The sequence below is a fragment of the Arachis hypogaea genome, chromosome 17 (genome assembly GCF_003086295.3).
Source record: "Arachis hypogaea cultivar Tifrunner chromosome 17, arahy.Tifrunner.gnm2.J5K5, whole genome shotgun sequence".
Classification (NCBI taxonomy): Eukaryota; Viridiplantae; Streptophyta; class Magnoliopsida; order Fabales; family Fabaceae; genus Arachis; species Arachis hypogaea.
The window spans coordinates 30747597-30808544 of record NC_092052.1 but is presented as its reverse complement, the minus strand read 5'-3'; the positions used below and the strand labels follow the sequence as shown (position 1 = coordinate 30808544).

Genomic DNA, 60948 nt, shown 5'->3' with positions numbered 1-60948 from the left:
GTGTCTATCCTCGGTTTGATAAACTGCTTGAGAAATGTTTGAATTATTTTCAAATCCCGAAATATTAATTTCAGAATGTACGGGTTTTGAGATTTTTGAAAACTGAGATTGAGAAGTAACGGAAAAGACCTTCTTGCCAAAGCAAAATCATTGGATGTTCCTGCTTCTGACCTGAAGGAAAAAGAGTTTCGTCTGTCAAAGAAAATCTATACTTTTTCTGATTCATCCTGTTTTATTTCTAGTAAGAGAGGTGCTTGTCTAGGTTGTGTTGGTATAGCTCTGTCAATAGACCATGATTGGGGGAGATCAATTTCATCCCACCTTATGAGCCTTGGGATCATGACGTTGGCCTTTGTCATGTCAGTGACAAACAAAGTAGTTTCACGATCTTGGGATTTAAGAAGGACTCTAGAATTACAAGTGTTCATGACTTTGTATTGAATCCTATATATTAAAGCAGCTGGAATGGATCCTTCCTTCATGTTAAGACCATGAATTTGGATGTTTAGGAAAAGAGAGTCAAGAATGTTAATGTCTAACAAGCTGACCGTTTTATTTGGGAAACAGTTGAAGTAAACTGGACCGTGTCCTATACTTGTTTCAACTGTTCCAATAAGGGAGTCTTGGAAGTCATTGTGTCTAATATCTCTAAGACACATGAGAATAGAAGCATTCAAACCTTCTTGGATGAGAGGTTTGACAGCAACTTGGACACACCCTATGTGAAGATATCTGTAGTGACGGGCATGTTCTCTGACAGATTGTTTGGTCAAAAGATGGAATTCCTCACCGGACTCTGGTCCCAAAGGAATGTTGTTTTCAACGGTTTTGATGATATAGTCTGATTTTCTTTTGTCATCGTCAGGGACGTATAATTCATCTTGGGGGATTTTGGGTATTTCCCAATTGTCAATGGCTTGATTGATATCTTCGAAACAGACTTCTTCTTCAAAGATGTAATGTTTGGGAGAGAGTTCCTCAGGACGAGTAACTTTCTCAGTGAGGGGATTGGAGGAGGAATGGGTTGGAGAGGTGGAGGAGGAAGATGGAGAAGAAAAGGAAAGACGTCTAGAAAGAGAGCGGAAGAGTTTAGACATATTTTCATAAAATCTGATATCATTGCCCTCCTTTGGTTCAGTAAGAACATGTATATTATCACTAAACTATCACTCAAATTTTTGAATCTGGAGTTTTTAACTCTTTTTTTTTTTTGAAATCCTTTAAATCCATAGCCACCAAGGGTTCTTACGTTTGGATCTTATCACTTTCAAGGACATCGTCAAATTAGCCTTACTGCCTAAATGACAGGGTCTTACTGCTATAGTCTCTTTGAGTGGTAAGATTAAACAGCATGTACTTCCAGATTTAAAGCATTATTTTCTTATGTACATGAACAGTAAATAAGAATATGAACAGTAAATTCCCAGATCCATGAACCTCAGAGATAGTTTAATGATAATATTAATATTCCTACTTCTCCATCAGGCTCTGATACCAGATGTCCCGGTGCGGATCAAGGAGAGAAAGAGGAAGAAGGCGAGAAAGTAAAAGTCAGTAACAATGCAGTATGAGATGCAAGAACAAGAAAGTAGATATGAAGTTAGATGCATCGGTAGTCTACACGCATATGCAAGTTAGTATGATGTTAGATGCGGTGGTAGTCCGCACGCATATGCAAATGCAGATGCAGGAAATGTAAAATGAAGAACACGAAATTAAAGAACTAGATCAAACTTTTATTGAAGGATTGAGATTGAAAAGGAAAGAAGAGGGAAGAAGAAGAGCTGGAGAGCTTACAAGGGAACTCTCAGAGCTTCTCTCTCTAACTTCTCTCTATATTATGTAAAACTGAAGGGTGCCTCACAATGAGAACAAGGCCTCCTTTTATAGCTAAAGATTCTACTATTTCTACAGTACAAGTGAAGATAACCGGTACTATTTCTACAGTATAGGTTTTGATTTTTGTGATTACATATATTTTGAGATTGATTAGTTATATATATATTCATGGAGCAATTTGTTTAACACATGCCAGGAGACTCCCCTTTCATTTAATTTTGAATAGTTGATAAGATAAGTTATTCAAAAATAGTGGTGTATTCTTCACATGCTATGAAGTTGAGTTACATGGATGAATATAGAATTGAGATTTGTATTTAAAATAAGTTATTGATTAATTGAACAGAAAAATTGTATAGCATGAGAAGACAATTACAAAGTTTTTATTATAAAACAACTATCTACTAAAGAAACAGTATATTACATGTATATTGTCAACATCTTTACCATCCATTGGATATGTATATGATAAAGTTAAAAATATTGATAATAAATCAATATAGATATTATTTTTCTATAGACATTGTAATAAATTTAGAAGAAATCAATTTTGGTTTCAATTTAGGTGTAGTTTCATGGCATCCTAACCTGTATATCTCACTTACTAGCCTTACATTTTTATTTCATATAGACACACTTGAATAGTTTTCTTTTACTACAAGTCAAATTAGCCTAATGATTTCTATTATGTACAGCTCTACAACTAGCGGAAGAAGAGGCGAAGGATTTAACTCTTATAGATATTGAAAATAAATTGAAGAGTTATAACAAGAGCCTAAGAGATTACGCATCCATGCCATATCCTGATATGGACACATCTTTCCACCAGTTGATGTCAAGTGGGATAAATCGTCTTATAACTAATGAGCTTTGATATGATAGGAAAAAATTAGCTGTTGAGCACGCTGCTTATTTGCAACAGTTAACTAATGAACAGAGTGCAGTGTATAAGACAATAATGGAAGCTGTTGACAGTGGTAAAGGTGGTGTTTTCTTCTTATATGGATATGGTGGAATTGGTAAAACATTTGTTTGGAAGACTTTATCTTCTGCCCTAAGATCTAGGGGTCAAATTGTATTGACTGTTGCATCAAGTGGCATGGCATCGTTATTATTACCAGGTGACAGGACAGCACATTCACGATTTGCAATTCCATTAAATCTTGATGAGTTTTCAACATGCAACATCAAACAAGGAAGTTCTTTGGCAGAGTTGATAATAAAGGCAAAACTCATTATAAGGGATGAAGCTCCCATGGTAAACAGACATTGTATTGAAGTACTGGATAAAACAATGCGAGATATCTTGAGGTTTAGCAACAATGATAGTCAAGAACAACTGTTTGGAGGGAAGACAATGGTTTTTGGAGGTGATTTTAGACAAATACTACCTATGATACCTAAAGGAAGCGGGGAAGATATTGTAAATGCTACCATTAATTTATCCTACATCTGGGATGGTTGTAAACTATTAACACTCACGAAAAATATGAGATTAAGAGCTGACCATACTACTGAAGAAAAAAATAGTCTAAAAGAGTTTGCTGACTGGATACTAGCAATAGGTGATGGAAAATGCGGTATAGATAAGGATGGAGTTGAAAAATTTTTTATCCCCAATGATATCCTCATTAGTGATTGGGATGATCTTATAGTTTCCATTTGTAAAGCAATCTATCCAGAATATGTGAGCAATTCAAATTCAAATCAAGGATCACTAGAGGAATGAGCCATTCTTGCACCAACACTACATATTGTTGACGAAGTTAACAACTACATGATGAGTCTCAATCCAGTTAAATCATATACATACTTCAGTTCTGATAAAGCATGCCAAACCGAAACCAATAATGACATTATGGCTTCAATTCATACACCAGAGTTCTTAAACATCATAAAATGTTCTGGTGTGCCAAGTCATGAGCTAACTCTCAAGGTGGGTACACCTATTATGTTACTTAGGAATATTGATCACTAAGGTGGTTTATGCAACGGGACAAGGTTAGTTTTAACTAAGCTTGGAAAGCACATAATAGAAGCAAGAAGGCTATCAGGAACTGCCAGCAACCAAAAGATTTTTATCCTAAAGATGACCCTATCTCCATCTGACCGCAGGATACCATTTAATTTCCAACGTAGACAATTTCCTATAATGATATCGTATGCAATGACAGTTACAAAAGTCAGGGTCAATCATTAGCAAAGGTTGGTCTCATCCTAAAGAAACTAGTTTTTACACATGGTCAACTGTATGTTGCGGTGTCCAGGGTCACAAATAAGAATGGGCTCAAGATTCTAATTGTCATGATGGACATGAGGACAATGAAATAAACAGTGTTGTTTTCAAGGAAGTTTTCAGAAATGTTGTGGACATCTGATTTAGACTTAAAGTTGAGGTATACTTATATGAAGTTAAATTTTTTCATAACGTTTTTCTCTTTCATTAGTACTATTATTGCTTTATAGGTCCACGGAAAATAAACTATTATGATGTTATTCTATAAAATTATATTGATTAATTTTTTAAGATACTAAATTATTTGGTAGAAACTTATTTTGGGTTTCCATGTGAATGACTAAAACACTTTTTGCAATAGTTACATTTTAGGGTATGATGAAATATTTCTCCAACCCATAAATTTTTAGTACAGATATGTTATAGGGGTTAATGTTCAAATACCTTTTCCTTATGACACAAGACGGTGATAGCATTGAAGGTACACCATCTAGCTACATTACCAAAGCCTAGATGATCACTGCCTTGGATATCATTTTTGAGTATGTGAAATTGGTTCTACTTTTACATGCAATTATAGTGCGGACATTGCATTCCCAGCATAATGGGTATTGTAATCATTTCAAGTTTGATTTGCTTTTAAATACTTCATCATTCAAGTATAATGTTAACTGAACTATTTAAATGTTTTTGACCGACCTGAAGTGATTTTGATTCATATTAGATTACCGACGGTGTAATTTTAGGATTCACATTTTACTATTAAAATTTACTCTATGAAATATTGACTTTGAAATCTGTAGAGTCTCACTCATTTCAGGTTTTATACCTTCTAATACTTGATTGTATAATAATATAAAGTAGCAAACAACTTCAAATTAAGTTATGTTTTCAATGTCTGTAAAATAATCGACTTCTTTCGCCTAGGCTTATAATTAGTATTCGGTTATGATTACTCTCTTATCAGTAATACTTTGTAGATGCTTAAGTCTTCAATAAGTCTTTTTATTTTTTGTTTGGAGGGGGGTTCGGGTTGGAGTAGGGGTGGGGGTTGTGGTCCGTTTGTTATTTATAGATATATCTCCTCCTAAATAATAACAGGGTTGCATAAGTCTTTGTTCAATTAGTTCTACTTTTGTACATGAAATTAGTGATACTAGCATTGTTTTGCAAGGCTATTTTCAATGTATGCAATATAATTTTAAGTATCTTTCTAGCCTCAAAACCATCAAAGAGTGTTATAATGTATCACCTATCGATGAACTTGAAAGGAAGCATTAACATGAAGACATTTTCCTCCTTTTAACTGCAAATTGAATCAGGAGTTGAGTATTTCATACAATGATAATGTCAATGAGTTGGCTAAATAGAATCTATGTAGTTAATTAGCTACAGGTTATCCTTGGATAAGATTAATAAATCATAAATTCAGTGCTTACCCAAACATTATGCCTTTATGTCTGCAGTTGCAAAAATGCATTCAGTTGTCTGGACACCGAACATCTGGTGAAGAATATACGACAAACAATGATGGGTTGTTCATGAAAGGTGAATAAGAAATGGACATTGGTGGATCATATGAAGGATGGTAAAAAAATGCCCATGTATAAAAAGAAATGTTCCTGGCAAAAATATTATCCAGCCAATAAATGAGTTCTCCCTTCCCAATCATGAGATGTGATATGATTCTGCATACACATTTGCTATGTGATATTAACCATGCTAATGTGATAGTGACAAGGAAAAGTAGTATAACTGACCCACAGGTGCTAAAATTTAATTTTCTAATGTACCACACTGTTACATTTCCCAAATTCACAATTATTTTGAAATCAAACGAGTAACATTTACCAGGTATCACTATCAAATATTCATTTATAAGAGAGGTGGAGTGTGTGCAAAAAAAGGACTCTATGATAGACCATCAAATAATAGAATTCATTGACATAACTAGATCCAAAGAAAAATAAAAAGTAGAAAATAATCCGAGTAACAGAATGCCATGTGAGGGATGACCTGAAAGAACTTGGAGAAGCACAAGGGAGATGGCTGATGAGGTTGCTTTGCTGCTCCATTAGAAGCATTGGTTGCCACTGTCAAAATCTCTCAAGCTCAAATTCTAAACTAAATTACAAACATTCAACACTTATTATGAGCCTTTGCACACATTAATTAGTTGAAAAAAATCAAAACTTCATGAACCAAATCAAATTGAAACCAACCAAATGGCCAAAGAGATAGTCGCACTCACTTAAGTAACAATCATTGGAAGCGAGAAAGAGGGAGGAAAAGAGAGAATAGACCTGACTTAAGCAGAGAGAAAGATCAATCCACTACCCCATTTCACAAGCCTGACACAAAGATCTATGATTAGAATACCGTTTTATAGTAAGAATAGCAGATTCAGCAATTGAGGTTTCTCCTACTACCATACACAAAACCATAATTTTCTTTTTAAATTACTTAATTACATATCAATAGGTGAGGAAAGAAAGAAAAATCTTGAAACTTTTGGAACCTTCAATCTCACGGAAAGTTAAGTTGAATAACAATCATGAAAGCTCCAAGGCTATTACATGGAAACCCAAAAGGCTGGCATCATACCAAACTAAAAAAGAATATAAAAATAAGCTAAACAAAGTACTCAAAGACCACAATTGAATCTTTTTTTTAGTCACCTACTGAATACTGTCCATGGGTTTTACTTTTTCTGTTTTGATTTTGATTACGAATCATTTGCCTCTGTTGGACCTCAATGATTCATCAAAGAGCACCCAATCAACAATCTTCGTAGTTCATCTCTCCCTGGCCACAACAAAGCAGATTCAAATATCCTAAAGGAGATTATGGACAAAAATAAAAATCCGAGGGAAGTTAGACACTAGATGGTAGGAATCAATAAAAGGCATAGGTATAAAAATTTATCATGAATACCACATTCAATTTGTTAAAAATTTTTAGAGACACCGTCAGTTACCTTTCAAGTTACTGAATGGAAGATCAAAGTAGGCTGAGACAAATGTGATCGGCAATAAATTAAAAAACTATTAATATTTGATTAACTGAAGGAGGTTGACCATAGCACCCCATCTTTTTCCAACACACCATACAAAAGGAGATATAAGGATTGGCAATAGAGACTTTTGTTGTTTGTTGATGTGGTAGGAAGAGATTTTGGTAGGGAGTTTAGTGCACCGCTGAGAACAGTAGGTAGATATACTGATTAGGTTGTAAACCATAATTAATAACCTTTTGTTGGGCCCAAATTCCTCATGGGCCATAAATATTAAACGTTAAATATATAAATCCTAACACTGTTACTGAAACTGCTATCTATTTATGATGTTACAAAATCTCTAATCTCTTGCTATGACAAATATATATATATATATATATATATATATATGAATCCAAACTTTATAAATGAGCAGGGATGAGATCAAAAGCATACCACGAAAAGTAAATTTAGGTTTCTTGTAACACCCCGTTACCCTAAGCGTTACCTCTAGCCGTAAAGCGAAGGATAACAAGATGTCATGACAGTTCTAAAACTTATAATATATAATATATGTCCAAGAATTTATATAACTAGAAGCCCGATAAAAGAATAAAGCTCAAAGTCGCATAAAGCAGAATTACAAAACGCGAAGTGTTCACACACGATAACTAAACGCGTAGGCACAAACAGAATAAGACATAATAACTATAAAACCTTGTAGATAGCTCCAGGATACACAAGGTAATCATTGAATATATATATATATATATATATATATATATATATATATATATATATATATATATATATATATATATATATATATATATATATATAAGTATGATATACAAAAGAGGACTAGTAACAGCCTGCGAAGTTTAGGCCAGCTAGTCTAACTGAATGCAACAGAGTTTTGAAGTTAAAAACAGCAACAACCTATCTCTTAAAGTTTTCAGAAATAAAGCCTCTAAGGCAACAAGGTTATATAAATGCAAAGGAGGAGAGAAAATACTACAACAAATAATCAAAATACAGAGACAACAAAAGATCCTCCGCTCTGTCACCATCCGTAAACTCACCAAGGTAGGTTGCGACCTGCATCTGAAAAACAACAACAACATATGGTATGAGAACTGGAGGTTCTCAGTATGGTAACAGTACCCAATATGTAAGATGTAAGGTTCTGGGACGTCGAAGACAATCCTAGAACTTCACACCAAATAGATATTCAAGCTTAACAATAAATAAACTAAACCATAAACATTAAACATGGTTATTTAAACTTAGGGGATTTCTAACTAAAACTAGTCACCGCTGTCCCACAGCCTTCACCAACCTACCCTCCGTACAATCCCATCGCAACCACCTACCTAGCCTCCTCAGCACCAGGCAATCACAGATAATGCAAGCAGGAAATACACAGGTAATATTCATGTATAGCAAGTAATTCAAGAAGCAATTTGGCATATTATACATTTAGGCAAACTACAAGTAATCAAAGCAACCAAGAACATAAGAGATGCACATGATGAATGCCTGTCTTATTAACTATGATATCACATGTCGGTTATAGTGCCAAACCCGACACATAATCCGGTCGGCAACTCCTGGATTAGTCTCTCTATTGCGCATACTCAGGAGGAATAATTCCGAGGGATGAGTGTCCTACCACCTTCTCCTTTCAGAGGGAAACGCTCCGAGGGAAAGTACCCTACCACCTTCCTCTGGATGCCGCATGATTCCATTGGTTAGTGCCCTACCACCTTGCAACCAGAGAGAAAATGCATACTCAAGAGGAATAATTTTGAGGGATGAGTGCCCTACCACCTTCTCCATGAGTGAGAAATATGAGTGGGAAGCCTAGCTTCAACCCTCACATCCAAACATAGGCGGGAGACTGGCACAGCCCCTACGACGGAGAACAAAACATATCACAATCACATAATCAATCTCAGAGGCCACTGCTCATAGCATACTTCCGTTCATACCCATTCCAATAACCATAATCATTCATTTCCAAGTCTTAAACTCATTATCCATCCTCAATATCACAAGTTCATCATCAATATAGTACACCGTCAGATACCCAACTAGTCCATCCCCCCGTACACCAGAAACCTAAGTCTCCATCTTCTAACTTATTACCAGAAAATATCTAGTTAAACTCACTTATGGTACTTTCTATGTTTCAAAGCCTAAAAACAAGCTAAGGGATCTTAAACAAGCATTATGGAAGTTTACAAGCTTGTCGGAAAGGTAAAACGGTTAAAAACAAGGTTTTCATTGAAAAACAGGGCAGTGTGCGTACGCATAGAGTTGTGCGTACGCATAGAGTTGTGCGTACGCATGCCCAGAAGATTTTTCCCAGTTTGTGCATACGCATGATGTTGTGCGTACGCACAACTTGCAAAATTCGCAAGGTGTGGGTGCACACTAGAGTGTGCTAGCGCTCCCAACAGTAGGAATATCACTGTGTGTGCGTGTGCACCAGAATGTGCGTACGCACATTTTCAAAAATCACAGGGTGCACATGCGCACAAGGGTGTGAGTATGCACAAGTGAAAGCATAGACCCTATTTAGAGCATGCGCACAACAGTGGGCGTGCACACATAAACGAGAAATAAAAAATTCTGTAACATCACATAATTCAGATTTTTGACTCCAACTTCCAACGATCATATCTTTCTCTACAAAATCTATATCGTTTTTAAGCTCTTTGTATTATCTTTAATTTGATATAAAATTCATTAAATTTCAAAAACTGTAGTTCAAGATATGATCCGTCAAAGTTCACCAAAAACTGGTTTTTACCAAAAGTTCACTGGTTGTCAAACTTTCAAATTCACAACCAAACCAATTAAAAGCCTATTCAATTCTCCATAAAACACAACCAAATGCTATACGTTACCTTTCCATCACAATTCAACCAACTCAACACCTATATCAATCAATTCATCCCCCATAAACCCAACAATTCCACACTTTCCACATCAAGATACTAATATCAACCATTTTTTAACATAATCTCACTACTCATAAGTATCACTTATCCTATCTCAACATCAACAAACACCATAATTCATTATCAACCACACAATCATTTTATTCCACCCAACTTCATAATTCAACATCATCATTCACCATACTCATCACAATCATCAAAATCAATATACATCACATTTATCAACAATCAAATTCAATCCTATCCTATGGTTCACTGGCTTAAGTGTTAAAAAATATTACATATTACATAAAGGAAACCAAAACCATACCTTAGCCGATCTCCAATATGCATAACACACCAAAAAGTTGGATTCCACAAGCTTCCAAAAAGCCAAGGCAACTCTAACAAGTACCAAACCTCAAACTAACATCATATATATGTCAAAAATCAAAATCTTAGATTCACAAAAATAACTAAACACAAGGGTTTAGTGAGACTTTACCTTACCCAACGAGATTAGGGGTAAAACCCAACAATAATGCTAGATCACCCTTAAACAAACAAAATCATAAAATCTACTAAAAAACTGAACCCAAAACCATAGAAATGTTAGAGCAGGAAACTGGAGCTCGAGTATTGAGTTCTTATTAGAAAAACTTAGTTATAAACTAAGAGCTCGACGCAAACGGCTCGTCAATCGGAACTCCAGATCAAAAGTTATAGAGCTTTGAAGGAGGAGATGAATAGTGTCAACCGTCCTCTCCTCTGTTCACCATCAGCACCCCCCACTCTCTCCTTGGGCCCGGTTTGGGCCTGGTCCAACCCGTTAGTATTTTTGGTCCGTTTGGCCCACTTTGGACCAAAACCTTTAAGATTAGCGACCGGTTTTACATTCTAAATTATTTTTTTTCTTTCAAAACAATAACATAAATTTCCAAAATCTTATTTTTCAAAAATACGTGGTACCAGACAGACTAGAGCCGGTACTGCCGGCTTAAGCACCGGTACGCATGTTTACAAAAATCTTTTGCAAAAGATACATTTTTCAACTCAGAAAAATTCATTGAAATTAAATTTCACCTTTATATTTTAAAAAGAATAATTTTATATTTTCAAACCCATTTCGGACAATTAAATTATTATTTTATTAAAACGGTTTTACGTAAAAACTCCGGTTCTTACATCCTCCCCTCCTAATTAGGAATTTTGTCCCCAAAATTCGAATTGTAACACCCTAATTATCCTAAGCCTTCCCTCGCGTCATAAAGCAAAGGTTAATCAAAGGTTACGACAATTCTAAAACTATATATATATATAGAAAGAAATAATAATTCTAGAAGCCCGATGAAGAATTAAGCTCAAAAACAGAGTTTGAAAAGCGCAAAACGTTCACACGAAGCTATAAACTTAAGGCACAAGATATACATACAGATATCAAGACATATTTAGATATATAAGAGCAAAATATTTTAACCCGGTTGGCCCACCTTGGGCCAAAACCTTTAGAATTAGTGCCCAGTTTTCAATTCTAAAAGTTTTCCTAAGTTTTTCCTATTGTTTTTATTATTTTCATACAGTACCAGACAGACTTAAGCCGGTATTGCTGGCTAAAAGTACCGGTACGCGTTTTTACGCAATTTTTCACAGAAAATTTCATTTTTTTCACTCAGAAAAATTTACTAAATTCAAATATCACTGCTAAAATTCTAAATTACGACTTCTAATTTCTCGAACCTATTCTGAGCAATTAAATCATTATTTTGTATTATCTAAATGGTCAATTAAAATTACGGTTCTTACATTCTCCCCTCCTAATAAGGAATTTTGTGCCCCCGTCACTCTAATTATTTGTCCTTAAGAACCCAAATTACTCAGCCACATCCATCAAAAATTTCCTTCTCCATTGGTTCTTCTAACAAATCTCTAAGTTCTGTTATCTTGAACGGCGATATTACATATAATAGAACGAAGTCGAACCTTGATCCTAACAACATTCCATACCAATCCTATATGTTTACCTCACATCAGAGTATCTGATCCCATTGCATCACCCGCATCTAAGGCAAACACGCGGCCTGACTGTCAATTCTTACCCTCATCTCAGTTCCTCCCATGGCGGCAATACTTGGATATATGTCCAAGCTTTCCACAAGTAAAACACAGACGACTCCCCCTCATTCGGTGAAACTGAACATCGTTGTCCCTTTCGAAGTTCCCATCTCTTTTAAAGCTTTGCCCCCTTGGTGCAAGGTAATCGCCACGAGCTCGGTTGTCAATATAACCACGATTTCCTCTCGCCTCAGTTACCTTCTTAGCACAGTCCTCCATAACTCGCGCTTTGTTCACTAGTTCCGAGAACATCCTTATCTCCAAGGGAGCTACAGCAGTCATGTTGTCGTCCTTGAGATCTCCTTGGTACTTGAGACCTCCTTGGTACTTGATACATTTCTAACTCTCATAGGACTCAGGGGCTCCCTGACATACCCTTGAGAACCTTCAGAGTTCTTCAAATTTGCTTGTGTACTCTGTTATTGACAATGAGCCTTGCTTCAGCTGCATAAGCTCCAACTCTCTAGCTTCTCTTACGAATTCCAAAAAATACTTCTTGTAGAACGCTATCTGAAATACATCCCAAGGAATCTCAATATTCAGAAGTCGCAGCAACTGGCACTCTCCTTGCCACCAATGTTGTGCCTCACCTAACAGTTCATAGGCTGCAAACTCCACGTATTGGTTAGTTGGGACATGTGTGAGCCTGTAGTGCGCGCTCCATCGCTTGAAACCAGTTGTCCCTTCAGTTGAGTTGGTTAAACCTCTGAAAGTCAGTGGATGAACCTTCAGAAACAAAGCCAAAGTCATCGGAGTACCTCCCAAGTCATTACCGTCTCCGTCTCTATTTCCATTTTCATTCCCATTTCCGTTTCTATTTCTAGCTGGTTGACCTAATCTCTACACAACTTGCAAAGTCGCAACAAAATTTGCCTCCATAGTATTAGCTAGGTGGGCCATCACCACCAAAAACTCTCCATGGTTGTCGGCCGGTCGGTCATTATCAGTTTCTCCTCGTGTACGAGTACGACCTCGTCCGCGAGTAGCCATTAGGGATCCTGTCTACACCAAACAGTTGATATCAAGTAGGGCTGGCAATAGGCAGAGTAGGGTAGGTTTGGACTCTACCCTAACCCTACTCGCGGGTTGAAAACTTTTTTAAAATTCTACCATACCCTACCCGCGGGTTGAGAATTTCTCAACCCTAACCCTACCCGCACCCCAAAAGTTCTAAACCCTACCCGACTCGACCATACCCGCAGAAAAATAAAAAACTTTCAAGCAAATATAAAATTCAACCATTCCAAATTTTATACATATTACTAAAATAGAAATTAAAAAATTAAGTTCAAATTAAAACTAAAAATAATAAAATCTTAAAAAAATCTAACATAAAATTACAAATAATATGATTATCAACTAGTTTAGTGGTTATTTCAAGTTTTTAAAAGAGAAAGATTGTGGGTTCAACACTCACTTTCTTCACTACATACATGACTTATATATATATATATATATATATATATTAGGAGTGCGGGTAGGGTAGGGTAGGGTATACCCTGAACCCGTACCTTACCCTACCCGCAAGCGAACTCACACCGCACCCTACCCTACCCGCAGCGGGTAGGGTAGACAACCCTATCCGAACGGGTTGGTCCGGGTTGGGTACCCATGGGTAGGATATAGATTGTCAGCCCTAATATCAAGGTGATCAGTCTCAATATCAAAAGCTTAGTGCTTCAATTATCCCAAAAAGGTACTCACAAACAAGCAAGCTATGCAATATATAGCAGATAACCTAAATAGCATGAAAGAAAAAGACACAGAGTATGCAATGAATCACAATCGGTCCATCCCTCAGGCTCACGAGGACAAACCGTTCTGATACCACTAAATGTAACACCCTAATTACCCTGAGACTTACCTCGCGTCGTAAAGCAAAGGTTAATCAAAGGTTACAACAATTCTAAAACTAGAACATATATATAAAGAAATAATAATTCTAGAAGCACAATGAAGAATTAAGCTAAAAAACAGAGTTTGAAAAGCGCAAAATGTTCACACGAAGCTACAAACTTAAGGCACAAGATATACATACAGATATCAAGACATATATAGATATATAAGAGCAAAATAGTATAAAGATCTAGCCGCATCTCGCAGAGTTTAAGCCGGCTAGTTATATACAAATAATACAGAGTTTTTGAAAGTAAAATAGCTTATACAATATTTCTCTCAAAGTAAGCCTCTAAGGCATAGATAAATACAAAAGTGAGAGATCTACACAAAATAAACCAAAAGACTTCCAAAATATAGCAAAGATATTCCGCTCTGTCACCATCAAGCAACTCACCGAGGTGGGTTGCTTTCGACCTGCATCTGAAAAACAACAACAAAATATGGTATGAGAACCAGAGGTTCTCAGTATGGTAACAGTGCCCAGTGATGTAAGATATAAGACTCCAGGATACCAGAGGCAATCCTAGAACTTCATATCCATCACAAGATTCAAGCTTAAACCATAAGTAAATTTAAAACATTAACTTTAAAACCACAATGAAAAAGGGTAATCTAACTTAATAGAGTTCTAATCTAACAATTCTCCGCTGTCTCACAGCCTTCGCCAGCCTAACCGCCATGCGATCCCATCGCCACCTCCTTCCGAACCTCCTCAATCCCAGCAGAAAACAAAAGTAATTCATACAAGTAAAGCACAAGTAATTATCATATATAGCAAGTAAAGCAAGAAGCAATTAAACATGTTATACAATTAGGCAAATAATGCAAGTCGGAAAAACAAACAAACATATAGAATATGCACATGATGAATGCTTGTCCTAAGTGGCTCGTGATATCACTTGTCGGCCTATAAACGCCAACCCTACACATCCTTCCAGATGTAGCCTTCCTGCCATGCCAGAGATATAGGCTCTGCATACTCATGCAGCAGAGAAATCTGCCACGCTGAGGATATAGCCCCCGTACACTCATGCAGCAGAGAAGGTTATGCAAGCGGGATACCACCCCAGCCCTCACATCTCAACGTAAGCGGGATAAACCAACCGTCCTTACGCCGGCGCCACGACCTCGACAAGCGGGAGACTACCACAACCTTTGCCCGAGGCGCATAGCGACTCAACAGTCTCAACATAAAACAATATATCATAGCTTTCACAAATCATTTTCAATACTCAGTAAGATCATCTTTCCACTCCGAGTCCTAGACTCGTCTTAAACACCATCAATACGTAACTCCACAACTCATCACATTAATCGTCATTATAGTACTCTACCATCTCACTCAACAAATCCATCCTCAGTACTCCAAAAATCTAAGTCTCCGGCTTATAAAATTAATACAGAAATTCAACTATTTAAGTCTCGAACTCATCTTTAGTAGTATTAGGACCTAAGCACTAAATATTATTCTTAAACGGTATGTAAAGAATGTATGGAAAGCTAGAGAACCTTTGAAAACTAAGAAAAATGATATTTCAACAAAACAGGGGTCTCGTGTACGCAAGCCCCTGTCTCGCGTATGCATGCAGTCCAAAAATGGGTGGTCACGTACGCAACCACTTGCTCGCGTACGCGAGTGTCCCAACCTGAATGGATTGCTCGCGTCACGTGTTAAAGTTCACGTACGCAAGGGCCAAAATTCTGATAGTTCACATACGCATGCAATGCCCGCGTATGCGAGATGCCCAACCTGAATGGATTGGCCGCGTCGCGTGCACTTTGCCGCGTATGCAACCCTCACCAGACTTAGAAAATTTCAAATTTGCAGAATTTCAGTTTTAAACCCCAAATTTTAAAGTTCATAACTTCCTCTACAAAAATCCATTTTTCTCAAACTTTATATCAAATTAAAGCCCCTTGAATCATCTTTAATTTAAAATAAATTTCAATCAATTCTAAAAACTGAAACTCAAGTTATGATCTGTCAAAGCTTGGTAAAACAAGGTTTTCACAAAATCAGCAAGGTTCTCAAATTTTCCAAACGCCTTAATCAAAACCATTTCATAAACATTCTATTGCACATCAATTCTTACCATTCATGTCCACAATCACAACCATATGTCTCTCCAATAACCAATTGACTTCCTTCATCAATTGAACCCTATTTCATTCAATTTTTCCAACATAATTCAACAAAATTCTACAAGTTTTGAATCAAGATTCCAATCTTCCTGATCTTACACAATTTAACTCTTCACCAACATAATTCATCATATCTCCTCATATTTCACAAAGTTGACATTATTCATTCCAACATCAACAATTATTATCATAATTCATCAAAATCATCACAAGCATCAATAATCACAATCCACTATCAACCATTCAAACCTATCCTATGGTCCACTAGCTTAAGTGTCTAGAAATATTATATATTACATAGAGAAAACCAAAACCATACATTGGCTGATTTCTAATATTCCAAAAACCAAAGATTGAGTCCAAACCAAGCTTCCAACCAAAATCAAGTAACTAATCCCAATCCAAAAGCTTCCAAATATCCAAGGCAACTCCAATAAGCTCCAATATTCAAACTAACATCATATATTTCATAAAAATCAAAACCTAATACTCACAATATATCAATTTACAAGGGTTCTTGAAAAATCTTACCTTATCCACTGAAATTTGGGATAGAACCCAACAATCCCTCACTAATGGTTAATACCTAAATAACCAAAACACAAAATTTCACTCAAACCAAAACCCAAAATTTCGAATTTTCTTAGGGAAGAAAACTGGGTATAGATTGGTGAAAATCTTACCACAATACCTAACTCGAAGTGACGGGCTCGACAAGAGCTTCGCATAGCCGCTAACAGCACGCGAATCGAAGTATTGTAGCTCGAGTTATGATCACCGGAAGTTGTATGTGAATAGTGACAATGGAGGAAAAGCTCTCACCTCTCTCCTCACTTCAGCTGCTGGTGTGTGTGGTGTTTGATGAAGAATGAGGTTGAAATAAGCTCATTTAAGTGTATTTATATGTTGGGCTTGGGCCCAACTTGGGTCTAGTATAACCCAATAGTATTTTTAACCCGTTTGACCCACCTTGGGCCAAAACCTTTAGAAATAGTGTCCAGTTTTTAATTCTAAAAGTTTTTCTAAGTTTTTCCTACTATTTTTATTAATCTCACACAGTACTAGAAAGACTTAAGCTGGTATTGCTGGCTAAAAGTACCAGTACGCGTTTTTACGCAATTTTCCGCAGAAAATTACATTTTTTCCACTCAGAAAAATTTACTGAATTCAAATCTCACCGCTAAAATTCTAAATTACGACTTCTAATTCCTCGAACCTATTCAGGACAATTAAATTATTATTTTATATTATCTAAACGGTCGATTAAAATTTCGGTTCTTACACGAATCACGTGATATATCTTCTTCGAAGCGTTCTATTACCAACGTTTTCAACCCAAACAAGTCATCAAAGCATCTCGTCTACCATAGTCCTACCGTGTTAATGCTCCCTCGCGCCTTCCACTGTGTCACTCTGATTATCTGCCACTAAGAATCTGACTTACTATACTATCTCGAGCAGAAATTTTCTTTTAAACCAAATACAGTTTTTGTAACATTTTCCAAAACCTTCAAAACAAGTTGAATCTAAACCAGTTCATTGTTAAAATTTTTTCTAAAGACTCAAAAAATCATTTCTTCTTAAATTAATCAGTTTAAATCATGATTTCCTTAAATTCATTAAAATCCTTAAATAATAACTTTTTAATTTGAATCCCTTTTGTTAAGTTAAGCTTCAAACCAAATCCACAAATTAATAAAATCATAGAACTCACTTTTCTTTCAAACCATATCATTTAAACCAAGTGTTTCGACCTAGTTTCAAAACCAAATTTCAAAATCATTCTAAGCTTCAAAACTTTTTCAACAAGATTCAAGGCCAGACCGGTTAGAAATTGAAAATCATAATTAAAAACCGCAAAAGCATTAGTCGGTCCTTTTGATGATACAACACTCATTCTGTAGTTAGGTCAGTCAGCACTTCCTTTGCCACCAGTGTTGAGCCTCACCCATCAACTGATATGCCTCAAAACTCCACGAACTGGTTTCTAGAACATGTTGAGCTTCTAACGCATAGGTTAGGTTAGCCATCCTCACTACCTCTCCGTTAACGTGATGACCTTATCTGTGAGTTGTCATTCGGGTTTCCTTTCCACACCAAACAATCGATATCAAGGTAATCAGTCTCAATATCTCAAGCTCAGTGCTTCAATTATCCCCAAAGGCACTCACAAACAAGTATGCTATGCATATCAAGCAGATAACCTAAATAGCATAAAAGAAAAAGACAACCCAAAGTATGCAATGAAGCACAATAGTTCCATCCTTCAGGCTCACAAGGACGAACCGCTCTGATACCATAAATATAACACCCCGTTATCCTAAGCCTTACCTCCAGCCGTAAAGCGAAGGATAACAAGACGTCACGACAGTTCTAAAGCTTATAATTTATAATATATGTCTAAGAATTTATATAATTAGAAGCCCGATGAAAGAATAAAACTCAAAGTTGCATCAAGTGGAATTACAAAACGCGAAGCGTTCATAGACGATAACTAAATATGTAGGCACAAACAGAATAAGACATAATAACTATAAAACCTTGTAGATAGCTTCAGGATACACAGCCTGCGGAGTTTAGGCCGGCTAGTCTAATTGAATATAACAGAGTTTTGAAGTTTAAAATAGCAACAACCTATCTCTCAAAGTTTTCAAAAATAAAGCCTATAAGGCAATAAGGTTATATAAATACAAAGGATGAGAGAAAATACGACAACAAATAATCAAAATACAGAGACAACAAAAGATCCTTCGCTCTGTCACCATCCGCAAACTCACCGACGTGGGTTGCGACCTACATCTGAAAAACAACAACAACATATGGTATGAGAATCGGAGGTTCTCAGTATGGTAACAGTGCCCAATATGTAAGATGTAAGGTTCTGGAACGCCGAAGGCAATCCAAGAACTTCACACCAAACAGATATTCAAGCTTAACAATAAATAACCTAAACCATAAACATTAAACAGGGTTATCTAAACTTAAGGGATTTCTAACTAAAACTAGTCACTGTTGTCCCACAGCCTTCACTAACCTACCCTCCGTACGATCCCATCGCCACCGCCTACCTAGCCTCCTCAGTACCAGACAATCACAGATAATGCAAGCAAGTAATACACAAGTAATATTCATGTATAGCAAGTAATTCAAGAAGCAATTTGGCATATTATACATTTAGGCAAACTACAAGTAATCAAAGCAACCAAGCACATAAGAGATGCATATGATAAATACATGTCCTATTGGCTGTGATATCACATGTCGGTTATAGTGCCAAACCCGACACAAAATCCGGTCGGTAACTTCCGGATTAGTCTCTCTGTTGCGCATACTCAGGAAGAATAATTCCGAAGAATGAGTGCCCTACCACCTTCTCCTTTCAAAGGGAAACGTTCCAAGGGACAGTGCCCTACCACCTTCCTCTGGATGCCGCATGATTTCGTGGGTTAGTGCCCTACCACCTTGCAACCAGAGAGAAAATGTATACTCAAGAGGAATAATTTCGAGGGATGAGCGCCCTACCACCTTCTCCATGAGTGAGAAATATGAGTGGGAAGCCCAGCTTCAACCCTCACATCCGAACGTAGGCGGGAGACTGCCACAGCCCCTACAATGGAGAACAAAGCATATCACAATCACATAATCCATCTCGGAGGCCACTGCTCATAGCATACTTTCGTTCATACCCATTCCATTAACCATAATCATTCATTTCCAAGTCTTGAACTCATTATCCATCCTCAATATCACAAGTTCATCATCAATATAGTACACCGTCAAATACCCAACTAGTCCATCCCCCTATACACCAAAAACCTAAGTCTTCATCTTCTAACTTATTACCAGAAAATATCTAGTTAAACTAACTTATGGTACTTTCTATGTTTCAAAGCCTAAAAATAAGCTAAGGGATCTTAAACAAGCATTATGGGAGTTTACAAGCTTGCCGGGAAGGTAAAACGGTTAAAAACAAGGTTTTCATTGAAAAACAGGACAGTGTACGTACGCATAGGGTTGTGCGTACGCATGCCCATAAGAGTTTTCCCAGTTTGTGCGTACGCATGATGTTGTGCGTACGCACAACTTGCAAAATTTGCAGGGTGTGTGTGCGCACCAGAGTGCGCTAGCGCTCCCAACAGTAGGCATATCCCTATGTGTGTGCATGCGCACCAGAATGTGCGTATGCACATTTTTCGAAAATCAAAGGGTGTGCGTGCGCACAAGGGTGTGAGTACGCACAAGTCAAAGCATAGCCCCTGTTCAGAGCACGCGCACAACAGTGGGCGTGCGCACATAAATCAGAAATCACAAATTCTGCAACATCACAGAATTCAGATTTTTGACACAAACTTCCAACGATCATATCTTTCTCTACAAAATCTATACCATTTTAAAACTCTTTGAATTATCTTTAATTTGATATAAAATTCATTAAATTTCAAAAACTGTAGTTCAAGATATGATCCGTCAAAGTTCACCAAAAACTGGTTTTTACCAAAAGTTCACTGGTTGTCAAACCTTCAAAATTCACAACCAAACCAATTAAAAGCCTATTCAATTCACCATAAAACACAACCAAATACTATACGTTACCTTTCCATCACAATTCAACCAACTCAACACCTATATCAATCAATTCATCCACCATAAACCCAACAATTCCACACTTTCCACATCAAGATTCTAATATCAACCATTTTAACATAATCTCACTACTCATAAGCATCACTTATCCTATCTCAACATCAACAAACACCATAATTCATTATCAACCCACACAATCATTCTATTCCATCCAACTTCATAATTCAACATCATCATTCACCATACTCATCACAATCATCAAAATCATCATACATCACATTTATCAACAATCAAATTCAATCCTATCCTATGGTCTACTAGCCTACGTGTCCAGAAACATTACATATTACATAAAGACAATCGAAACCATACATTGGCCGATCTCTAATATGCATAACACATCAAAACTTGGATCCCACAAGCTTCCAAAAAGCCAAGGCAACTCCAACAAGCACTAAAACTCAAACTAACATCATATATATGTCAAAATCAAAACTTAAGGTTCACAAAAATAACTAAATACAAGGGTCTAGTGAGATTTTACCTTACTCAACGAGATTAGGAGCAAAACCCAACAATACTCCAATGTAAGATCACCCCTAAACAAACAAAATCAAAAAATCTACTCAAAAACCAAACCCAAAAATACAGAAATGTTAGGGCAAAAAACTGGAACTCAAGTATTGAGTTCTTACCAAAAAAACTTTGTTATAAAAGAAGAGCTCGATGAGAGCTTTGCGTGGCCATAAACGGCTCGTTAATCGGAGCTCCGAATCAAAAGTTATGGAACTTTGAAGGAGGAAGTAAATAGTGCCATCCCTCTTCTCCTCTCTTCAGTCTTCACCATCAGCGTCCCCCCCCCCTTCCAAACTCTCTCTTTAGGTTAAAATGAGCTGAATGCTCATTAAATGACCTTATATATGTTGGGCCTTAGTCCCGGTTTGGACTCGATCCAACCCGTTAGCGTAAGTGGGCTAAAACCTTTAGGATTAGCGCCCGGTTTTACATTCTAAATTATTTTTGTCCTTTCAAAACAATAAATTAAATTTCTAAAATCTTATTTTCCAAAAATACGCGGTATCGGACAGACTAGAGTCGGTACTGCCGACTTAAGCACCAATACGCATTTTTACAAAAATCTTTCGCAAAAGATACATTTTCCAACTCAAAAAAACTCATTGAAATTAAATTTCACCTTTATATTTTAGAAAGAATAATTTTATATTTTCGAACCCATTTCGGATAATTAAATTATTATTTTATTAAAACGATTTTACGTAAAAATTCTGGTTCTTACATCTTTCCATCCTAATTAAAAATTTTGTCCCCGAAATTCGAATTGTTTTGTTACTCATAACAATATGATGTTTCTCTATCTCCAACTCGATTCATAAATTATTTATAGATCTTGTTAACATGTGTCTTAAAGATATATTTTTAAAATATTATAAAAAATATTTTAGTAAAAGTTCTAGAAAAGATAAAATTTTTGTACTTTTAATACATTGATACATAAAAAAATTTAAAAATTTTCTATTATTTTATTCTTAAAATATGTTCTTCAGACAAAAAATAACTAAATCTATTATTTTTTTTTAGGCAAAGTTATTTATTTATTTAATGCATTTTTTTCACAAAATTTAAGAAACGAGTAAAATATTATTTTTGTCTCTAATATTTGTGGTAAATTTTAAAGTTGTTCTTAAAGTTTAAATCGCCCTATTTAAATCCCTAACGTTTCAAAATTGTCTCAATGTCGTCTTGCCATTAGTAATCTATTAATAGAATTGGCGATAGGACAACAATGAGACGATTTTGAAATGTTAAGAACTTAAATAAGATAAAAATATTAGAGACAAAAATCATACATTACTCTTAAAAAAATTACCAAATCAAGTAAAATGATAGTGAGTTTTAACGGAATGAATTGCCTAATCAATTCAAGATTTTTATTCATGCTAGTAGATAAATTTTCAAGAAAATAAAAAAAAGGACATGTTATTATATATAATAAAATATAAATTATACCTTTTTATCTCTAATATACTGAACTTTTTTAATGTTTAATTTAATTAAATTTTGTTTTTAACTTCTAAATAAATTTTAATTTTTTTCCTTTAATAAGTTCAAATTCTTTATAATAGATAATTATTCAATTTATTTTTATTCGCATCTAAATAAATTACTCTTAATCACATTTTTTCATTCTAAATAAATTTATGTAAAAAAATTAATATTATTGAAGAATAAAATTAAAATTTATTTTAAAGTTAAAAAATATTTATTTAAATTAAATATTAAAAAAGTTCGATACATTATAGACAAAAGGATATAATTTAAACTTTAATATATATGTATCATGCACTTTTTTAAATAAAAATTTTGAATTTATAATGTAATTCATTCCATTAAAATTTACTTTCATTTTACTTGATTTGGTAATTTTTCTAAAAGTAATATATTATTTTTATTCCTAACATTTTCGTCTCATTTAAGTGCCTAATGTAACAACCCTACTTTTTAAAAAGTAGGATTGTTACATTTATTTGGTATAATTGAAATTATAATTTCAATTATACCAAATATCTAATAAAGTTTATATAAAAATTCTAATTAATTTAAACTTCAATTATCATGAGACTCTATTTAATTACTTTTAGTAAAATAATTTTCTTAAAATAAAATTATCAACAAATAAAATAAATCACAAATAACTAATTATTTGATTTTTTAAAAAGTAGGGTTGTTACACCTAATGTTTTAAAATCGTCTCAATTTATTTTGTTTTTAGTTGCTTACGGAATCTCCTAACTCGACAGATCAAAGACTAATTCATCGCAGATCTGAGCTCTATTTAAAGGTTTTATCTATCACTGGCCAATAGGTTACTACATGCACAAGACAGAATTTAAATCCCAACACTTACTTAAGCGAACGAGGGAACTAACCACTCCACCAACTCAAATTAGTTTTTTACTCTTTACTTTTTTTTTGGGTGATATACTCTTTACTTTTTTTTTTTTGGTAATGATATACTCTTTACTTTACTCAAAGAGTAAAGTATCGTTTTTGTACCCAATATTTGGGGTAAGTCCCAAAGTTGTCCCTAACATTTCAATCGCCCTATTTAAGTCCTTAACGTTTCAAAATTGACTCAATGTTATCCTGCCATTAGGAATCCATTAACAGAATTGACGGCAGGACAAAATTGAGACGATTTTGAAACGTTAGGAACTTTAATAGGACGAAAACGTTGGAGACAAAAACAATACATAGAAATAAATTTTAATTTTATCTTTCAATAATATTAATTTTTTACTGTACATAGTATTCAATTATTTTTTAATCACATCTAAGTTATAGTTAATCACGTTACTTTCATTCTAAATAAATTAATTTTTTTTATTATTTTACACTTAAAGTAATATAATTTTACTTTCATTACTTAATCACATTAATTATAATTTTTTTTATAATTTCACACTTTTATTTTAATCACATTATATTATTTATTTAGAATAAAAGTATAAAATTTATTTATTTATAAAAAAATTACATTACTTTAAGTGTAAAATTATAAAAAAAATATTTAGAATGAAAGTAATGTGATTAACTATAACTTAGATGTGATTAAAAAATAATTGAATACTATGTACAGTAAAAAATTGATATTATTAAAAGATAAAATTAAAATTTATTTTTATATATTGTTTTTGTCCCAACGTTTTCATCCTATTTAAGTCTCTAGCATTTTAAAATCGTCTCAATTTTGTCCCGCCATCAATTCGGTTAATGGATTTTTGTCAGCACCCAATTTTAAAATGTTAAGAACTTAAATAGAATGATAGAAACGTTAGGGACAATTTTATAACTTACTGTAAAGATAAAACCGATATTTTACTCTTACTGTTTAATAGACCAACGTGATCATCTAGTGAAAAAAAGGGGGATTTGCGCCGTCAGGCCCAAAAAACCCCATTGAAAAACCCAAGTGCTGATCCATTACTTCAACGACTCGGCAGCTGAGACGTGAAACGGTTTGGAGAAACATGAAGGCGGAGAAGGGAGTTGAATCGGTGCTGCAGCATCAGCTAAGCCAACAAGAATCAGAAGCCTTATCGCGACTCCAATCTCTTCCTTCAATAAGCCCCGGCGATAGCAGCACCTTCTACGAACACTTCATCCTCCGAGGCATCCGCGTTGACCGAGTCCAACCCGGTCTCGTTTCTTGCTCCTTCAAAGTCCCCCCTCGCCTCACTGTAACTGACTTCCACACCCTTAATCATCACCTTTCTTCTTCTTGTTGTTATTATTACTTTCTTTCTTGTTTGATCGTACTTTTTTTATTTAAAAAAAAGGTGAAGTACTCACCGTTTGGGGAATCTTATTTTGGTTCGTAACATTTCAATGGTTTTATTTTATTCTAAAATGTTTAAAATGAAATTTATCCTACCGGCAAATTCTTTACTAACAATTAACAGGATCGATGTACTGTTAATAAATTTTTTATTAAAGTTAGTTTGCTCAACCCTTTTTCTTCATTTACCTTTTTAACAAACCCAAATAATATTTTTTTACTTTTTTTTAATTCTCTCTTTTATACTATTAGTTCTTCAAGAGGAGTTTGAGGAACTAGAAGAATGGAATAGAAAAATAGTTTGAACTTATTGAAAAGGTGAAGATGGGAGAGGGAAATTAAGTAATTGTAGTTTTAACAAAAACATTATTGATAGTATATCAATTTCGTTAAGTGTTAGTGAAGGATTTGATGGTGGGATAATATTAATGCCATTAAATATTTTAGAATAAAAATAGGATGATTAAAATTTTAGAGACCAAAGTAGGATTCACTTTAAATGTTAGAGACTAAAATAATACTTTACCCTTTAGAAGATTTGTAATGTTGCTCAAGCCCTATCTTAATCTTTTATTAGTTTTTATGAAGTGAGTCTTTTTATAATTTGGATTTTAAAGTATATTGTTACTTGATAATCATTAATAGTGTTCAATGCTTAGTGCCTATGCAATAATCACACATGAAGACTACCTGATTGTGCATTCTACCGGAAGATTAGAGTTAGAATTTATGAGTATCGGAAATTGTTGATGCTATCTATCTTCACCTTTTCTTAAGAACAAATATGAAAAATGGTATGGATCATTCTTTGAAATGATGCCTGGACACTTTTTTAAACAGATAATTTGAATACCTTTTTTTACCTTTTTGGTTTTTTCAAAATACTACATCCACAACAAAATTCAGCCTAATTTGTTATAAATACATGTGTTGTTTTACTCATTTTCAATGTATATTTTATATTCTTACATGTATTTTACAATTGGCCAATTTGGTGGCTGATTTTTTTGTGGACAAGTGGTATGTTGTTTTGCCGATACTTGAGTATTTTGTGATCTGTATGGATTGCTTCTGTTACAGGATGAGTCAGGTAAGTTGTGTAACGGCGCAATCGCGAATCTTGTTGATGAGGTGGGAGGAGCTGTGGTACATGTTGAGGGTCTCCCCATGAATGTTTCAGTAGACATGTCCATTTCTTTTCTTTCAACTGCTCGAGTTGATGTAAGTCTATAGCATCCTCTGTATTTATATGCCTTTGATCAAATTTTGTGTAGCTCTTTGTTATGTTAATTTGCCGGTGTTGATATTGAAAGCGGAAGGAGATGGAGATTGAATTATATCTATCAAACCTTGCATTCTAGATGCATAATTAATTTTGCCCGCATTGTAAGGTGAAAATTGAGAATTAAAAGTTACTATGCAAAGCGAGGTGCTCGGAATATTATGGTGAGATATGATTGGATTTAAAAGTTTGGTATAAACTAGGAAATTGTTGATTCCATCTAATGGGATAAGGCTTTTTTGTTGTTGGTTTAAACAATGGAATTATGTAACTGAATTCTATTTGGTTTCAAGTCTATGCAATTAGTTAATTCCAAATCAAGGAAATCGATTCCAATTTTCAGTGAATTCAGTTCCATGGGTTCCCAAACTCTTTTGGATCAAACAGTGCATCTCATATGTGGGAGAGAATTATGAAGGTCCATGAGTTCCTACGTCCTACTATATTGTTATTAAGACTTATAACTTATAGCCTGCATTATAATGTTTGTATTGATTTGCTATTGGACGTTCTGTGCAATTTGTTAGGGTTTATACAATCATACCTAGTACCTCAATTATTTGTTGCTGTGTATTGGTACCTGCTAATTGCTATAGAACAAGTTCATATTAAAAGTTTTTAGCTTAGCCTTTATGCTTTTAACTTACAACCAGATTTTTTTTTACGCCACAAACTTTTACGCTTCTTGTTGTCTCTAGTTTTGCTGTGAACATCTATGTGAATTCTTGCAATGAATCCTTTCATTTTCAGGGTGTAAGATATGCTTAAAACTGTTTTTGCATACAATATAAATGCTGTTTGATTACCTCTAATAGATATCACTTATTGCAGGATGAGCTAGAGATTACTTCGAAGCTGTTGGGAAGGAAAGGAGGTTATTCCGGAACGATCGTTCTCCTGAAAAATAAAGCAACTGGAGAGTTGATAGCAGAAGGTCGACATTCTCTATTTGGTAGGCATAACAGCAAAATGTAATTCTGATATGGTGTATGTTGTATCAAGGTTTTCTTTATGTGAACCTTTTGGGCATGTGTTGCTATTTATATAAGTTGTGATATGTTGAATAATTAGTTTTACATGTTGTATATTAAAAAAGTAAAAAGAAGGAATTTCCCTCATAATTCTACCCTATTGCTGCATGATCTGTTTATAGAAAGTTTTACATGAGTGATGATAGATGAGAATATTGACATATTGTGCAGAAGAATAAGAAGCTCCACTTGGTTGGGGAATATATTATCTTGTAAAAGTTTCACATGACGGGGTTATGTGTAGATTTTTACCATTGATCTTGAAGGTACTGTGAGTGGTTTGATCAATGGTAAACTTCTACATGTGATATGAAATTTTTATATGAAAGTATCTATTTCCCTCCCCGAGTTTAAACATGAAAATTCGGGTCGGATGGATTTTCAACACGTCGTGTAAGAACTTTATGCTTCGGTTCGAAGTAAAAATAAAGATAAAAAATTTGTATGAATAAGTTTGATCTCTAAAATTACATAGAAAATTCATCCATAAGAAAACTATCCTATTATCTTCAACCAAAATTTTTGGTTTGTTCGTTATGAATTGGTAAAATTAAACAATCAATTTTAATTTTTCCCACATTGCTAGTTCGTGTAAAATTGTAAAATTTAGTTTTAAACATCAAAGATAATAATTAACTTAAATAAGTTTTTGGTCTTTATAAAATATTTTAATTTTGATTTTTATAAATTTTTCTTTTGATTTTGATCCAGAAAACTTTAAAGAAAATTTTATAGAGATCAAATAAAAAAGAAGTATTTTATAGGAATAAAAATTTAATTATGTCAAGATAAATTTTGCATGATTAAGATGAAATATTGATAGCTTGTGAAAAAGAAATGTTATTAAAAATTTGCGTTTATAGAAAAGAATTTTATTGATGAAATGTTATGTTGTGATTAGGTAAAAAATCCCAGTAATTTTAGAGGGCATGTTTACCATGACAAATATAGTAAATAGTTGTTGATAAATATTTGTCTTAACCTATCATTCTATGAATTAATATTTAAAATGGCTTTTAAAATTTGGTTCTTGCCTCAATCTGACTCTCAAAATTTTAATCGACTCAAATTAAATCTTCAAATTTTAAAAGTCTACTCACCTTAGCCCTTCTACTTATTTCTATTAACGGCATGCCTAAATGTTACGTGATACACTGGCAATTACTAAACAATGTCGTTTTAGTGTTGATGCTTAATCCTCCTTAAAACGACGCCGTTTGAGACAATAAAGAATTAAAACACAAATCCACCTCAGTTTTGATAATCAAAACACTGAAACAGGGAGACTCTTTTTCATTCTCTCGCATGCACGGTGATAAAGAAGATCAATGCCACTACTGTAGGTCTTCAATGAAGTTTGATTTAGTTGTTCTCTCAAATTATTTTTTTGCATGATTCATGACTCTTATGCTTTTCCTTTGTAATTTATGAGGGAGTGACTAAATTGAGCTTCATTGAAGACCTACAGTAGCGGCATTGATCTTTCTCACCACTGTGCATGCGAGAAAATGAAGAAGAAGAAGAAGAGTCTCCCTGTTTCAGTGTTTTGATTATCAAAACTAAGGTGAATTTGTGTTTTAACACCTTGTTGTCTCCAACGGCGTCGTTTTAGGGGGAATTAGGCACCAACACTAAAACGACGTCATTTAGTAACTGCAAGCGTGTCACTTAACATTCCAACTAGGCACGCCGTTAATGGAGATAAGTGGAAGAGCTAACGTGAGTAGACTTTTGAAATTTGGAGGTTCAATTTGAGTCAATTGAAATTTCAAAAGCTAAATTGAGGCTGGGCCAAATTTTAAGGGCCATTTTGAGTATTAACTCATCATTCTGCTATTAAAAAAACAAAAATACTAGACCGCTAAACTTTTTTGTAACCAAGTCCATTCAAGTTAAATTTATGTACGTGCATTTACGTTTTAGCTTTTATTCTCGTTCTACTTCTTTTTTCTCCTCCTCTTTATCGTTCCTCTTTCTTCTCCACCATCTTTTTTCATTTAATTTCTTTTTCTTTTTTTTTCTCATCATCATCATCTTCTTCTTAATTATTTCAATATCACATAATTAATTTAACGATAACAAAAGTAACCAGTGTTCTGAGAACCGGACCGGACCGGCCGGTTCGAATGAGTTAACTGAAAATCGGCCCTCTTACCGGTCCGGTTGATGGCAAAAATCGATCTACAAAAAATCGGTCAAAAAATTGGTCAAACCGGTAGTTAACTGGTGAACCGGGTGAACTAGTCTGGTTTTCTGGAGTACCGGTTTGCTATTTCTAATCAAAACTGCACTGTTTTGATTAATAAAAATTGGGAAAAACTGAAAAGAAAGTCCAAACGGGCAGAGAGACACCCCCCCTCTTTCACTTCTCTTTCTCTCACCAAAATCCAACCCTAAAGCCAAAACCTTGCTAACACACACCAAATCGCGCTGAAGGAGAAGGCGGCGAGAGGCAGAAGACGACGATAGAGCTCACGTAGTGGGGGACAGAGGAACTCGCAGCTTCAATCTTTGGGAGAGAAAGCGCATGCACCGTTGGAGATGAGGGAGACGATCACGACGGAACAGAAAGGACGGCGGAGTCTAGAGAAGAACTGGACGCTGGTGGCTTCTGCAAAACGGGACGGTGTTGGCCTTCTGGGAGTGTGGCGGACTGGAGGTGGCGACTGGACAGTGAAGAAGAAGCGAGACGAAAGGTTCGAATTGGTGGCGCTCAGTCGCGGAAAAAATTTGATAAACGGCAGTGAACGATCGCCTCGATCACTGTCGAGTGACCAAATTGATTTGGGGATTAGGGTTTCTCTGTCCATCGTTGCCTCTCCGTTTTTCGTTGCTTGCTTCTTCGACGTCGTCAATGGTAAGCTCCTCCAGTGCTTCTTCAGTTTGATTTCTGGGAGTTGATTGCTGTTTTTCTGGATATGTTGATCGCGAATCGTTGTTTTTCTGGGTTATATGCTTGTTATGTGACTTAAGTTTTTTCATTGTTCATTGTTATTGTGAAGAAAGCTGGATTGTTGGTATTTGTTTTGACTTTTGGACTATTATTGTTGATTATATATAATGTTCTGAGTTATTTTTGTGTTATTGTTATGATTTTTGGACTATTATTGTTCTGACTTCTGGTATTTGTTCTGATTTTGAATTAATTTATTAGTTATTGACTTGTTGCTGAGTAAAATTATTCAGGAATTTTTTATTTTGAAGATAGAATAATGAGATAGTGATCACCAAGTTAAAAATTTTAATATATTTATTTTAATATTTAATTAAATCGGTTCAATCACGGTTTAACCACGGTTAACCATTAAACCGTTGAACCAATATTTTTACCGGTTTATTGACCGGTCCAGTTCTCAGAACCTTGAAAGTAACATATAAATTTTAGGTTAATGACACAAGAAATCTTTGAAAATGATATTGGAATTTTTTATAAATCACACAAGAAATTTTTGAAGAACCACATATCCAAAATCTTAACTCACTCAACTAACAAAATACATTCAAATGTGTTTTGAAACAAAAAAATCAATAATCTATACGAATGACACATGAAAGACTAGACATCTTATATATGAATTCAATATCACTCAATTAGTTCAATAATAAAAAAAATTTCGTTTAAAAAAATTGTTACGCTTAAGAAATTTCAATGTCAAAATTAAGAAACTTTGTGTGTCACAATTAAATAATTTGTTGCTATTTTTTAATAAATTCTACAGAATTCAAAACTCCCCTTCCCCTTCCCCTTTCTCTAGTCATCGTCTTTTTCTTATTATTTCACATTCTCATAATTTTTTTTATGTCACCATCTTAACAAGAACTTGTGTCACGGTTAAAAAATTTCGGTGCTATTTCTAATAAATTTTACACAATTCAAAACTCCATTTTTTCTTCTTCTTTCACATTCTCATAATTTTTCTTATTTCACCTTCTTAACAAGAACTTGTGTCACAGTTAAGAAATTTTGGTGCAAAACTAAAACCTTCTTGTGTCACATTTAAAAAATTTTGGTACTATTTTAACATAAAGTCTGCACAATTCAAAAACCCTTCATCCTCCTCTTCTTCTTCTTCTTTCTTTTTCATCAGTTCCTTTTTGTTTCACCTATTCATAATTCTTTTTTAAAATTATAATTTTTAGTATTGTTTAATTTATATGGTAGAACTCAATAATTGAAAAATATTAAGATTCAACAAGTGATCCTACAAATCGGTTTTTCAATTATTGAGTTCTACTATATAAATTAAACAATAATAAAAATTATAATTTTAAAAAATTTAAAAGATTTAAATTTTAAAATAACTACTATATTATTTAGTGAAATTTAAAATATTAAATTTTAAATATATAATCAGAAATAATTTGATAAACTCGTTTAAATAAAAAAATTTCACTATAAAAAATTATAATTTAAAAATATAAAATTTTAAAATACAAATGACAAAATAACTTTATAATAATTTAATTATTTTTATTATTTTATGTAAAAAAATTTTGTTTATTAAAGTCTAAAAAATAATATTAAAATTATTACTATAAAAAAATATTTTAAATTTAATATTATGAAAAAAAATAAAAAAATTATATAAGGACTAATTTGATTAATTTTTAAAATTTTAGAGATGAAAATAACTTATGTCTGGACTTTTAGGGATTATTTTGATCATAAATAATTTTTTTACATGTCAAATGACACTGGCGTGCTAGGTCTCACTGACCTGATACGTCAACCAATCATCTTGTGATACATGACATTAACCTATCACGTCATTATGTCACGTGGCACTTAACGTGACATGTCATCATCTAACTAACAGAATGACCAATTTGACTTATGTTTTATCTTTCAAGGAGTAATGACTAAAAATTATTTGAGGACTAATTTAAAGAATGAGTAATCTTTCAGGGACGAATTTGACTATTAACTTTATTTAAAATAGTTGATATGGCACAATAAAAATAACTATATAATATAAATTCATTTTGTAATAATTTAATATCAATTTTTATATAATAAAATAAATAGATAGATTGATAGGCATAAACATTAATCAAACCTGGCCTAATTTAGACAAAAAAAAAATTTCTTATACAAAGAAAAAATACAATTCACTTTCTTAACTCATGAATCATGATCCCTTGCTTGAGGGCTTGAGGCGTTTAGATTCTTTTAATGGTTTTTATGGACTTATTTAAGTGTTTTTTTTAAAAAGTCTTTTTAAAAGATTTTTAAAAATAAAAATAATTTTATATATAAATATTTTATGTAAAAATATTTTTTATTTAATAATTATATTAGGTATAATAATATAAAAATATTTATTTATTATATTAAAAATATTTTTTAAATAAAATAATTTTTTTATAAAAAATATATATTATAACTTTAAAAAATATATTTTTTATTTTTAATAGTTTTATCTTTATTTTTAAAAGAGTAAACTACCATTTCTACTCACGAAAGTTAAAAACGCTGATATATCTACTCATAGAAAAAGGAAACTATTATTTGTACCCATGAAACATGAACTTTTGCTAACAAAACTATCCAAATCCAAAAAATTTATTTGAAATTCTCAAATTACCCTCTAATATAACCTATCTCTAATTTCTCCTGTTACTCTACACCACCACTTTTTTAATCCCAAACCAGCTACCACCACCCAAACTCTTCCTCACCACCACCCTAAACTCCAACTACCACCATCACTTAAAATGTCTCCCGTGCCTCCTGGTGCGGAATTTATAACCCACAAACTAACCGGCAAGTGCACCAGGTCGTACCAAGTAATACCTCGGGAGAATTAATGGATCAACCAACAATAGTCAATTGATTATTCTAGTCAGACAATCAAAATTCAGAGTTTCAATAGCAAATAACATAAAAACAGAAAATTAAATAAGGGTAAACTAAAATTGGTTAAGAAAATAATATGATAAAATTAGTTAAGGTGTCAGAGATATTCAAATTTCCGGACTAGTATTTCTTACCAACTATTTTAATCATGCAAGATTCATTCCATGGTTCACCATAAGTAACTAAACCCTAATTCTTAGACCTTTTTAGTCTCCTCTAACCTTCATCAACGGCCAATTTCTTGGTCACTTGATTCTGATTAGAGGGTTAAGTTCAAAACTAGTTCATAACCACAGGAACCCTAATTACCCAGAGCTAACAGGATTTTATGTCACATATCCCAATTAGTCCATGTAATTAGCAATTCAGGAGGAATTTGCTTTCAAGCTGTTGTTCAAGTGAAACTCTCTAGAGAACCACAATTGAGCATGTTGTTCAAGCGAGACGATCCTCTAGAGATAACTCTCCCGAGATTCACAAGAACTCATGTAGAATAAGGGTCATACTTCCGTTCCACCCAGATTCATAAGATGAAGAATGAAAACAATCATTAGAACTGAATCAAAACATTAATTAAAATAGAAAAAGTAATAATATCAATCCATAGAAATAAACAGAGCCCCTAACCTTAACAATGGATGTTTAGTTGCTCATGAAGAAAACAAACCCTAACAGAGAAAAAGTATAAAAGTGCATAATGAAAATTCAGAGAGAGCCTAGGTCAAGATCTCTTCTCCTTTTATATCTAATCTTAATTAATGTAAAATATATTTTCTAAAACTAAATAATATCTTTTTCTATTTGTAAATAAAATAAATTTTTAATAAAAAATAAATAAAATCTTCGTGCAGGACCACTGCAGACTCCAAAGCTGGCGCCTAACTTGGAAAAAGCCAAGTTAGGCGCCACCATACCCGAATGAATTGGAGTGCAAGTTCTTCATCCGGTGCCTAACTTGGGTCCCAAGTTAGGCGCCAATATGGCCGTATAGAATGGAAAAGAAGGGTATACTATTATATATCGTTGGAAAGCTTTGAAAGTTAACTTTTCAATGCCACTAGAACTGCGTCAATTGGACCTCTGTAGCTCAAGTTATTCTTATTGGAGTGCAAAGAGGTTAGGGTTGACAGCATCCACGAATTCTCTTTGCACTTGTCTTCAATTCTTAGTTCCTCCTTATGCTTTTACTTCTCTTTTCTTCAAATTTTCCTACAAGAATCATGAAATAAAAAGGATCAAAGCAATATCCAATTTAAGCACCAAAACTCTCCATAATTAATCATTATGCGTTTATTTTGTATATGAAAAAGCATAGAAAAGCACAACATGATGCGCACACATCACAACACCAAACTTAAACTTTGCTTGTTCTCAAGCAAACAAAGAATCATGCAATATAAATTGACAATCCAAGGTGAGAAGAATAGCAATTTTAATGTTCATGGTTGGCTAGTTTACTATGCATGCAACACTCACAAAAGAATTTCAAATGATTGATGATTTTATCTTGCTCACTTTATGAAATCTTTTCTTATATTCTTTCCTTGAAACAAGCTTTTCATTCATTTCTTTTTTTTAGCTTCTTGGGTGCTTTGCACCATTTGTTTTTATAGCTTCGACTCTAAATGCTTTGTTTTCAAGTATTACCACCTGATATATAAGCACCACAAGCATATAACTAGAGAACTCTTTAAGCTTTGCTTTTGTTTCTTTTCTTTACTCTCTAATCATTGATACTCAGATCCTTGAGCTTTGAGGAGGTGCTTTGCACTTGAGTCTAGCCTTGACTCTAAGTGTTTTGTTTTCAAACTTTTTTCTTGATACATAAATACCACAAGTACTTGACTAATGAGTTGTCATTGGTACTCAGAGCCTTCAGCTTTCTCATTTTTCCCTTTCTCTTCTTTTTTTTTCTTTACTTGATCATTAATTGACAAGCTTTTTTAAGGTTTTCAAAATTTTAAAGATTTTATAAAGTGTTCTAGATAAAAATTTCAATCAAACAAAATTCAAATGTGTTTTGAGCAAAAATAGTCATGCTAGCCTTCCAATACTCATATACTCATACTAGCTTCTTCTTTAATTACCCTGTTTGTTGATAATCATGATGCTTAATTGCTTTGACTCACAAATTTTAAGATGATAATCATAATATAAACGCAATATGTTACAATTCAAAATTATATTATGCTTATCTAAAAGGAAAAATACACTTGCATATAATTAAAAAGGAAGGAAACAACCTTAGCTCTCTCTGTCTTTCTCTTCATCATCTTCTTCTTTATCCCCTTTTAAGCTATGTAGAGCATAACTTCCAACACCAAACTTAGAATGGTTGCTTGTCCTCAAGTAACAAAGAAAGAGAAATAATAGTGATGGAAATAAGAGTAAATAGGACTAGCAAATAAAAGAAAATCAAGCAATGCAGAGGCCTTATTCAAAATAAATTAATCAAATTAAAACAAAACTCAAGGAAAACTGAAATAGTATAAAATAGCTAGATTGCTAATGTGTTGCATGGTGATTGTGGCAACACCAAACTTGCTGTGAGGACACCAAATTTAGTGTGATACAATCTATGTGAAACTAGGCCGAGTACCCAATGGGATGCAAATTTGGTGTAGCACACCAAACTTAATCCATGAACACATAAACAATCTTAAGCAAAAAAAAAAAAAAACAAAGAGAGAATGAAAAGAAAATACCAAACGTTGGGTTGCCTCCTAACAAGCGCTTCTTTAACGTCACTAGCTTGACAGTTGTTCTTGTATTTTCTTCATCTTCTTCCAAATGGTTAAAAGAAATGACTCCAGGGGAGGAGAGGAGAAAATTAGTTCCCCCTGATATAAATTCCTCCTAACAAGCTTTCTTTTATTATTATTAGCTTGATTCACCTTGCTTGTTGGGGTAGGAGTTGGATTGCTTTTTGCTAACCTTCTCTTTTTCATGGATGTTGTCTTTTGTTTCTTGGTCACAATCCCCTTTTCAGTGCTTTTCTTGGTTGCCTTCACTTCTTTGATTTCAAAATTTGGGTATTGTGTGATGGTTGGAGTATACCCTTCATCAAGAAATTCTTGAATAAGTGGTTCAATAAACTTACCCTCTATGCCATTCTCTGCTTTATTGGAGTGTAGATTCCCATAATTGTTTTCATCCCTTACAACCTCCTTTGTTTGTGCATCTTCCTTCTTTTTTTGTGTATCTTTCTCTTCTTCCATGTGTGAGGGTGGAGAGTTCTCTAATTCACTGGAGTATGAACTCCTTTGATTGATTTTCTCACTTTCTTCCATAGGAGCTTGCATTGTATCTCTTGGGAAGGAATTTGCTTGTTCCTCTTCCTGGGGATTGATAATCAACTCCACATATTTCTCTATATTTTTGAAACTCAACCTTATATCATCTATGCATTCTTTCATGATAAGCTCAAGAGCTGATGATTTTTGATATGAATAAGGAGATGGTGGCTCTTGATATGAATAAAAAGGAGATGATGGTTCTTGATAAGAGTAAAAAGAGGATGGTTCTTGGTATGAATAGAGAGATGGTGGCTCTTGATATGAATAGAAAGATGATATTCTTGATATGGATAGAGAGGTGGTGGTTCTTGGTATGAATATGGAGATGGTGGTTCTTGATAGTTGGAACATGGAGCACTGTAGTTTCTTTGGTCTTGACTTTTCCAACCAAAATTTGAGTAGTTTCTTCATCCACAGTAATATGAATCACTCCTTGGGTGTGAGTAGTAAATTATGTGATCTTTCTCCATTATTTTCCTTAGCACAAAACACCAAATAGAATTAAATGCACCATGTGGTAAACAGAAAAGTTAAGTAAAAAGAACAAAAAGAGATATTAAGTTCTTTTTCTTTTTTTTTAAAAAAATCGCTTTTTTTATGTAAAAAAAATTTCGAAAAAGAAAAAAATATAATGTAAAAATAAAATAAGAAAATTAAACAAAGAAAAAGTCTAATCTAGGTAATCAATCAACTGGTAGTTGTTAATCACAATTAATCCCCAACAACGGTGCCAAAAAGTTGGTGCAGAATTTATAACCCACAAACTAACCGGCAAGTGCACTGAGTCGTACCAAGTAATACCTCAGGTCAGTGAGGGTCGATCCCGCGAGGATTAATGGATCAAGAAACAATAGTCAATTGATTATTCTAGTCAGACAATAAAAATTCAGGGTTTCAATAGCAAATAACATAAAAATAGAAAATTAAATAAGAGCAAACTAAAATTGGTTAAGAAAATAATATGATAAAAATAGTTAAGGTGTCAGAGATATTCAAATTTTCGGATTAGTATTTCTTACTAACAATTTTAATCATGCAAAATTCATTCCATGGTTCACCATAAGTGACTAAACCCTAATTCCTTAGACCTTTTTAGTCTCCTCTAACCTTCATCAACCGCCAATTCCTTGGTCACTTGATTCCGATTAGAGGGTTAAGTTCAAAACTGGTTCATAACCACAGGAACCCTAATTACCCAGAGCTAACAGAATTTTATGTCACATGTCCCAATTAGTCCATGTAATTAGCAATTCAGGAGGAATTTGCTTTCAATCTATTGTTCAAGTGAAACTCTCTAGAGAACCACAATCGAGCCTGTTGTTCAAGCGAGACGATCCTCTAGAGATAACTCTCCCGAGATTAACAAGAACTCATGTAGAATAAGGGTCAGACTTCCGTTCCACCCAGATTCATAAGATGAAAAATGAAAACAATCCTTAGAACTGAATTAAAACATTAATTAAAATAGAAAAAGTAATAATTTCAATCCATAGAAATAAACAGAGCTCCTAACTGTAACAATGGAGGTTTAGTTGCTCATGGAGAAAACAAATCCTAACAGAGATAAAGTGTAAAAGTGCAGAATGAAAATTCGGAGAGAGCCTAGGTCAAGATCTCTTCTCCTTTTATATTTAATCCTAATTAATGTAAAATATATTTTCTAAAACTAAATAATATCTTTTCCTATTTGTAAATAAAATAAAGTTTTAATAAAAAATAAATAAAATCTTCGCACGGGACCACTGCAGACTCCAAAGCCGGCGCCTAACTTGGGAAAAGCCAAGTTAGGCGCCACCATACCTGAATGAATTGGAGTGCAAGTTCTTCATCCGGCGCCTAACTTGGGTAATCCCAAGTTAGGCGCCAATGTGGCCGTACAGAATGGAGAAGAAGGGTAAACTATTATATATCGTTGGAAAGCTCTGGAAGTTAGCTTTCTAATGCTACTAGAACCGCGTCAATTGGACCTCTGTAGCTCAAGTTATTTTTGTTGGAGGGCAAAGAAGTCAGGGTTGACAGCATCCATGAATTCTCTTTGCACTTGTCTTCAATTCTTAGTTCCTCCTTGTGCTTTTACTTCTCTTTTCCTCAAATTTTCCTACAAGAATCATGAAATAAAAAGAATCAAAGCAATATCCAATTTAAGCACCTAAACTCTTCATAATTAAGCATTATGCGTTTATTTCGTATATGAAAAAGCATAGAAAAGCACAACATGATGCGAACGCATCACATCCGACAAACGTTCCAGAAACAACGACGCTAACCCACTGCCTCTATTATTTCCTCACTCTATATCTCCCTATATTTTTTGTCAGAAATCCGATTACCCCTACCATGTGAAACTCCTCCAGTGACGCCCACGACCGACTCTTTTATAGCACGCCTCAGCTTGGTCGTCCATCCTACGCCGGAAATTCCGAGTTCGAAGGTGGACCGAGGCCGTCCAAGAAGCGATTGAACAAGCTTCACCGAATTGAATTTAGAGAACAAAAATGGAAATTGGTTGAAATTAATACCGAGGCAGTATTCGTCCTTGATGTAGTCTATGTGGTTGCCTTGGTCATCCAGCCGGTTTTCAAAATTTTGCACCAAATGGCGCCATTTCGTTTGGAGAATGAGAAACCCTAAGCTAAGCTGTGATTCTGCAAAGCACTCTCTCACGCAGTCACTCCTTCTCCTTCCTCTCGAACTTGAGTTCTTCCCTCACTCCCACACTTGTTCTATCCACCCACCGCCTTGTCACAGCTGCCGTCGAAGCCACCACCCTGCTCGAAGCCGGTCGTCTCCACCACTATTTGAACATCAAAGCCACCATCGCCACTACAATTGGTCTCGCCTCGTTCCTCCATCACACAGCCACTGTCCCGCTACGTCGGCTCTGTTCCACCACGCTCCATCCCTTCAGCCTCGTCAGCCCTTCCATTGTAACACCCTAACTATCAAAATGTTACGCTTTTGGCTGCGCCACTCTGATAGCTCGGGTATTACGACTCTTAAAATATTTAATACTAAAATATGAACCTGTTTAAATCTTAAACCGACTATTCAAAACATACACCCATACTTTGTAATACAATTACAATACTTACAAATAAGACATATATATATATATATATATATATATATATATACATCATTCCAATATATAAACTTCACATATCAAAACTCCTATCCCTCTTGCAAAACTTATAATGTTAATGGCGAGGGAAGAATAATAATAACTAAACTAAAACATCTTCTATTGCATAAGCTAAACTCAACTACTCTTCATAAGTTTCTTCGTCTGTTTCCTAAAAAGAGAAGCATGTAGGGGGTAAGAACCTAACCACATGGTCTCACCACAGATTTTCAGAATTTGTTATAAGAAGATATTTAGCAGGTAAAATGTTTTTCAAACTTAGTGATTAAGTATCCAAAAATCCAAAACATAGTTTTTCCTATAAAAGAAAATTAAAAGTTTCTTAACAATATGAATGACCAATCTGTTCCAAACATAGGTTCATTAAGTCTATGCTGAACCAGATTGATTTTTCATACTTTACTAATAAATCAATCAGAAACCAATAACAGCCTTCAACTCAATGACTCAACCAATTCCAGAACCAAATCATCATCTCATCATTAATATCCAAACTCAAAGGTACCACAACAGAAACAAACACGGGCAAACCATACAAGGAAAACACATGTATAGATTACAGTTACAGCAATTAGCTCAGATAGCAGTTAATAATAGTTAAGCAATTAGGCAAACCCAAACAAATTCAAACTCAAGCAAAGCATACAAGTGCATATGATGAATGCCTATCCTATGGCTGTTGATATCAACTGTCGGTTACGTAGCCATCCCAACATGTTCTCAAGCTCAAAAATACACCATGGAGAAAATCTCCAAGCTGACATGGGAAAAGATCGCCCCAAGCTCAATAATATCCATGGAACGAATCCCAAGCTGACATGGAGAGAAGAGACAACACCCCAAGCTGACATGGGGAAAATAATACCCAAGCTGACATGGAAAAAATAACACCCCAAGCTTAATAGTAACCATGAAAAAAATCCCGGCTGACATGAGGGCAATGCCCCAAGCTCAGTATATTCAATCATTTCTCATAATTATCAGTTTCAATTCTGATACTAATTCATATCTCATTTTCACATTCATCCTCATTGTCATTCAATTATTCTAAAATCATACTCAAAAATCAAATTATAAAATCCTTGAAAATCTAAATCTTTCTAAATAACCATTTATAAACAAAGTCTCCTATTTTGTTAAAAATTTGGGAAGCATCTCCTCTAAAATTTGAACTATGCCACCCTTGCGGGTCCCATCAAAACCACATTTTTCAACCCATTCTCACTAGTTTTCAATATCAAATCCTTTCCAAAATCAAACCAAATTCCAACATTAAACATCTTCCAGTAATTCAAAGAAAATCAATTCAATAACGACCAACTTAACAAATCAAAATAGCAAACCAAAATAACTAGCTTCCTCAATAATTCAGTAAACCAGTCAAATAAATAATCACGGCCATCCAAATAGTTCAATTCAATTCATAAAACTCATGTAATTATAAGAATATATTTTTCATACTATTATCGACTTATAACAACTCTTAAAAGAAAAATGAATTTAAGAAAACGCCCCTACCTTGATAAGTCGAATCCCATAACCCAACGCATCACAGAAAAGTCCTTTCTCTCGGCCCGCGGTCAACGGAAGCTACAAATCTCGGCTCAAACCATTCTTTCAGCAACCACAGCAATATTTATGCAACATGCAATATTCAGAACTCGAACCTATGTTACCAAACCTTAGAATCTATAACCAAACACAACAGAAAACTAACGCAAGGGTTTTTGAAACTTAATTACCTACTGAAATAGCAAAACAAAGTAGCCAAAAACTCCGAGCACGATACGCAAGCACCGATACTCAACCCTATGATAGACAACGTCACAACACTTCAGCATAAAATAACAAAACGGCTACTACACTAGTTTTCGGAGTAAAGCAACTTACTGAAATCGAGGCTAAGTGGGGGAACGAAACCGCAACGGCTTCGACAAGCTCCAACAGCGATCAGAACTCCGGTGACGGTGGCTGTAACAACATGCAACGACAATAAAGCTCCCGGAATCTCAAAATGATGTAAACCAAACTCAAAACCCTTACCGGCAGCGTTGTCGACGACGGCAGCAGCGTTCCCTGGCAGCAGAAGCGGCGGTAACCCCGACGGTGGTGCTGACAACGACGGCTCCCTCCGGTGACTACCCAACCACGGCGACGGCGAGGAAGCCATGGCAGCGGCGGCAAGAAGCTCCTCTCCCGCGGGCTCCTTCTCTCTCTTGCATTTGGCTCAGCAGCGACAGAGGCCTTTTTTCCTTCTTCTGCCTGCGACCAGCCTCGACGGTGATGGAAATGAGTGATGACAGCAACGACGCGGCTGATAGTGGTAGCTTCTCGGGCAGCGACGTGACTGGGCGGTGCGACTCCCTCTCCTCGCGGTTCTGGCTGCGGCAGCAGAGCAGCCTTCTCTCCTCTTTCTCAGATCCCCTCTCTTCTCTCTTCCCTTCTCCCCCGTCGTAGCTCACTCATCCCCGGCGCTCTCCCCCTCTCGGACTTCCCTCTTCCGCCTTTCCCTTTCTTCTTTCTTTTTCTTCTTCCATTTTGTTTCAGCGTGTGTGTGTGCTTGTTGAGTGTGAGTGTGTATCTGTGAGTGAGGGGGTAGGGTACCATGTGTGTGTGTGTGTGTTTAGTGTGGGTAGGGTTTAGGTTTGTGAAGATAAATTAGGATTTGTGTTGTATAGTGAAATTGGGAATTTTAGGGATTAAGATAAGGTAGTAATTTAAAATAAAAATATATGTATAGAGTAAATATCTAAATTCAAATTAAATATATATTAATCATCTTTGAAATACCATTTTATTATCAACTTGAAATCTATTTTCGAATAAATACTAATTCAACAAAAATTAACGATAATTAGATTAGTTCTCCTTCATTTGTAAAACAAGATTAACTAAATATTTAAAATTAAGGCATAGAAAATATTCACTATTTTTCAATTATAAAGACTCTAAATAATAAATAAGAATATATTTAACTTATATATAAAAATTTCTAAAAATATAATATTAAATAATATAATAGATCGTAAATAATTTATTAATAACTTTTTAAAATTATGGGTCTTACATCCTACCCCACTTATAAAAATTTTCATCCTCGAAAATTAACTTATTACACAAATTTCTAAAATAGTTTTGAATACTTTACTTTCGTATACTTTAGAAAACAAAGGTCTTGGCATATATATGTATATAATTTTCCAAATATCGGAAATCTCGTAAAAACTTAGGTGTAAGGAAAAAGTGTGGTCTAAAGCAAAAGTTACAAGATGGTTCAAACAAAGATGTCAGATGGGGCTACTATTTTACTAAAACTTGAAGCACAAGAAGGTGCAAGTGTTCTAGTTAGGTGTTTGCAAAAATAAAGGGGTATCTAGGTGGCAAAAGTTTGAAAACAGGCTGACGTAAGCAAATAGGACAACGTCTGCGCACAAGCCTTGTACCAATTTCAGAGCTTCGACTTCCATTCCTTTCGAACTTTTATCTTTATCCATGCTCGACTGTTAACTTTGACTTTCAACAAACTCAATCAAGGTTTTAGACTCATTCATCGTCAAGCGGTAATCTAAACAATCGATTTTATTATCTCAGAAACTTAGCAATCTAACACGCGCTCAAACACATCAGTGCAATATCGCTATCTCACGTTACTCAATCACTTAACTACTTATCGTGAGTCATCGTCCTATATGCATTAAGCTACTGAGACATCTTTTCGGTCATACTCCTTTGCCAAATTCAAGCATCCTAACCTGCGACGTTTCCAAACTTGCCAAATTCACCTCCCTCGTCAACAAGCTGTGTATTAGCGAACTAACATACTATTACCCATGTCTAGGGGTTGCACATGACACCGAACGAACTCGAGTTTACTTAGAAGGATACCACACGAAAGAGCAAATCAAACGACAAGGACAACATTCGCTTGAAGTCGAGAGGATGAGTAGAGCCGCAATTAAATAGACATTTACAATAACAATGAAATGTTCCAGAAGGAATGTCAATTCACGCCTTTCCGAGGAAATCCGAATCAAGGAACTTTGAAAGGAATCATAAGAAGAGTTAACATGTCCAGCCAAAACGAGTTTAAGATGAATAAAGGACATACAAGGTTCGCAAAGAGAAGATAACTGAAATCAAGACAATGTTCACAAGATTTTAAGAGGATGATATGGTACACACTTGAATAGGGCATCCTTTAACAATGGACAAAACTAAGAAAATCATTTCACCTTCTCAAGAAAGATATCAGACAAACTTTTTCCAAAAGAAGTTGCATTATGCCAAGACAAATTTAAGTCAAAATAAAATATAAAAAGCTTGTCAAACGAAAATTAACTAGATCAATTGCAAAATCTTTCTTTGAGAACCTTGGAAGATAATCAAGTACATAATCAAATAAGAATATACATAGAAAACTGTAGTATGGTTGGAAAAATTTTAAGTTGTATTCAAATCACATAAAAGTTTTTTTTTTAAAATCCCTGTAAGTACATGCAAAAGTAAAAACAATCTTTTTGAGACTTTCAAAGACTAGTTGTGGGCATAATTTGGCAGAGAAGAATAAAAATGAAACTTCTTTAAAAGATCCTAAGTAGGAATTCAAAGAGAATACTATAAGTCACAAAGTGTCACAGCAGAGCAAGATGCAAATAAGATACGAAACATGGAGCAGAAGAATCAAACCATATAATTAGTTCACTACGAATAGTAACTATTAAGGTACGAACCACTTAAGATTAAAGGATTGTGCGTGTGTTTCTTAACAAGGATATTCCAAAATATTCAAGCAAACTATAAGGAGCACGATCAAGCAGAAAGCAAATCAAATCAAAACTTCTTTAGAAAAGTCTAAAACAAAGATTTTGAAAGGATTAAATAAATTGTTGTGCATCACAGCGGTGCAGGTTCACTTCAAGGGTTTCTTAGCTCATGTAGAGGAATCCGAAATCAATGACCACATTGCAAGAATCAAAAGGGAAAACTAAGGACACTATCAACTAGGTTATACGTAAGAAAATTCAAATTGCTTTTGAAAAAGTAGTGAAGCAAGTGATTTCAAGATGAAGAAAAGAAAGACTAATGATACGTCACATAACGTGGCACGATTCATAGCGCATCCGTTGATAACAGTTAGAAAAGAACACAAAGCTAATAAGTGAGGGTAGCTAAAATCAATGGTTAATGTTTTTAGAGATATGTAAGTCATTTATGGCACCAAAACAAATTCAAGATCAAGTCGATGATTATAAAATTCATAAAGATGGCTATTAACAGTGATAAGGGTAAATATCTCAAAAGTTTCAAGTAACAACCGAATGCAGAACTAAGAAAAAACAGTGTATGAATGGTAAGATAAAGTTAGCAATTGAATCAATCACATTTCATGAAGGAAATAATGAATATAGAATTCCAATGCAATTGATAAAGAATGAGATATCACTAAGCATGAATAAAGGATTATACGCCGAAACGGAATTAACTTCAAAATTAATTTCTAACGCTCCCAAAACCATGATATGCGTTACCTATTACTCGTATATCATCTATGATAACCCATTACTGCTTCCATATACATAATTCACTAGTGTTAAGCCGGCCAAACTTAATACCAGAAATTATGCAATGCAAGACTAATGGCATTAATCAATAGACCGTCATGTGTATAAAGCTCTAATTCTCGTTACCAGAACAAGACCTATTACATGACAGACGCTCAGAGTATGCAATTGAAGCATAGTCGGTCCATTCCTCAGGCTCTATAGGAAGGACTGCTCTGATACCATATTGTAACACCATAACTATCAAAATGTCACGCTTCCGGCTGCGCCACTCTGATAGCTCGGGTATTATGACTCTTAAAATATTTAATACTAAAATATGAACCTGTTTAAATCTTAAACCGACTATTCAAAACATACACCCATACTTTGTAATATAATTACAATACTTACAAATAATATATATATATATATATATACATCATTCCAATATATAAACTTCACATATCAAAACTCATATCCCTCTTGCAAAAATTATAATGTAAATGGCGAGGGAAGAATAATAATAACTAAACTAAAACATCTTCTATCGCATAAGATAAACTCAACTACTCTTCATAAGTTTCTTCGTCTGTTTCCTGAAAAGAGAAGCCTGTAGGGGGTGAGAACCTAACCGCATGGTCTCACCATAGATTTTCAGAATTTGTTATAAGAAGATATTTAGCAGGTAAACTGTTTTTCAAACTCAGTGATTAAGTATCCAGAAATCCAAAACACAGTTTTTCCTATAAAAGAAAATTAAAACTTTCTTAACAGTATGAATGACCAATATGTTCCAAACATAGGTTCATTAAGTCTATGCTGAACCAGCTTGATTTTTCATACTTTACTAATAAATCAATCAGAAACCAATCACAGCCTTCAACTCAGCGACTCAACCAATTCCACAACCAAATCATCATCTCATCATCAATATCCAAACTCAAAGGTACCACAACAGAAACAAACACAGGCAAAACATACAAGGGAAACACAGGTATAGATTACAGTTATAGCAATTAGCTCAGATAGCAGTTAATAACAGTTAAGCAATTAGGCAGACCCAAACAAATTCAAACTCAAGCAAAGCATACAAGTGCATATGATGAATGCCTATCCTATGGCTGTTGATATCAACTGTCAGTTACGTAGCCATCCCAACATGTTCTCAAGCTCAAAAATACACCATGGGAAAAATCCCCAAACTGACATGGGGAAAGAACGCCCCAAGCTCAATAATATCCATGGGACAAATCCCAAGCTGACATAGGGAGAAGAGACAACACCCCAAGCTGACATGGGGAAAATAAAACCCAAGCTGACATGGGGAAAACAACACCCCAAGCTCAATAGTAACCACGAAAAAAATCCTGACTGACATGAGGGCAACGCCCTAAGCTCAGTATATTCAATCATTTCTCATAATTATCAGTTTCATTTCCGATACTAATTCATATCTCATTTTCACATTCATCCTCATTGTCATTCAATTATTCAAAAATCATACTCAAAAATCAAATTATAAAATCCTTGAAAATCTAAATCTTTCTAAATAACCATTTATAAACAAAGTCTCCAATTTTTTATAAAAATTTGGGCAGCATTTCCTCTAAAATTCGGACTATGCCACCCTTACAGGTCCCATCAAAACCACACTTTTCAAACCATTCTCACTAGTTTTCAATATCAAATCCTTTCAAAAATCAAACCAAATTCCAACATTAAACACCTTCCAGTAATTCAAAGAAAATCAATTCAATAACGACCAACTTAACAAATCAAAATAGCAAATCAAAATATCTAGCTTCCTCAACAATTCAGTAAACTAGTCAAATAAATAATCACAGCCATCTAAATAGTTCAATTCAATTCATAAAACTCATGTAATTATAAAAATATATTTTTCATACTATTATCGACTTATAACAACTCTTAAGAGTAAAATGAATTTAAGAAAATGCCCCTACCTTGATAAGTCGAATTCCATAACCCAACGCATCACAGAAAAGTTCTTTCTCTCTTCCCGCGGTCAACGGAAGCCGCAAATCTCGGCTCAAACCATTCTTTCAGCAACCATAGCAACATTTATGCAACATGAAATATTCAGAACTCGAACCTATGTTACCAAACCTCAGAATATATAGCTATAACCAAACACAACAGAAAACTAACGCAAAGGTTTTTGAAACTTAATTACTTATTGAAATAGCAAAACGAAGCAGCCAAAAACCCCGAGCACAAGATGCAAGCACCGATACTCATCCCTATGATAGACAATGTCGCAACACTTCAGCATAAAATAACAAAACAGTGACTATACTAGTTTTCGGAGTAAAGCAACTTACTGAAATAGAGGCTAAGTGGGGGAACGAAACCGCAGTGGCTCCGACAAGCTCCAACAGCGATCAGAACTCCGGTGACGGTGGCTGTAACAACATGCAACGACAATAAAGCTCCCGGAATCTCAAAAGGATGTAAACCAAACTCAAAACCCTTACCGGCAGCATTGTCGATGACGGCAGCGGCGTTCTCTGGCGGCAGAAGCGGCGGTAACCCCGACGGCGGTGCTGACAACGACGGCTCCCTCCGGTGACTACCCAACCACGGCGACGGTGAAGAAGCCATGGCAGTGGCGGCAACAAGCTCCTCTCCCGTGGGCTCCTTCTCTCTCCTGCATTTGGCTCAGCGGCGACGGAGGCCTCTTCTCCTTCTTCTACCCATGACCAGCCTCGACGGTGATAGAAACCGGCGATGACAGCAACGACGCAGCTGACAGTGGTAGCTCCTCGGGCGGCGACGTGACTGGGCGGCACGACTCCCTCTCCTCACGGTTCTGGCGGCGGCAGCAGCACAGCATTCTCTCCTCTTTCTTAGATCCCCTCTCTTCTCTCTTCCCTTCTTCCCCGTCGCAGTTCACTCATTCCGGCGCTCTCTCCCTCTCGGACCTCCCTCTTCCGCCTTTCCCTTTCTTCTTTCTTTTTCTTCTTCCATTTTGTTTCAGCGTGTGTGTGCTTGTTGAGTGTGAGTGTGTAATTGTGAGTGAAGGGAGTAAGCAGAGACGGATTTAAGGGGGGCTAAGGTGGCCATGGTCCCCCAATTTAAAAAAAAGTAGTATTATTAGTTTATTATTATATAATTAATATATATATATATATATATATATATATTATTACACACTAATTATATTTTATTGACTTTTTGTTATATTATATTTTAATATATTATTACACACTAATTATATTTTATTGACTTTTTGTTATATTATATTTTAATTTATTTTATATTTAATTTGGTCCCCCTCTTATAAAATTTCTAGATCCACCATTGGGGGTAGGGTACCGTGTGTATGTGTGTGTGTGTGTGTGTGTGTTTAGCGTGGGTAGGGTTTAGGTTTGTAAAGATAAATTAGGATTTGTGTTGTGTAGTGAAATTGGAAATTTTAGGGATTAAGATAAGATAGTAATTTAAAATAAAAATATAAGTATAGAGTAAATATCTAAATTCAAATTAAATATATATTAATCATCTTTGAAATACCATTTTATTATCAACTTAAAATTTTTTTATTATAAATACTAATTCAACGAAAATTAATGATAATTAGATTAGTTCTCCTTCATTCGTAAAACAAGATTAAAAATCTAAATATTTAAAATTAAGGCATAAAAATATTCACTATTTTTCAATTATAAAAACTCTAAATAATAAATAAGAATATATTTAACTTATATATAAAAATTTCTAAAAATATAATATTAAATAAATATAATAGATCGTAAATAATTTATTAATAACCTTTTAAAATTGTGGGTCTTACATCCGTCGTGTTCTTTGTCCCTCTCTGTGCTCTGTCTGCTCTCTGTAGAAGGTATTTTTTTATTTTTTAATGGTAATTGTTGTTTACTTGTTTTAATTGGTTTGTTAATCCGTGTTTTATTATTATCATAAATAAATGATCATTTGTACCTTTGAGAGATGAAAACGCTGATATTTGTACCCATGATAGCTCGAAACTAAACTTATACCCGTAATAGATGATCTCCATGTGACAAAAGTGCCCCTGGCTTGGATCTGAGCTTGGTTCGTGAGTTTCCGAACCTACGTGGCACTCCCACCCCCCCAAAGCCATATTTGATGTGGATGTGAACGTTGATTATCAAAAGGGAGTGGAAAAAGGAACGACAGTTCCCGCGAGAATCAGTGGTGCCCTAGCAGAGGTTCGTCGTCGCCGTTGGTCCATTCGAAGCCGAAGAAGACGACCAGAGTACGCCGAATCGAGTAGCGAGCAGAGCCTTTTACCATTCCTTTCGTATTCGACATCGAGGTGGTCACTCCCTTTGAAGAATTACACAGCTATGTTGTTTTCCACCAATGAATAATTTCATATGTCGTTGCAAGTAGTTAGACAAACGTTGCTACCTAATGAAACCGTATGAGTTACTGTATTTCCTTCAGAATTGATAGAGAGTAGTTTGTTTAGGGTTTGTGTTAGCATCAGTTACAGAGAATGTATGTTTATTAGTTTGTTAAATTTTACTTCTAGGGATGGCCACCATCCACATAACTCTATCCATTCATCATAAAGGAAGGTTTGAGAGAGAGCCAGTTGGTAAGGTTAGCTACATTGGTGGAGAAGTGATGGAGATAGTGAGGGTAAACGTTGATACCCTCAATGGTTTTTTCATCTCTGACTTGCTGAAGGACATTGGATATATGTCTATTTCTGAGTTTTACTGGCTAGAACCTGGGAAGGAGCTTGATGATGGGTTGAGGTTGTTAAGGGTTGATATGGATGTAGTTAGAATGTATGAGTAGTATGTATGAGGCAGCCATGAAGAATGGAAACAAAATTAATGTGTATACAGAGCATCCCGTGGATTAGCCTGTGGTAGTTGAGGATAAGGAATTGACTCCATCAAAGGGGAGAAGAAAGGTCTGTGCTAAAAGGGTACCAACTCCAAAGAAGACTCCAAAAAGAAGATTAGCAGTAATGGAAGATGATGACGATACTGAGATAGTTGGTAATGTCCAAGTTGACAAGTAGGCCCAAAAAAGTGCTGAGCCCCAGCCCATGGAAGAGGCCCATCAAGAGAACAACCCAGCTCCTGTAGTAACACATGAACCAAATAACATTTTCCAACCTCCTCCAACACCTGTCCAGTCGGATGAACCACCATCAACTCAGTCCCAACCTTCCCAGCCACCTCTTGAGGTAGAGCATCCCAAACTCATGGGACAGACCCAGTCCCTCCCCCTGATGCCAATGTATCTGAAGCTTCACAGCAACCTTGGCACTCTAATGAGATAGACCAATTCATTCCCTCTCAGGCCAATGTCTCTGATCCTATTGCACCTGAGCAGCTCACCCAATACATCCCACATCCTTACACAAATCCACTTTCACAATCAATCCCTGAGTCAGCCCCACCTTCTGACTCCAACAGGACTCCCCAGAATAATGAAACCAATCCTTCAGATGAGGCTGAGGGTCGGCCAAAAAAGAACAGGAGAAGATCAACAAAGAGGCCCCCTACAGGACAGTCATTCATCCCTAATCCTGATCCGGACAAGCCTCCAACCTTCTATGTCCCGGTTGATGAGGATGATTTTTCTGATGACAACGCTGGGTATCATTGCTATGAATCAGAGGACTTGCATAGCATACCTAGTGATGAAGATTCTGATGAGACCCCAGTCTTTCCTCAGAGTAATGTCGATGCCCCTGTTAGCCAGGTGAGCTTGGAAGTAGGAATGGAATTTGAGACTCTAAATCAGTTTAGGAAAGTAGTCTGGAAGTTTAATATAAACATCGGAAGAAGCATTTGACTCTACAAGATCAAAGGCTATATGCTACGATGAGGATTGTCCTTGGTAGATATATTGCCAAGAGGATATTTCCAGCAAGTTATCAGGTTAAGACCTTTGTCAACGAACACACCTGCAGTAGGGACAATCACTGCAAGTCAGTAGACGGTAAATGGGTGATTGATGAGCTAGAAGAAAGAATAAGACTTCAACCAAACTTGAGTGTGAGAGAGGCTGACCAGTTCTTCAGAGCTGAGTATGATGTACTCATCAACGAGAGAAAGATTTATAGATCTATGAAGAAGGCAAAGGAGAGGATTGAGGGATCTAAGATTGCACAGTATGCAATTCTTCGTGACTATGCTAATGAGATTCTGAAGACTAATCCTGGCTCTACAGTTAGTATTCACACAAATCCCATGCCTGATTCAAATCCCCTTTTTCTGAGGATCTATGTATGTTTTGATGCATGCAAGAAGGGATTTGTAGGTGGTTGTAGACCATTCATAGGGTTGGATGGCACATTTCTTAGAGGGTATTATGGGGGTCAGCTATTAACAGCTATAGGGCAGGATGCAAATAACCACATTTATCCCATTGCATATGCAATTGTTGAATCAGAAAACAAGAAAAGTTGGAAGTGGTTTTTAGATATCCTTCAGGATGATATGGGAGTTTTTCAGGCAAACGGGTTTAACTTCATGTCGGACATGCAGAAGGTATTTGTGTTTTAATTTTGCAATGTATAGGTTTTCATGCTTGACTAATGAACTAGGTTTAGATGCATACTGTAGAAGAATGATTAGTGTTGTTTAGGGTCTGGAAGTATGATTATTGAATTATGATAACTGTTGTTTATGGTCATTGAAGTTTGAAAATTGGATTATTGTAGATGAATGATTATTGAATTATTGTTTTCATGCTTGCTATTGTTGAATTATGATAACTGTTGTTTATTATCATTGAAGTTTGTTTATTGATAACTGTTGATAGTTGTTGAAGAGTGATTATTGAATGCTGTTTATCTTAATGGTTATCTATAGAGGTTAATTCCTGCTGTCCAAGAAATGTACCCAAACGCCAACCACGGGTTCTGTGCCATGCATATATGGCAAAACTTTCACAAGAAATGGAGTGACTTGTAGCTGAAGAAGTGTATGTGGTCATGTGCTAAGGCCACTATGACACAGGACTTCAATGCTGCAATGGATAGGCTAAAAAAGATCAATGTAGGGGCTTGGGAATACTTGGACAAGATTAGTCTGAAACAGTGGAGCAGAGCATATTTTAGTGAGTACCCTAAGATGGACAACTACACCAATAATAACTGCGAGGTGTTTAATGCCAAGGTCAAGAAGATGAGGGGGAAACTGATTATAACCATGTTGGAAGAAGTGAGGTGCTACGTAATACGGATCATGGCAAGGAACAAAAAGTCTTTAGTTAGGCATAGTAGAAGGTTAGCCCTAACTCAACAGAGCAGATTAGAAAGAGAGAAGAGAGAGAGCAACAAATGGAGACCCCTTCCAACTGGAGATGACGCGGAAAATGTTTATGAAGTCCAATGTCTTTCCATGAAGGTCAATGTGGACTTGGGCAAAGGTACATGTAGTTGTAGACTCTGGCAATTGACTGGGCTATACCTTGTAGACACGCATGTGCTGCTTTAGCTTACCAAAATAGAAGACCCGAAGAGTATGCACATAACTGGCTCACGATGGGTGCTTATAATGCTGCATATCAGACTTCAATGCGCCCAGTTCCAAGCCAAGAGTTCTGGGAGCACCTTGACACCCTACCAATTCTGCCACCTCGGTACAAAAAGCTAATTAGAAGACCTTCAACCAAGAGAGACAAAAGAAATTATGCCCCCAAGGATAAGAGTGATCCTCATAGAACTAACAGGAGGATTGGAACCATCGTATGCAAATACTGCCTCCAGGTGTGTTCAGTATATTATAATTCGATGTTTAACTTCATGTGTACCAATTTAACTAGTGCCTGTTTTACGTAGGCTGGTCACAACAAGCGAAGCTGTAAGAAGAGAAAGGAAGCAGTGGGTGAAGGGAGTGCTGCACCCCAATTCCCTGCAAGTGATGAGGATGAAGATATGCTGGCTGAAATGTACTATGAGGAGACATTAGAAGCTGCCGAGGCTGAAGTAGTAGCAACTAAAGTGGGAAACGGTTCCACAGCAGCCCAGACTGCACAGGTTAGTTCATTCCTTTATTCATTTCCTTAATTACATTTGTTTAACAACTCGTACTATTACACTGGTTGTTCTTTGGAATCCAGCCTCCACCCCCGATGTCACCACCAGCAACTACACAACCCCATACTACAACAACCACTGGACCAGCCAAGAAAGAACCTAAAAGGAGAAGTGTCAAGTGACCCCCTCCCCCCCCCCAGTCTGCACATACCCCACAAGCATCTGCACCATCTCCCAAGAATCCAACCACAAACCCTTCCACACACAACAAGGACAACCACAAGGTTCGTGCAGTTTTTGCCGACAACTGGTGTGGAAGGTATTTTTAGAACAAGAGGCACAGCTGTTAGAGGCAGGGGTGAAGAAAGAGGTCGAGGCAGGAGAGGTGCATTAAGCGGAGTCAAAAATGGAATCTCGAGCGGGAGTAGTAACTCAACACCAATGTCATAGACTGTGTTTTGAATGTTTTTTGCTATTTTGATGTAATTGCCATTGCTGATACACTAATTTTAGTTGGGCACTGGTTGGTTTATTTCACTATGTTGGACTAAGCAACATTACTATTTTGGTTATTCTGACTGTGAAATGCTACTTTTGTTGTAATCAACTATGTTTTTTGGTTTATTTCATGGTCAGTCCACTTGTTGATTTAGCTTTCCTGGTTTTCAGCTTATGCTTTAAGTTGCAAAATCTATGTATAACTGTTACTCACTCTGTTATGGAACAAGATTATCATTAATCGAACAGCACCTACTATGCCTGGTTTTATACTTCATTACCACAACCATCAAGTCTCTATGTCACAGATTGAGCTTAATTATGATTCTTTAAGTAGAAAATATAGCTACATGTGCATATATATCCAACTGACTAGCAATAAAATTTATCATATGGAACTTACAAAGCAGCAACAGCATCAAAGTGTCTATGTCAAAATCAGAAAATACATTCACTCTCTCATGATTTACAAATACCCCAACTCCATACAAATTTTACATTTTCATAAAGAAATACATCTCACAGATCAAACAAAATGCAACACCCAACGCTATCCATAAAAGCAACACTCTAATTCCCCTAATTTCACCCCTAATTTCAGCCCTAAATTTGTCTATCCCTCTCGCCAGGATTGACGATGCTTGCTGATTTTTCCCAGGTTCAGTGACAGTGAACCCATCATCATGCCTTGGATAAGAACTCCTTGACTGTCTTTTGGCCAAACATCTTGCTATGCCCTCCCATCCTTCTTCGATTTCATCAACCCATACAAAGTATTTGGAGTCTCTTGTCTGACAAAACAAAACAAATGCACCAATTGGTCAACTTAAATGCAAAAAAAACTTTCTCACCTAAACTCCAACAGCGTCTGCCCATTACCGCCTAGTGTGGTATTTGTAACCCACTAACTTACCGGCATGTGCACCGGGTCGTACCAAGTAATACCTTACGTGAGTAAGGGTCGATCCCACGAGGATTGATGGATTAAGCAACAATAGTGTTTGATAGGATTAGTTAGACAAACAGAAAATAGTGTTGAGATGCAATATAAAAGACATTAAACAATATAAAGAATATTGAAGAAAGGCAAGTAAAAATGTTGGGAATAAAATATTGAGAAAGCAGTTAAGGCTTCAGAGTTATCTATTTTTCTGGATTAACTTTTTTTACTAACTATTTTAATTATGTAGGATTTAATTTATGGCAAACTATATGTGACTAGACCCTAATTCCTTAGACCTTTCTAGTCTCCTCTAAAATTCATTAACTGCCAATTCCTTGGTCAATTAATTCCAATTAGATGCTACATGATCAAATTCCAGTTTATATGCCACAAAAACTCTAATTACCCAAAAATAAAAGGATTATATATCACGCATCCCGTTAAATCCAGATAATTAAAATTTAGGAGAATATGTTTTCAAGCTGTTGTTCAAGTAAAGAGCTTTTTCAAGTTTTACAAGAACTCAAATAGAAAGAGGGTCATACTTCCGTTCCACCCAAATTCATAAGATAAAGAGCGAAAATAATTCTTAAATTATAAATCCATACATGAATTAAAATAGATAAAGCAATAAAATCAATCCATAGAAATAGACAGAGCTCCTAACCTTAACAATGGAGGATTAGTTGCTCATGGTTCAGAGTAGAAAATAAGGATTCTAATAAAATGTACTGAGTTCCAATCTGATGGATCTAAATCCCCTTTTATAACTAATCCTAATAATTTAAAAATCAAATTTCTAAAATTAAAATTAAAATAATATCTTTTCCTATTTAAAAATCAAATTTGAATTTAAATTCGAATTAATTAACAAGTCTTCAGCTGATGGGTGGGGACCACTTGATTTGTCCATTCTGCAGCTTCTAATCTGTGTTTTCTGGGCTGGAAACTGGGTCAAAACAGCCCATAAATCGCCCCCAGCATCTTTCTGCATTTTTTTGCACGTTGCGCATGTCACGCGTACGCGTCGGTCACGCGCACGCGTCAATTGTCTTTTTCCGCGAGTCACGCGTACGCGTCAGTCACGCGCACGCGTCGCCATGGATACTTCCAAATCACGCACACGCGTCAGGCACGCGTACGCGTCGCTCCTTGCTGCCATCTCCTTTGATTCTTGTGCTGCAGAAACTCCATCAAATCCAGCCGAATGCTACCTAAAATAAACAGTATTGCACAAAACTCAAAATAGCATCCATAGTGGCTAAAATATAATTAATTCTTTATTAAATTCAACAATTTAGATGCAAATTCACTAGGAAAAGATAGGAAAGATGCTCACGCATCACAACACCAAACTTAAACTGTTGCTTGTCCTCAAGCAACCAAAACTAATATAAGCTTACGATGTGAATTTGCATGAGAATGAGAGTTCGATTAAGCTCATATCTCTTCTTATAGTGGGGTTTACAACTGCAATCCTGAATAGTTTTAGCATCTCACTTTATCCTTTGAAGTTCAGAATGATTAGCATCCATAGGAACTCATAATTCAGATAGTGTTATTGATTCTCCTAGTTCAGTATGTTGATTCTTGAACACAGCTACTTTATGAGTCTTGGCCGTGACCCTAAGCATTTTATTTTTCAGTATTACCACCAGATACATAAATGCCACAGACACATAACTGGGTGAACTTTTTCAGATTATGACTCAGCTTTGCTAGAGTCCCCAGTTAGAGGTGCCCAGAGTTCTTAAGCACACTCTTTTTGCTTTGGATCACGACTTTAACCGCTCAGTCTCAAGCTTTTCACTTGACACCTTCACGCCACAAGCACATGGTTTAGGGATAGCTTGATTTAGCCGCTTAGGCCAGGATTTTATTCCTTTGGGCCCTCCTATCCATTAATGCTCAAAGCCTTGGATCATTTTTACCCTTTGCCCTTTTACTTTAAAGGGTTATTGCCTTTTTCTGCTTGCTTTTTCTTTTTCTCTCTTTGTATTTTTTTTCGCCATTTTTTTTTTTTTGCAAGCTTTGTGTTTTTCACTGCTTTTTCTTACTTCAAGAATCAAATTTTTTTTATTTTTCAGATAATCAATAACATTTCTCTTTTTTTCATCATTCTTTCAAGAGTCAACAATTTTAACATTCATAAACTTCACTATCAAAATTATGCATTGTTCAAGCATTCATTCAGAAAACAGAAAGTACCACCACATCTAAGTAAATAAGACTACTCTAAAAATTAAACTCAAATTCTCATGCACTACATCTGTTCTTCTTTCTTTTTTATTTCAAGCTTAGTGGGCAATACATGAGACATCTTTCAGAATTAAAGCACTTAACAGATAAATTAAACTATAACCTATGAATCTACTAATAAAGGATCATGCAATAAATAAAACAAAGTAGCATGAAACTAGAACATAATATAATAAAAGTGGGAAGGAATAAAAAAATGAAAGAAACTCAACCACCTTAGTTATCTGAGTAGTCGTTTTATTCTTCAGATTGTGCTCCTCAGTGAAGATGATTCGCCTCCCTTTTGGTGCCATCGGAATAGACAGAAAATCCTTAAGCAAAGCGTCAACACCAAACTTAAATGTTTGCTTGTCCTCAAGCAAAGAAGAACTGAAAATAAAAAGAAACAAATATTATACTGAAATAAGAATAAAAGGATAAAAGAACAAGAGAGATTTAGGATTTGGGAGAGAGAATAAAAAAAATTAAAAACTGGCGGCGAACTGGTGGAGGTGTGCGGCGCAGGTGACGCGTACGCGTACGGCACGCGTACGCGTGGGTCGCGAGATTTTCTTAATGATGCGGAAGCGTCAGGCATACGTCTGCGTGCCCTGGGTTTTGTGTGATTCGCGCGAAGCCATCCGCGCGCATGCACAACTCTTTGTTCGCATGGCTTGGGATAAAAAATCCATACGACGTGTGCGCGTCATACACGCGCACGCGTGGATGGCCATATGTGCAATTGACGCGTACGCGTTAGGGACACGTCTGCGTCACCAATTTTGTGCTTCTAGCACACTTCCTACCCCAAGCCAGCACAGCTCTCTGCCTAAACACTCCTTTACATCGATTTTGCAGGTGACGCGCACGCGTGGAGTGCACATCCGCGTGGGGTTGCTTGTGCTAAAGGCTTGGTTCCAGCACCATTCCCGCCCAACTCTCTGTTCAACTTTTATTTTTCACGCACACATGACTGACGCGTACGCGTCAGCGACGCTTGCGCGTTGTGTGCCATATTTTTTTTTATATTCGGTTCCTGTTCTAAGATATCTGCATGATCAGAAAATTAGTGAAAACTCAAGAAAAATCAACTAAGTAAGAAAACTACTACTTCAAAAAATAACTAAGAATGAAAAGGAACGATCATACCACGGTGGGTTGTCTCCCACCAAGCACTTTTAGTTAAAGTCCTTAAGTTGGACATGTTGTGAGCTTCTTGTCATGGTGGCTTGTGCTTGTACTGATCCAGGAATCTCCACCAATATTTGTAATTCCAATGGCTACCGGGATCCCAAACTAGGCGCATAACGCCTTTGAGCAAGTTGAAGCAAGTGACAAGGCCCCAAGAGTGTTGATTGTGGGAATGAATTCCAGGGTCCCAAACCTTGCTTTTACACCCGTCTCCTTGTGGATCACCATTGTTCCCACCGGGTGGCAAGCGTTCTGAATTCTCACAGAGACATCCAAACAACCTTCTAGACCCATTCAATTGAGCTCTACACCAATCCTTACACTTCAATTTGGAGCATGCAACCATATTGAACCTTGCTTGACAACTCTTACCACTAACCATCTTTCTCTTACTCTTAATGCCACAAAGAGCTCTAAGTTGACCATCCGTCTCCAGTAGCCCATATTCAAGTGGGAACGTAAAGGTTAAGGATATGAATTTTACCCACTTGAATGTTGTATTGGATGTTGATGGCTTTGGGAGAGGTCTTGCAATCTCCACTCCCTTGTGTTCTTCTTTGAATTCTTCCACTTCTTTGCAAGCTTCCTCAATTTCAACCTCTTCCTCTTGGTAGTTGTCTTCTAATTCAATCTCTTCTTCATTGCTTACCAAGGGCATGGGAGGTTGTGCATCTTCCTCCTTTGTGGGTGCATCTTCCTCTTCTTCCATGTGTGAGGATGAAAAGTTCTCTAATTCACTGGAGTATAAACTCCTTTGATTGATTTCCTCACTTTCTTCCATAGGATCTTGCATTATATCTCTTAGGAAGGAATTTGCTTGCTCTTCTTCCTGTGACTTGATAATTGACTGCACATGTTTCTCTACATTTTTGACACTCGTCTTTATATCATGTAGGAATTCTTTCATGAGAAGCTTAAAGCCTGATGGTATTTGAAATGAATAAGGAGATGGTGGCTCTTGATATGAATAAGAAGGAGATGACGGTTCTTGAACAGTGTAAAAAGAGGATGGTTCTTGGTATGAGTAAAGAGGTGGTGGTTCTTGGTATGAATATGGAGGTGATGGTTCTTGACATGAATATGGAGGTGGTGGCTCTTGATAGTTGAAACATGGAGCATTGAAGTTTCTTTGGTTTTGACTTTGCCAACCAAAATTCGGGTAGTTCTTCCATCCACAATCATATGAATTACTACTTGGGTGTGAGTAGTAACCCATATGATCTCTTTTCATTATTTTTTTCTTAGCACAAAACACCAAACAGAATTAAACGCACCATGTGGTAAACAGGAAAGCAAAGAAGAAATAACAGAATTCTAAAAATTAAAATAAGAAAAATTAAAATAAAACTAACTAGGAAACACCAAACTTAATTTCAGAAATTAAGAAAAATATTAATGCTATTTATTTATTTAAAAATTTGAATATTTTTTTTATTTATTAAATAAAAAAATTGAAAGAAAACGAAACAGGGGAGGGGGTTGCTAACGAAAAAGAAAACAAGGGAAATTTTTTATTTTATAAATTTTTTTTGAAAAAATAATAAAATAATATTTAAATAAAATTAAAATTAAAACGCCTAATCTAAACAATCAAACAACTAATAGTTACTAATCATAGTCAATCCCCAGCAACGGCGCCAAAAACTTGGTGCGGTATTTGTAACCCACTAACTTACCGGCAAGTGCACCGGGTTGTACCAAGTAATACCTTACGTGAGTAAGGGTCGATCCCACGAGGATTGATGGATTAAGCAACAATAGTGTTTGATAGGATTAGTTAGACAAATAGAAAATAGTGTTGAGATGCAATATAAAAGACATTAAACAATATAAAGAATATTGAAGAAAGGCAAGTAAAAATGTTGGGAATAAAATATTGAGAAAACAGTTAAGGCTTCACAGTTATCTATTTTTCTGGATTAACTTTTCTTACTAACTATTTTAATTATATAGGATTTAATTTATGGCAAACTATATGTGACTAGACCCTAATTCCTTAGACCTTTCTAGTCTCCTCTAAAATTCATTAACTGCCAATTCCTTGGTCAATTAATTCCAATTAGATGCTACATGATCAAATTCCAGTTTATATGCCACAAAAACTCTAATTACCCAAAAATAAAAGGATTATATGTCACGTATCCCGTTAAATCCAGATAATTAAAATTTAGGAGAATATGTTTTCAAGCTGTTGTTCAAGTAAAGAGCTTTTCCAAGTTTTACAAGAACTCAAATAGAAAGAGGGTCATACTTTCGTTCCACCCAAATTCATAAGATAAAGAGCGAAAACAATTCTTAAATTATAAATCCATACATGAATTAAAATAGATAAAGCAATAAAATCAATCCATAGAAATAGACAGAGCTCCTAACCTTAACAATGGAGGATTAGTTGCTCATAGTTCAGAGTAGAAAATAAGGATTCTAATAAAATGTACTAAGTTCCAATCTGATGGATCTGAATTCCCTTTTATAACTAATCCTAATAATTTAAAAATCAAATTTCTAAAATTAAAATTAAAATAATATCTTTTCCTATTTAAAAATCAAATTTGAAATTAAATTCGAATTAATTAACAAGTCTTCAGCTGATGAGTAGGGACCACTTGATTTGTCCATTCTGCAGCTTCTAATCTGTATTTTTTGGGCTGAAAACTGAGTCAAAACAGCCCAGAAATTACCCCCAGCATCTTTCTGCATTTTTTTGCACGTTGCGCATGTCACGCATACACGTCGGTCACGCGCACGCGTCAATGGTCTTTTTCCACGAGTCATGCGTACGCGTCAGTCACGCGCACGCGTCG

General features: G+C 35.4%; 3 protein-coding genes across 3 annotated transcripts; all 3 read left to right on the top strand.

Moving 5' to 3' along the window:
* The first annotated feature begins 2797 nt into the window (after positions 1 to 2797).
* On the top strand, positions 2798 to 3568 carry LOC140180556 (uncharacterized). Its single transcript, XM_072221781.1, has one exon. It carries the CDS (start codon positions 2798 to 2800, stop codon positions 3566 to 3568), a length of 771 nt encoding a protein of 256 aa, XP_072077882.1.
* Positions 3569 to 24672: 21104 nt separating this feature from the next.
* LOC112766156 (uncharacterized) lies at positions 24673 to 27512 on the top strand. The gene is made up of 3 exons (XM_025812030.2): positions 24673 to 25011; positions 26190 to 26330; positions 27223 to 27512. The coding sequence occupies exons 1-3, from the start codon at positions 24802 to 24804 to the stop codon at positions 27364 to 27366; spliced, it is 495 nt and encodes a 164-aa protein (XP_025667815.1). The 5' UTR covers positions 24673 to 24801; the 3' UTR covers positions 27367 to 27512.
* A 23600-nt stretch (positions 27513 to 51112) lies between these two features.
* On the top strand, positions 51113 to 53456 carry LOC112763091 (uncharacterized). The gene is made up of 5 exons (XM_025808851.1): positions 51113 to 51781; positions 52208 to 52521; positions 52713 to 53004; positions 53077 to 53274; positions 53358 to 53456. The coding sequence occupies exons 1-5, from the start codon at positions 51113 to 51115 to the stop codon at positions 53454 to 53456; spliced, it is 1572 nt and encodes a 523-aa protein (XP_025664636.1).
* The last annotated feature ends 7492 nt before the right edge of the window (positions 53457 to 60948 follow it).

Coding starts and splice junctions, on each gene's coding strand:
- LOC140180556 (XM_072221781.1), top strand. CDS start 2,798: ATGGAAGCTGTTGACAGTGGTAAAGGTGGTGTTTTCTTCTTATATGGA.
- LOC112766156 (XM_025812030.2), top strand. CDS start 24,802: ATGAAGGCGGAGAAGGGAGTTGAATCGGTGCTGCAGCATCAGCTAAGC. Junction 25,012..26,189: donor AAGTCCCCCCTCGCCTCACT/GTAACTGACTTC, acceptor CTTCTGTTACAG/GATGAGTCAGGTAAGTTGTG. Junction 26,331..27,222: donor TTTCAACTGCTCGAGTTGAT/GTAAGTCTATAG, acceptor CACTTATTGCAG/GATGAGCTAGAGATTACTTC.
- LOC112763091 (XM_025808851.1), top strand. CDS start 51,113: ATGAGGATTGTCCTTGGTAGATATATTGCCAAGAGGATATTTCCAGCA. Junction 53,005..53,076: donor TATGCAAATACTGCCTCCAG/GTGTGTTCAGTA, acceptor TGTTTTACGTAG/GCTGGTCACAACAAGCGAAG. Junction 53,275..53,357: donor CAGCAGCCCAGACTGCACAG/GTTAGTTCATTC, acceptor TTTGGAATCCAG/CCTCCACCCCCGATGTCACC.